General features: G+C 45.0%; 1 long non-coding RNA gene across 1 annotated transcript; it reads right to left on the bottom strand.

Annotated features, from left to right (window-relative positions):
• Nucleotides 1-29,694: 29,694 nt before the first annotated feature.
• On the bottom strand, nt 29,695-30,781 carry LOC125540389. Its single transcript, XR_007297285.1, has 2 exons — nt 30,367-30,781; nt 29,695-30,246 (listed from the first exon to the last, which is right to left on the bottom strand). It is a non-coding gene; the product is annotated as an uncharacterized LOC125540389 (long non-coding RNA).
• Nucleotides 30,782-72,089: the final 41,308 nt, after the last annotated feature.

The raw sequence follows: 72,089 nt of genomic DNA, 5'->3' as shown, positions 1-72,089 counted from the left end.
AACTAGCATCTACCAGTTTTCACGAGATCTATATACCTTGCGATGTTGAGCATGATGAATGTTTTTTTTTATATTTCTGCACACGTAGTTATCCAACATGTGAATTAATTAATTGGAATAACAAATGATGTTCTACGGTTTTGTTTGTGCGTGTGTGTGTGCAGTTGGATGTTTGGAGCCCCACCAGAACTGCTTCCCAGATGACTGCCAGAAGACATGCGTGGACAATATTCTTGGAAAACATGCGACAGGTTCCTGCGAACCGGAGCATGGCCCGCTAAAACCGTATCCGGCGCTTGTGTGTTGTTGCTATAGAGATGGTTTTCAAAAATGATAAACATGGCGCTGATGATAGGGTGCATCCATAAATAAGACCAACAGCTCGATCCACCTGTTGTAAATGAATTTCTTTGAGTAAAGTCAGATTAACAAAGTTGTGACCTACGTCAAAAAGTATATGTTATATTTATTTATTTTTTGCGTGGGGAAAAGCATTTCATTAATTAATTGATAACCATTTTACAATCATTCATGATGATAATGCTAATCTTCTGAGGGATATTTGCAAGCCAACATGCTGTGCGTTGCTGTCTACGTCCTATAGCTGCCATGGCATCTGCAGCTTTGTTCTGAGTCCGACTAATCTTTTGGATTTGTGATTGTCGTTCCTTGAGTAGCTCCAAAATTTCTGCAGCCTGAAACATGTTACTGGAACGATCCACCGTGCCCGCACTAATTAGCGAGATGAGCTCAGCACAGTCGGACTCCACCATGAGCGGCCTGTCGGACCAATGAAGGGCCAGTCTTAGCCCCTCCTCACAGGCAGCAAGCTCAGCCTCCAGTGGCCCTGGACAGTTGAAGATCCACCTGCATGCTGTGAAAATGACGTCGCCATTGTGGTCGCGAAGCACCATTCCCGCCCCCGCAGACCCATCTGCTACAACATACGACCCATCAAAGTTCAGCTTGACGTGGCCATCAGGCGGGGGTTCCCAGGAAGCTTCCACGGCTGGCCGGATCATCTCGCTGGAACTCTGAAGAATGCAGCCATCTAACAGGGCCGGATGTTTTCCTTTGGTGGGGTCTGAACGTGGGTAATGTTTTATCATAAGTAGCGACTCAGCATATCCACATAGGAAGCGTTTGGAGACTTCAATTGGAATCATTGGTTTATCATGTGTAAGCTCATTATGAACGTGCCAAACCCGCCATAGCACCATTAGAACAAGCATGCGCTGTATCTCATTCAGCTCATGCATCAGCATCAACAACCAATCTGGCTCGTTCCTCCGAAGAGATTCAACATCCGGTAGATCCCACACAAGTCTCATTTCCTCCCATAGAATTCGGGCATGAGGACATCTAATCAGTGCATGGTGAACCGTCTCATCTTCCTGTCCACATATGGTGCAAGTTCCCACGGGTTCCATATGACGACGCCTCTTACTATCTTGAGTAGCTAGCGCCTCCCGAGCTGCTTTCCATGCAAAAACGCAGACCTTGGGTGGAGCTCCACACGTCCATAGCAACTTCCATGCCAGTCTTGATCCATCAGGTCTAGTACTCGACTCCCCAATTCCCTGTCCGGCCATGATCGCATCCCGAGCCATATTGTACGCAGACCTCACTGAGAATCGACCATGTCTATCCGGCTGCCATGCAATCGTGTCCGCTGCTGAACGGCGAGATGGTTTGATCTTCAAAATTTCCGTGATATCTGCTGGGAAGAAGTGTTGCCTAAGAAGTGTGGTATTCCAGGACCCGTTGGTTGTCAGAAGATCAGCAACCCACTTCAGTCTACACCGACGCTTCGCTGTAATTGGTTTTGAAGGTTGGGCCCCTTGGAATCCAAGGATCTCGCCAGATGCGAATGTCTGCGCCATTACCGACTCGCCATATGTAGCCCTGCTTTACTAGCTCAAGGCCATACTCAATAGCATTCCACGTCGAGGAGCCGTTACCCGTGAAGACCGTGTCTGTGATGGAACCAGCCGGGTAGTACTTAGCTCGCAAGACCTGTGCACAAAGACTTTCTGGGAACTGAATTAGACGCCACGCCTGTCGTGCTAAGTGCTAACAAGGCCTGATTGAACAATCTTAGATCTTTAAACCCCATCCCCCCTCTTCCCTTGGGTCGCAACATACTATCCCAACTTACCCAATGGGTTTTGCGCTTACCTTTTTCTGCACCCCACCAAAAGCGGCGAATCATCTTCGTAAGCTCGTCACAGAGGCCAGCCGGTACCTTAAACACACTCATGATATAAACCGGGAGAGCTTGAGCAATAGCTTTAGTTTTTATCTCCTTTCCACCTAGGGAAATATGATTATCGCCCCACTCCATCAAGCTTTTTGCTAACTTCTCTTGGAGACTTTTAAGTTTCCCTTTACTCATTCTTCCGTCCGGCGTTGGGAGGCCAAGGTATTTCGCTTCAAAAGTCGTCTGGGTAACTTCGAGTGTACCTTTAATGCTTTCTTGAACTGCGGCTGGACAGCCAGGACTAAACAACATGGAGCATTTATGAGGGTTGATCACTTGGCCGGTCCCTCTAGCATACACCTCCAGAACATGTTTTACCCTTTCTGCCTGTTCACTTTTAGCTTTGAAGAACAACAAGGTGTCATCAGCAAACAACAAGTGAGAAATCCTCGGAGCTCGACGGCAGACTTTGAGCGGAGTGATAGTACCCTGGGTTGCTTCACGGTGCAGGAGAGCAAAAAGTCCATCAGCGACAAACAAGAACAAAAAGGGAGATAGTGGATCACCTTGGCGAAGACCTCTGGATGGGACGAACGAATCAAGAAGGGTTCCGTTGAATTTTACCGAGTAGCTCACCGAGGTTACACAGGACATTATCCATTCCACCCATCGGGGAGCGAAACCCAAACTCTGCATCGTTCTTCTAAGAAAGTCCCAATCAACCCTGTCATATGCCTTAGACAAATCCAGCTTATATGCACAAAAGGATTCATGTTCCTTTTTGCAGTGCTCAATTGCATGGAAGCATTCAAATGCTACCAAAGCATTATCAGTGATCATACGCCCGGGGACAAAGGCACTTTGGTTCAAGGATATAATATCGCCAAGAATCGGCCGAAGTCTGTTCACCAAGCATTTAGCCACTATTTTGTAGAGCACTGAACATAGACTGATCGGTCGAAATTCTCTTAGGGTCTCCGGCTGGTCTGATTTTGGGATTAACACAATTGCCGTGGAGTTAGTCTCTGACGGCATGTGTCCTGTAGCAAAGAACAGTCTAACCGCCGCAACAACTGTGTCCTTCAAGACTGCCCAGTTCCTTTGGTAGAAACGCGCCGGGAACCCGTCCGGCCCCGGAGCCTTTAGGCGGCCTATTTGAAACAGCGCATCGGAGATTTCTTCCTCAGAGAATTCTTTACAAAGTGAGTCATTCATCTCATCCGTTACTTTCTTCTCCAGTAGGCTAATGATTTCGTCTGCATTCAAAGATGGGTCTCTAGTGAACAACTCCTTGAAAAAAGAAGAGGCCATCAACTCCATGACTGAGGGGTTAGACTGCCGTACTCCCTCGTCATTTTTTAGCTTCTTAATCTTGTTCCTTCGAGCCCGCCATACAGAATTACTATGGAAGAACTTTCTATTTCGGTCGCCTTCTTTGAGCCAATTAATCCTTGATCGCTGCAGCCAAAGGAGCTCTTCTTTATATAGCAGTTCGTTCATGCTATCAGAGAGTCTTCTAATCTCCAGCTGATCTCCATTGGTTTGCAACAACTGGTCAAGTTTCCTACGAGTGCTATCAAGCTCTCGCAAAATATTCCCAAATTTTCGTTTGCTCCAGCCCTGCAGATTCTCCATCACCTGGCTCTGCATCCAGTGACCGACGCCAGGTTGCCGCTGGTCTTTGTTGCATCCCACGCCCTCTGTATTAATTCTGGGAGTTCGCCAGCACGCTCCCAAAATATTTCGTACTGGCTGGTACGTCGGCATTTTGGCAAGAGCTCCTCCTTTTGTAGGTGGATTAAGAGTGGCAAATGGTCCGAGTAGGGGGACACCAGGTGTACCACGCTCGCATCCGAGAAGATATCTCTCCATCGATCATCAGCTAGAGCCCGATCCAGTCTGACCTTTACGTTTGCTGTTCCTCTTCTCTTATTGTCGTAAGTGAATGGAACACCAGAGAAACCAAGGTCATGGAGTTCACAGTCCTGTACCACCTCTCGGAAAGCTGCAATCTGGCTAGCCAGACGAGGGGTGGCTGACATATGTTCACACTGCCAAAGAGCTTCGTTGAAGTCCCCCATGAGCATCCACGGGAGATCGCTGGTAGCTCGCAACTCTGACATTATGGACCACATACGGTGTCGATTTTTTGTTCGAGGTTCCCCATATACACAGGTTAGGCGCCACAAGGGGTCGGACGGGGAAGCACGGATATTAGCATCAATAATTCTAGCATTCTGATCTTTAATCTCCACTGACAACTGATCATTCCAAAACAGCGCTAAACCACCACTTTGACCATCACTGCTCACGCCGCAAAAACCACGTAGGCCTAGGCGATGGCGAAGGCGACGAACTTTTTGTGAGCTTTGTCTAGTTTCACATAAGAAAACAAACTGCGGACGGTGACTCTGGACGAGGGCGATGAGATCATGAACTGTCGAGGCGCCCCCGATTCCTCGGCAGTTCCAGCTCAGACCTATCATTGCTCCTGACGGGGCGCCGCACTAGGCCCCGTCAGGTTACCGGCGGCCCCTGGGCCGGTTGCCTCCCAATGTCCTTGTTCCATCCCGGTGATTTTCTTGCCTTTCGTCCTTGCCGGGTTCACAGATTCCCCATCAGTCGGCTCCGGGCGGGCAGCATCCAGCAAGGAAGTTCCGTTCTCGCCCCCACCGACCTCTGAGTTCACTGTACGCATCCCATGTTCAGACTCCCCCGATAGCACGAGCGTCTTCCTTGTTGCTGCCATCTTCATCTTCAAAGAACGCACAACTGATGAGCGGACACCATCTGGTGGATCGCCAGGTTTAAGATATGTTTCTCCGGTCCCCTGATGGTTCGTGGCGCGTGCAGCAGCCCTCCCGTCGGTGTCCCTGGAAGAGGGGTCAAGGGTAGTGGTGTCATCAGATTCCCGCCTCCATGCGAGTGTGCGTCTTTCCTGTGACTTCTTTCCGATCTGATCACATGCAGGGCTGCCATGGATACGAGGATCCAGCAGCAAGCGGGCGGACGAGGCCGCAAGAGGTCCATAGTACGCCTGGGCAGCGCACATGGAAACATCGCCAGCGGCCGCAAGGCCCGGGCCAGGCGGCGGCGGCGGCATCGCCCCTGAGTCGCCAAAAGTATATGTTATAATTATTGAGAGAAATAATAATATTGTTGTCTGCGGTGCATTGCATTCTTTTTTGGGAAAGGCCAAAAGCTATATAGTTAATATCACGGACCCATACAAAAAAATTCTTACATAAATTGAAAATTAAATCTAAGTCCGTGGGAGTTCCGAAGTCTTGTTTCATCAACATCCATAGGCGGCATGCCATGAGCAAAGCTCATTGTAACCTCTCGGCCTTGGTCTCAGCGGCACAAACTTCATAAACTAGGTCTCTCGGCCTTGGTCTCACCTTGCAGAATAAAACGTCATAGAGACGCATGCTTACGTTGGCCTACCAAACAGACATAGGGAACACGAATCTCACAAGCTCCCAGACGAGGTTTAGGTTGGCCTACCTTCGTCGCTCAAAACTGAATCTGACGGATCAAGATGCATGCTTACGTTGTTTGCTGCACAAGATAGCACGACAAAGACAAACCCGTAGAAACATAAACTAGGCTGGAAAATAAAGTCTTGTGACACATCTTCCTCATGTTTCTGAACGACACGAAGGAGCACAGTCGGAAACATGACGAGATGGGAAGACTTTATTCCATGTTGTTGGCAACATCTCGCCTCCATTGGCCAATATCACCCAACCGAAGACCTGGGGCCCTCAACCCCACCTTTGTCGGAGCAACAGGCGGAGGGAGATGTAGACTTTAGTCGTGCAGGGGAGTAGGTATCAGCCGTTGCCTATCACCAAGGTCGTAGATGAAGGGTCTGTTCTTGTATTGATATTAATTCACATATATTTTCACATTGTCTTTCATTTATTTTTTATTTTTATAGAGTGCAATTTTAATTTTACGTGAAAATATGCAATTTTCATCAGTTCCATTGTTGCAAATCGCCCCTCGATGTTCTTCCCTGCACGTTCAGATACCTTACAGGCGGTGCACTTGTACGGCTCGGATGAACCGTTGATCAAGAGATCTGATCGAGTGATGAAGGAAGAGGATGAGGATAAGGCTGATCGACATATCACTCCAACTCTACTTTCACTTCGAGGACTGCCTATCTACTCGTAAACTTGTGATTTATCTACTAAGCATGCTCCTAGGAGAGTGATTCGTGTGTGGAGGAGGCATCAATGGATGAAAGCCGGCTGGATTGCCCGTCGATGAGATGGAGTTGGAGGTGGCACGTGGGTACATACTCCTATATGGAAGTTAGATGATAGAATTAAAGGGGTGTCTGGTTTCGAGGAGGAAGACAAGTGAATTAAGGACTAGAATTAAAACTGGTCGGTATACAAAACACGCTTGTTTTTTTTCCTTTGTTGTGAGGGGGGATGAGATTGTCTTTTTTGGGGGGAAATACTTGTATTACTCATTACCAAAAAACCTTACAATCATGTCTCCACATGAGGCTGTAGTGCATGATGTAGTACACGGGGTGGTGTGACCCATAAGGAACCGGTATGTATTTCGCTAGGATGGATGGTGAAGTTTACTAGGTGATGTATTCCACAAGGTTTCTAGCGAGACTGGGTAGTCCAGGACATATTTGAATTAATCTGTAAATTCGCCAAGTCAAAATTCAAGGAGATTGTTGCGAACAACCAAGCCAACAATTTTACTTGTCATTGTGTGAGTGGATGAGTCAACAAGGGGTGAATCATCAACGATTGAAGATTGGAGAAGAATGAAAGACAGAGCGTCAAGATTAGGGGAGAGATTGTTGAGAATAATATTGGCTAAGTACGTAACTAGCGTCTTGTTTGGTGACTAATACGTGTGGCGCCAGTAGTAGTACTAGGTAGGTCATCAAAGTTCGGTAGTAATTAGGCTTGATTAGTAGTAGTAATCTGGTTCTAGACTACTCGTTCGCATAGGCATAGGAGGCCAAGTTTAGAGCATCTACTACCGGACTTTACAAATCCGCCCCCTCAAATGCCTGTGGATCAGGCACTGACCGAGCACCCATCAAATAATCGCTTTCACATTTGGACATCTTAATTATCATATCTTAAATTCACACAAACTCATTCAACTACGCCGATGCACACACATCGTCCGGTTACTCCATCACTAGTAACAAAACATGCCATCAGACTAAAAAAATTGGCATGTTTGGCTATGGTGGAGATCATCCATGGCTGTCTTTGCCCTTCCTGGTGCTCTTGCCATCCTTCTCACGGAAGTATTGGTCGAAGACACAGTAGGGATCAAACTGGATTTGCTCGATGTTGGAGTTGTCATCGCTGTCGTCCTTATCTTCCTTCGGTCGCAGTCTGGCCATGGCACAGACCGCCTGATTCTGCTCTCAGGCGAGGGCGCGCGAGTTCCTCCGTTTCCGTTTCTTCACAATGCGGGCGCGGATGGCCTCCTCCTCTACGGCCGCCCGTGCCACCGCATCAGCCGCCGCCGCTGCCATATCCGTCACGATTCGGGCCTCAGCAACCCTTATCCTCTCCTTCCCATGGCGGACGCCCGTTACCGGTGGGACCCATAGTCCGGTGGAACCGGTGATGGAGAAGGAGAGGTTATCCGGCTGCTGGGACCGCAGTTATCCAGCCTCGGAGGACCCGAGCGCCTGTTGAGCCGACGCTATGGAGTCACAGCGGACAGATCCGTCCTTCGGTCAGGCGGTGTCCTCCTGGGGTGCGGAGGAGTGCAATGCGAACAACCATTGCCTCCTCCAACCTACACGGGATGACACCCCAGTCGACGGATCCGGACTATTCAGAGTCTGATCCACTGTCCTCTATGCTGGAGACGGCAGGAGACCGTCGGAGATGAGCTTGGCTGGCGGAGGGGAGTGGATCAGAGTGGAGTGAAGTGGCTAGGGTTTGGTCCGACAAGCGGATGGGGAGGAATATATGTGGGGTCGGGTGGGCCAGCGTGGGCCGACCGGGTCCAACGTGACGGGCGCGCCCGGGCGCCCCCATATCCACCGCATATTTGGGCTGGATGTGGGGGTGCCGATTAGCCCGGGCGTTTGAGGGCCGTTTGAGGCACCCATCCAGATCAAAATTTCATGACCTGGTAGCCCGCCCGGACGTATGAGGTGGGTTTGAGAGGTCCAACTATAGATGCTCTTAGTTCGTTTGGTATGTTGGGGAACGCAGTAATTTCACAAAAATTTCCTACGAACATGAAAGATCATGGTGATGCATAGCAACGAAAGGGGAGAGTGTTGTCTACATACCCTTGAAAGTGCAACTATCCCTAGGTGGTTTTGGTAATTCATAACAACATATAGCTCATTGAGCTAATGCTATTCCAAGATGATTATTTCAGAAAAGCTCAATGATTGGCATGGCATGGATATGAAAGTGGAACCCTCAAAATGCTAAGGACAATGGATTGGCTCAAGCTCAAAAGCTCAAGACTCTTCATTTTATATTTTAAGTGATCCAAGACCACATTGAGTCCATAGGAAAAGCCAATACTATTAAGGAGGGATGAGGTGTTGCTTAATGAGCCTCTTGCTTCATGTGCTTAGTGATATGCTCCAAAATCCTCAACTACTTTCCCATATCCACATATGACCTAAACTCCAAGCCAAACTCGGTCCTACCGATTCTTCCTATCCGGCGCTACCGAGTTTCACTTGTCATTAGCCACTGCCAAACCCTAGCAATTCAGTTCTACCGATAAGGATCTCGGTCCCACCGAGATGGGGTTGCAAACTCTCTGTTTCCCTTTCGTAACTTTCGGTCCCACCGAAAGAGCGAATCGGTCCCACCGAGATTGCAATGTAAACTCAGTGTTTCCCCTTTGTAACTTTTCGGTCTCACCGAGTTCCACTCGGTCTCACCGAAAGAGCAAATCGGTCCCACCGAGTTTGCCTGACCAACTCTCTGGTTAGCTAATTACCAAACTCGGTCTCACCGAGTTTGTGTAATCGGTCTCACCGAGGATTACGTTATGCCCAAACCCTAACCGAATCGGTCCTACCGAGTTGCATGTCAGTCCCACCGAAATTCCTAACGGTCACTAGGTTTACTACTTCGGTCAGACCGAGTTTATTTATTCGGTCCCACCGAGATTGGAAAATTGTGTGTAACGGTTGATTTTGTGTGGAGGCTATATATACCCCTCCACCTCCTCTTCATTCGATGGAGAGAGCCATCAGAACACAACACTCATTCCAACTCATATGTTCTGAGAGAGAACCACCTACTCATGTGTTGAGACCAAGATATTCCATTCCTACCATATGAATCTTGATCTCTAGCCTTCCAAGTTGCTTTCCACTCAAATCTTCTTTCCACCAAATCCAAATCCTATGAGAGAGAGTTGAGTGTTGGGGAGACTATCATTTGAAGCACAAGAGCAAGGAGTTCATTACCTACACACCATTTGTTACTTCTTGGAGAGTGGTGTCTCCTAGATTGGCTAGGTGTCACTTGGGAGCCTCCGACAAGATTGTGGAGTTGAACCAAGGAGTTTGTAAGGGCAAGGAGATCGCCTACTTCGTGAAGATCTACCGCTAGTGAGGCAAGTCCTTCGTGGGCGATGGCCATGGTGGGATAGACAAGGTTGCTTCTTCGTGGACCCTTTGTGGGTGGTTGCTTCTTCGTGGACCCTTCGTGGGTGGAGCCCTTCGTGGACTCGCGCAACCGTTGCCCTTGGGTGGAGCCCTGTGTGGACTCGCGCAACCGTTACCCTTCGTGGGTTGAAGTCTCCATCAACGTGGATGTAGGATAGCACCACCTATCCGAACCACGGGAAAAACATCTGTGTCTCCAATAGCGTTTGAATTCTCCAAACCCTTCCCTTTATATTCTTGCAAGTTGCATGCTTTACTTTCCGCTGCCAATATACTCTTTGCATGCTTGCTTGAATTATGTGATGATTACTTGACTTGTCCTAAAATAACTAAAATCTGCCAAGAACTAAAATTGGGAAAAGGTTAAGTTTTTATTTGGTCAAGTAGTCTAATCACCCCCCCCCCTCTAGACATACTTCGATCCTACAAGTGGTATCAGAGCTTTGGTCTCCATTTGCTTGATCTCCATAGCTTTTGGTGGTCATAGCCTTGGTTTCACAACCTAGGAGAGTATGGCGTCTAGCAAGGGAAATTATCACCGTAGAGGTCCTTACTTTGATGGTACTAATTTTGCTAGTTGGAAGCATAAAATGAAAATGCATATTCTTGGACATAACCCCGCTATTTGGGCTATTGTGTGTGTTGGTTTGCAAGGTGACTTCTTTGATGGGATAGAACCAAACCGTGAAGCTACCACGGAAGAGTTGAAGATGCTGCAATACAATGCTCAAGCTTGTGATATTCTCTTCAACGGATTGTGCCCCGAAGAATTCAACAAAATCAGCCGCCTTGAAAATGCAAAGGAAATTTGGGACACTTTGATTGATATGCACGAAGGTACCGACTCCGTCAAGGAATCCAAGTTGGATGTGCTTCAAAGCCAACTTGACAAGTTCAAGATGAAGGATGGTGAAGGTGTCGTTGAAATGTACTCTAGGCTTGCTCTCATCACAAATGAGATTGCCGGCTTAGGAAGTGAAGAGATGACCGATAAATTCATCATCAAGAAGATCCTAAGAGCCTTGGATGGAAAATATGATACCGTGTGCACATTGATCCAAATGATGCCCAATTACAAAGATCTCAAGCCAACGGAAGTGATTGGAAGAACTGTTGCTCATGAGATGTCACTTAAGGATAAAGAGGAACTTCACAACAAGTCAAGTGGTGCCTATAAAGCCTCATGTGAAGCCCCTACATCATCAAGTGAGAAACAAGACTTCAATGAAGAATTGAGCTTAATGGTGAAGAACTTCAACAAGTTCTACAAGAGTAGAAGCAAAGATAGAAGCTCCAAGTCAAGGTCCTACAATGACAAAAGAACTTCTAGTCGAGAGCGAAACTGTTACAATTGTGGAAGACCCGGACACTATTCCAACGAGTGTACGGTTCCCTACAAGAGAAGAGAAGATTCTCCAAAAAGAAGAAGCAAAGGATCACCACCAAGAGAGAGAAGGAGTAGAGATGATCGTTATGAATGAAGATACTCACGGAGAAGCAAGGATTCGGAAAGGAAGGAAAAATCATCAAGGAGTTACACAAGACGAAGACATCAAGCTCATGTTGGTGAATGGGTATCCGGCTCCGACTCCGACAGCCACTCCGAGAGAAGTTATCACTCCGACTCCGAAGATACTCAAGATGAAGGTGTTTCCGGTCTAGCACTTGTGTCAACCAACTCCTACGACATATTTGACTCACCAAATGAAGGAATTGGAAGATGCTTCATGGCCAAAGGTCCTAAGGTAACACACCCCGAGTATGTTGATTTCAATAGTGATGAAGATGACTTGTTAGGTGATGATTTGCTTGGTGACAACTCTAGTGATGAATACTATGATGAAAGACCAATTAATCATGCTAATCAAGATAAAACGAATGACAATGATAAGGAGAAGATTGAGGCTCTAACTAAAGAACTAAAAACTCTTAAGTTAGCTCATGACACTATCTTCGAAGATCATCGAGAACTTTTAAGAGCTCATGAGAAACTACGCTTTGAAAAGCTCAATCTTGAGCAAGAGCATGAGTTCTTAAAGGCAATCAATGATGATCTCCGCAAGAAAAGTTCTTCTTACATTGCCAAGCGTTTACTCTTATCCACTTACATGCCTCAAGTCAAGTCTAACAAGAAAGATTCTTCCTCTAGTAGTAACAATGATCATGCTAAATCCAATATTGTTGCTTCTAGTAGTTCTCTTGATTCCACTAATGATTCTCTTAGCCAAGTTACACTTGAGCAAGAAAATAGCTTATTGAAGGGAATTATAAAGAAAGGAGTGTACAAGAGCCTTGCCGGGAGTAAGCAATTCGAGGAAATTGTGCGCAAGCAAGGAATGCACCGGAAGAATCAAGGTGTTGGTTTTGAATGAAAGTTCAATGCCAATGGAGTTGAATGGGAAGAAGATCAATACCCCAAGACGAAGTTTGTCCCTCAACAAGAGAAGTATACTTCTTTCAAGGGGACACAAGCTCAAGATGATCTTCCACCACAAGACTATGAGCAAAAATGCAAGGACAAGCTTCAAGAGGAAATTGATGCATTTGAAGAAGCTCCTAAGACCTTAGTCAAGTGGATTCCCAAGACTACTTCAAGTTCCACTTCATCAAGTACGACTACAACTCCAAGGATTCCCATCAAGATGGTGTGGATCCAAAAGAAGAAGAACTAGAGAGTTCTTGAGGGTGACTCCACCAACATACTTCACTCTTATCATTTTGGCAAGAACAAGTGCAATCAACTTCCACATCTTGCACTAGTTCAAGGAGTCACAAACCCTCTTGTTGGTAAGACAAGGGACAAGGTAACCTAAAAGTTTTCATGGACATCATCTTTTGTGTGCATCACTCTGTGTCTATGGATATCCTTGTTTGTTCCTTGTGGGACTAACCCATGTAGGTATTGAAAGTGCAATTCACTCAAATGGATAGCTCCAAGAGATCTACATCAACATTGAGCATCCACATCTTCGATATCTACATGAAGTCATCATCGACAAAACCCAAGGTTAGTTCATCCCTCTTAGGGGGGATATCACATCTAGGGGGAGCTTTACTCTAAGACTTGAGCTAAAGCAACTCTAAAGATGTGAACAAAACAATACTTTATGTAAAAGTGGTAACCCCACTTGAGCTTAAACGATGAGTATGACCTACGATCAAGTGTTCTCACTTGACTCCTAAGTCAATATACTCATATATAGATGACCTAGTCATCGCAAATTGCTTGATAGATGCTAGAATTGGTTGTGCATGCCTTGCCACATATTTCATTTGCTATCTTATTGTGTGAGCATGCTGATTGCATATTTTACTCATTCAAGAACATCCACTTGTTGTTTTGATTGTTTGGCTTTATCTTCTTTTGCCAAGTGGATGGACAAGAATGCCTAAGAACCTCCTCTAGCTATCTATGCTTTTCTCGTCTCAAACTCTATTCATGCTGCATCACAAAACTTGATCAAGTCAGATTCGAACCACTCTGTGTGAGGAGCGCTCAGAGTCCCCGATTCGTCATAGACTTAAACTTCCAAAACCTCTTTATAAATCTCGGTCTGACCGATACTCCACCTTCGGTCCTACCGAGTTCATTAAGTTGATCTAGGTTTTCGATCTCGGTGCAACCGATTTGAACTTTTCGGTCACACCGAGTTGCAATAACTGCACACAGTTTTGCATCTCGGTGCCACCGAGTTGTTCCGCTCGGTCACACCGACAGGGTCGGGCTATATATAGTGACGGGCAGAATTTTGGAAATTCTCCGAAACCTCCTCGCCCGCGCGATAGCCTTCTCTGCCCCCGAGGTCTCCGGATCGTCTCCTCGCCGCTAGCAGCCTCCAGTCGCTGGTCTTCGTCACCGTCAACGGGATTCTGCCCCGCCGTTGCCGCCGTAGCAAGTCCACGCCGAACTAGGGTATGGACTTGATCTTTGTGCTATTCCTCAATCTGATTCCTAGCACATTGTGATCATATTGATTCTTGCCATGATTGAAACACTTCTATCCAGTCAAAACGCTCGTAGATTAGGCTTAATTCAAAAAAATTAGGGTTAGGTTTCCGCCGAAACCATCTCGGACCCACCGAGTTGAAAAACTCGGTCCCACCGATCTGGCTTTTGCCATTGCACAAGTTAAACTCGGTCTGACCGAGAATAACTTATCGGTGTGACCGATTTTGGAATTCTGTGAAACCCTAGCAGTCTCGGTGCCACCGAACTGTGACTCGGTCTGACCGAGTTCACCAGTTCTGGTGCCAAAACTGCTTCGGTGTCACCGAGTTTGAAAATCGGTAGATCCGAGATGCTTTCTGTGGAAAACTAAAACTAAGTTTTTGAATTAATCCTTTTGCAAAAACCTCTGCATTTTGTGATGCTCATCCACTCTATCTTATCCATAATCTATTCACAGGGTCAGCAGTCAGTTTGCAACATGTCTGATCAAAGTGACAGCCAGAATGTGTCTGAGCAGCAAGTGGTCATGAGTGAGGGCACTAGCCCCTCCAGTTCATCTGATGAAGGCAGCAGGAGCACCCCCAGCAATCTGCCTAAGGCTGCCACACGTCAAAGGAAGAAGAGAATGTCTGATTCTGAAGATGAGGACTATGTGGCAGAAGAAGAGGCCACCTCCAAGAGAGTTGAGCCATCTCAAGGCTCAAAGCCGGGCCTGAAAGTCAAGAGGCCAGCAGGCAGGCAGCCAATGTCAAAGGCTAGAGCCTCAACTGAGAAGCCTGCACCTGCTCCCATTGATCCCATTGCTGCTGAGAGCAAGAAAAGGAAAGAGAGGGTGAAGAAGACTGTAGCCAAAGTGCTTGGGAGAGCCTCCATCATGGTAGAAGAGGAGGAGGAAGAAGAGGTTGCTGCACCAGCACCCAAGGCAGCCAAACTTATGGGAGATGCCATAAGGTCAGGAACAGCTGCATCCAAGCCCAAGGAAGCTCCTAAGGCTGCATCTAAGCCTAAGACAGCTCCAAAGAGAAACACAAGGAGTATACCTGCTGCAGAAAAGAACAAGGCCCCAGTGCCTGAAGCTATCGAAGAAGAGGAAGAGAGTGTCCTTCGAAAGCTCAAGCCCAAGATCCCAGACCACAATGATGCTCATCCTGTGGCTGAGGATATGAAGCTCAGGAGAGACTCAGGGCTCAGGAAATGGAGAGAAGCAGATCCGTATGCTTCTAGGAGAAGGACTGCCATAGACTACAGATTTCACACCAAGGAGCAACAAGATTTCTATGAGACTGTTTTGCTTGACAAGAAGCCAATCGTTTGTGACATGAGATGGGTCGACTGGACCTACATCAAGGAGAATGAAGATCACTACCCAGGAGTTCAGGACAGCTTCACAGCATGTGGAGTAGAGGACTTTGTTGGGCAGAAGCTCACAAAGTGGAACGAGGAACTCATCATGCAGTTCTACTCCACAGCTCACTTTTATCCGGATGGAAGGATCACATGGATGTCAGAGGGTACAATGTACCAATCTACAGTGGCTGAGTGGGCACAGATCATTAATGCCCCAGAAGAGCAAGAAGAGGACTTGGATATCTATGCCAAGAAAAAGATGGACCACAACTCCATGTCCAACATGTACAAGGAAATTCCCAATGAAGCTCTTGACACATTCAAGTTTGGCTCAGTGCATTATCTGCTCTCAGGATTGCCTACTATCAATTGGATACTAAGGCACACTCTGTTGCCTAAGTCTGGAGATCACAAGATGATCAGAGGTCACGCGATCAACTTGCTTCATGTCTTTGACGTGCCTCAGAAATTCAAGGTCATGAGTCTCATTGTGGAAACCGTTAAGAGGACAGCGGCAGATCAAAAGAGGAGCTGTGGATATGCCCCTCGGATTCAGGAGCTCATCAACTCCAAGATGGGCACGGGCGTATATTTGTTGGATAAGGAACACCTGCCCATCCGTCCAGATTTTGAGGACAATGAAGTTGTGATGACTGAGAACGAGCCATCGTCTGCAAAAGCATATGCAAAGAAGGAGAAGGCGAAGAAAGAAAAAGCTGCCAGGATGCCTACTCAAGAGGAGGCATCTGACTATTTCTTGAAGACCAAACAAGAGCAGCTCAGTTACTTGATTGCATCCACGCTGAGAATTGAGCAAAGTTTGGCCAACCTCACTAAGAATCAGCAGAGCCTAGAGAGAATCATGGAACATAAGTTCTATGACTTGGATGTCAAGGTAACGGAAGTTCAGTCTGCAGTGGAGCAGCTCCAGGAGGACATGAATGAGAGGAGAGGCAGGACCACGACTCATGCTTTTGCGAGGGTGCCACGAGGTCCGAGGTCGTCTGCACTGCCAGTTGCTGACACCAGAGCTACTACTTCAGCACCAGCTACGGCCTCAGCTCCAGCGTCTACTTCAGCTCCAACTCCAGCGACTACTTCAACATCTACAGAAGCCTTCATCCTTGGAGTGGTCCGGACTCCACCACCACCTGAAGATCAAGCCTGAGCGTCGATCTAGTGCTATGCATTTTCTAGGAACTTTTTGGTAACTTGTTGCCAAAGGGGGAGAAGATGTATAGATCATAGGCTTCGAGAGAGAGAGAGTGTTGCTTTTCTCTCTTGTTTTATTTGGTGGTTTCTTCGAACGTTGTTTGCTTTTGAGTGCTTGATACTATGTCATTATTTGTGAGACATCGATGATCATGTGTTTGATCATAAGCTACACTTAATGTTTGCTTATTGCTTGCTTAAATATTATCATTCTATCTATCGTTTGTGATCATTCACTATTCTTGGTGATGAGTGCATGTATTTCAATCTTATCATTTTGAGCGCTCCACCAAGATGTATGTGACATGGAAGAGTAACCCATGACTCTAACTCTTTGTGCATTTGCAGTCCAAAGCAAATTTTAAAATATGCACAAATTTAGGGGGAGCTCTTACTTATCACATACTTCTCAAAGCGACGATATATTTCTTGCTTATTATCATTTGTCGAAGCTTTGATCTATATGTTGTCATCAATTACCAAAAAGGGGGAGATTGAAAGTGCAACTATCCCTAGGTGGTTTTGGTAATTCATAACAACATATAGCTCATTGAGCTAATGCTATTCCAAGATGATTATTTCAGGAAAGCTCAATGATTGGCATGGCATGGATATGAAAGTGGAACCCTCAAAATGCTAAGGACAATGGATTGGCTCAAGCTCAAAAGCTCAAGACTCTTCATTTTATATTTTAAGTGATCCAAGACCACATTGAGTCCATAGGAAAAGCCAATACTATTAAGGAGGGATGAGGTGTTGCTTAATGAGCCTCTTGCTTCATGTGCTTAGTGATATGCTCCAAAATCCTCAACTACTTTCCCATATCCACATATGACCTAAACTCCAAGCCAAACTCGGTCCTACCGATTCTTCCTATCCGGCGCTACCGAGTTTCACTTGTCATTAGCCACTGCCAAACCCTAGCAATTCAGTTCTACCGATAAGGATCTCGGTCCCACCGAGATGGGGTTGCAAACTCTCTGTTTCCCTTTCGTAACTTTCGGTCCCACCGAAAGAGCGAATCGGTCCCACCGAGATTGCAATGTAAACTCAGTGTTTCCCCTTTGTAACTTTTCGGTCTCACCGAGTTCCACTCGGTCTCACCGAAAGAGCAAATCGGTCCCACCGAGTTTGCCTGACCAACTCTCTGGTTAGCTAATTACCAAATTCGGTCTCACCGAGTTTGTGTAATCGGTCTCACCGAGATTACGTTATGCCCAAACCCTAACCGAATCGGTCCTACCGAGTTGCATGTCGGTCCCACCGAAATTCCTAACGGTCACTAGGTTTACTGTTTCGGTCAGACCGAGTTTATTTATTCGGTCCCACCGAGATTGGAAAACTGTTTAACGGTTGGATTTTGTGTGGAGGCTATATATACCCCTCCACCTCTTTCTCATTCAGTGAGAGAGCCATCAGAACACACACATCATTCCTACTCATTTGTTCTGAGAGAGAACCACCTACTCATGTGTTGAGATCAAGACATTCCATTCCTACCATATGAATCTTGATCTCTAGCCTTCCCAAGTTGCTTTCCACTCAAATCTTCTTTCCACCAAATCCAAATCCTATGAGAGAGAGTTGAGTGTTGGGGAGACTATCATTTGAAGCACAAGAGCAAGGAGTTCATTACCTACACACCATTTGTTACTTCTTGGAGAGTGGTGTCTCCTAGATTGGCTAGGTGTCACTTGGGAGCCTCCGACAAGATTGTGGAGTTGAACCAAGGAGTTTGTAAGGGCAAGGGGATCGCCTACTTCGTGAAGATCTACCGCTAATGAGGCAAGTCCTTCGTGGGCGATGGCCATGGTGGGATAGACAAGGTTGCTTCTTCGTGGACCCTTTGTGGGTGGTTGCTTCTTCGTGGACCCTTCGTGGGTGGAGCCCTTCGTGGACTCGCGCAACCGTTGCCCTTGGGTGGAGCCCTGTGTGGACTCGCGCAACCGTTACCCTTCGTGGGTTGAAGTCTCCATCAACGTGGATGTAGGATAGCACCACCTATCTGAACCACGGGAAAAACATCCGTGTCTCCAATAGCGTTTGAATTCTCCAAACCCTTCCCTTTATATTCTTGCAAGTTGCATGCTTTACTTTCCGCTGCCAATATACTCTTTGCATGCTTGCTTGAATTATGTGATGATTACTTGACTTGTCCTAAAATAACTAAAATCTGCCAAGAACTAAAATTGGGAAAAGGTTAAGTTTTTATTTGGTCAAGTAGTCTAATCACCCCCCTCTAGACATACTTCGATCCTACAACCCTCGTAGACCATAAGAGGAAGCGTTATGACAACGCGGTTGATGTAGTCATACGTCTTCACAATCGACCGATCCTAGTACCGAAAGTATGGCACCTCCGCGATCTGCACACGTTCGGCTCGGTGATGTCCCACGAACTCATGATCCAGCAGAGTGTCGAGGGAGAACTTCGTCAGCACGACGGCGTGATGACGGTGATGATGATGCTACCAGAACAGGGCTTCGCCTAAGCACACCGCTACGATATGACTGAGGTGGATTATGGTGTAGGGTGGCACCGCATGTAACACCCTCGATGCGACTATAGCTCCCACGTGTCGAGGCATGACTTAGAGACATAATCGCATTGAAGGCATAAGTCGCAAGTGAGGTAATCTTCACACAACCCATGTAATACATAAGGGAAAGAGATACATAGTTGGCTTACAAACGCCACTTCACACAATTACATGAATAAACATTACATCAATCAAATACACTCATGGTCCGACTACGGAACCAAAATAAAAGAAGAACCCCAAATGCGACACGGTCCCCGATCGACCCCAACTGGGCTCCACTACTGATCGACTAAAACGAAACAACACAAAGGACAAGATCTTCATCGAGCTCCTCCTGAGCTTGGTTGCGTCATCTGCACGGACTCATCGGCACCTGCAAGCTGGTTTTCAGCAATCTCGCACCCTCGCGATCAAGACTATTTAAGCTTATGGGTAAGGTAAAGGTATGAGGTGGAGCTGCAGCAAGCGACTAGCATATATGGTGGCTAACATATGCAAATGAGAGCGAGAAGAAAAGGCAAAGCACGGTCGATAAAAGTATGATCAAGAAGTGATCCTAGAACAACCTACGTCAAGCATAACTCCAACAACCGTGTTCACTTCCCGGACTCCGCCGGAAAGAGACCATCACGATTACACACGCGGTTGATTCATTTTAATTAAGGTCAACTTCAGGTTTTCTACAACCGGACGTAACAAATTCCCATCTGCCCATAACCGCGGGCATGGCTTTCGAAAGTTCAAATCCCTGCAGGGGTGTCCCAACTTAGCCCATGACAAGCTCTCACGGTCAACGAAGGAATAGACCTCCTCCCGAGACGTTCCGATCAGACTCGGTATCCCGGTACAACAAGACATTTCGACAGGGTAAAACTAAACCAGCAACACCGCCTGAATGTGCCGATGAATCCCGATAGGAGCTGCACATATCTCTTTCTCAGGGCACACCGGATTGTCCAAACTTCCGGTAGGCCAGCCCAGAGTTGCCCCTGGTGGCCACCGGCGGCTGACAAGTTGGACCAACACTCAGAGGAGCACTGGCCCGGGGAGGGGGGTAAAATAATGATGACCCTTGGGCGCGCGACCCCCAAGGGAAAAGAAAAGGCTAGGTGGCAAATGGTAAAACCAATGTTGGGCATTGCTAGAAAAGCTTTACTTAAGGCGAACTGTCAAGGGGTTCCCATTATAGGCCAACCGCGTGAGGAACGCAAAATCCGGGAACATAACACCGATATGACGGAAACTAGGGCGGCAAGAGTGGAACAAAACACCAGGCATAAGGCCGAGCCTTCCACCCTTTACCAAGTATATAGATGCATTAATTAAATAAGATATATTGTGATATCCCAACAAGTAACATGTTCCAACAAGGAACAACCATCTCCATGTTCCAACAAGGAACAAACTTCAATCTTCACCTGCAACTAACAACGCTATAAGAAGGGCTGAGCCAAGCGGTAACATAGCCAATCAACGGTTTGCTAGGACATGGTGGGTTAGAGGTTTGACATGGCAATTTGGGAGGCTGGCAAGCAAATGGTAGGCATCGTAGCATTGGCATAGCAAAAGAGCGAGCAAACTAGCATAGCAAAGATAGTAGTGATTTCGAGGGTATGATCATCTTGCCTGAAATCCCGCAAGGAAGAGGAACGAGTCCATGAAGAAGACAAACGGACGTAGACGAACGGGTCCTCACAACACGACGTTACCGGAATCAACCCTAAGAAGCAAACACCGGAAAAGAAGCACACAACATAGTAAACAACCACTACAACAACATGGCACCATGCGCAAACAAGTATGATGTATGTCCGGTTTAATGAAGCATGGCCTGGCAAAGAGCACTAACAAAACTACAAATTAAGTGGAGCTCAATATGCATGCATATTGACGAAACACCACATCAATTATTTAGTTCTCTCTCGGTTAGGTACCCCAACAAGATTAAATGTTGTTAGCATGGCAAGAGATGAAGCATAAAGAAACTACACATCTAGTCGAGGTTAAATGAGGCCGGAAGCAACGAACAACAAATCCGGAAACTCCTCATGTGCATATATTAGGTTTGGTGCTGATCTGCCCTAAACACAATTTTAGAGTTATTAAACATGCAAAGTAAAGCAACCATGTTAAACTAGGCATTTTTCTACCCCATTTACATATAAATATTATAAAAATCGGAGCTACGGTTAATTAGTTATGAAATAAATCATTTTAACATGGCATAGGGGCAAATTTAAACAAACATCATTTTAAACGTTTTGAACATGGATGAAAATGACATATTATGAAACTAGACAAAATTCTAAGCATTTTACAAATATGACATGTTTTATTTGGATGCATGGTTAAATAGTTATTAGCAGTTTAAAATAGGGGCATTTCTGCAATAAGCATGTCCAGGATTTAAAGACAAAATCACAGCATAGGAAAAAAACAAGTCGCGGGCCGAATTAGAGCTATAGGCCGAAACAGGACATGGGCACTAGGGGGGTTTCTCACCAGGCCTCATGGGCCGGCTGAGGAGAGGGGCTGGCTGCAGTGCTGGGCCACGGGTCGCGGTCAACGGGAGGTGTCGAGGCAGAGGCATCGCCCTCCTCTGCCTGAACTGATGTTGCGTTTGTGGTCGTCTCACTCGACCACGGGCGAAGCAGGGACTTGGAGGCGGCGGGGCTGCATCCTCCGGCGACAGGGATGGCACGGAGGCGAGCAGATCCCGGCGGCGGCGGAGCTTGGCAAGGCAATGACCGATGCGATGAACTGCAGGTTCGACGGGAGCACAGGGGCGGTGCCATGGCGGAAGGGGACTTGGCGAAGCAGGGAAGCTCTGGGACGAGCGGGACAACAGGGATGGACGCGGGAGGACGAATCCGTCCGTCTCCCGGCTGGGCCTGGTGCAAAACGGCAGCGAGGGAGCTGCGGCCATCCATGGCTGTACCTGGTACAGAGAGGGAGAGGCATGAGAGACGAGGGAGAGAACCAGAGGTCAGAGGAACGGAGGAGAAGAAGAGGGGAAGGGGCGACGGGGTCTTGGTGGTGCTGCTGCTTGCAGCCGGCGGCGAGCTGCTCGTGATCCCCTCGGGATCGAGCAGAGGAGGCGCTGGTGAGGGGATTGGGTCGAGGACGAACGAGGAGGGAGATGAGCTGTGGTTGGTTGGATGGATCGAGGGGATCCAGAGGAGAGGTGGGTGGCGAGCGATGGTTGGGGATGGATGGATCCCGATGGGGATAAGGGTGGAGTGGCGGCGCGGCTAGGAGGATGGGACAGGTCCCTAGATTTTAGGGTTTGGTCTAGAAATGGACTAGGGGCTATATATATACGAAAGGGGATGATTTGGATTCTCCAATCGCGATCGGGCGGACTGGAATAAATGGGTTAGGGAGTCCAAAAGAGAAAACGGAGATGTTTTAGAGATTATTGGGGATGATCCGGACTCATCGGTAACGACAGACCGGTTCGGGTTCGGGTAAGTTTCGGACACGCACACGAGGGGTCTGAGAGAGGTCAACGAGGACAAGGGCCTGACAAAATGACAACGGAGGCAAAGAGATAAAGGGCAACTGCGAACGGCTACGAGTTTTATGAAAACATGCAGATGCAATGCGCATGATGCTAAGAGATGAGATGCATGACATGACGAGATGCAACACGCAAGCAGAAGACAAGCCAACAACAGCAAATAAGCGGAGGACACCTGGCACATCGGTCTCGGGGCGTTACAACACTCCACCACTACGAGAGGATCTCGTCCCGAGATCTAGAATGACACCGGAGGGACAAACGGAGGAGAAAGAGAAGAGGTAAACTAAGTAGCTTCTTTGACAAACGAGTGAAACCACGAACCTTGAGAGGTTGAACAAATAGAAAGAAAGAAAGCAACGAAGAAGAACAAAATTGAAAGCACTCCGGTAGGGAAGAGTAACAAGGAAGAACAAATTCGGGCGGCACTCCAGTTGAAAAGTGATAAGGAACTTGAGTAGATGAAAAGAACTTGAGCAGAGGGCACAACACTCCGGTTAAAACGAGATAGAGAAGGAATAAGAAGGATATAATTTGGACAGCACTCCGGTTGAGAAGGGGTGCAAAATTTGATAAGATGAGAGAGCTCGAAAGAAAACACGACACTCCGGTTGAATGGATGAGCAAAGAAAAAAAACACTATCATGACAAAACAAGAAGATGGGTAGAAGAGAGCAACATCACAATGCCTCTGTAACAAAAGAATGGAAGAAAGATAATTGAGATAGGAGAAAGGAGAAGAAAATGCCAACTTCTGCCAGAAAAGGGCTTGAAAAGGCATCTTTAGGAGAAAGGTTGAACGGAATTGTTGGAAAACCAACAACGAAAAGAATAAGCTTGTAGTGGGCTTATGGAATACATCTCAAAATTATGAGGTGAAAACCTTCCACTCACGGGAAAAAGAATTGGATTGGTAAGAACCAGGAGACGAGAAGCTATCTCCCCGGGAGGATAAAAGAAGAATTTGGATCCTTGATAAATACCATAAGAGCGACATCCTTAAAGGAAAGCTTTATGTGAAATATATCCCAAGATAACTCCAATGAAGAAATTGATGGATTTAAAATACCTCATTCATAATAATATGTGAATCATGAAACATGATTCCCAAATTATCAAGAATGACATAATACCACCTCCGATAATATGGTAGAAAGAATTGCACTCCGGACTGCGAGATGAAGAGTGCTTGAGCTCATCTGGAAAGAATCTTGATGAACACTTCGAGAAGGGATTAAATACTTGATGAATCCATCATGTAGGACATCCATGAGGAACTCTGGTAAACAAAAGATAATGAAAAGAAAGAGAAGTTGAAAACACAAGGTGAAACCTTGTAATGATTTAGATGTATCTCCGTGTTGATATAATTGAGAAAACTTGGAACTCCGGGAAAGAAAGAAGCGCACTGGAAACCAAGAATGAGTATGATGAACCACTCCGGAAAACAAGAATTGAATAAACTCGATGAAACAAGAATAAGAATAACATTATGCTTATCCTTCACCAATTTAGATTGATGACAAGCAACGGATTACATACAACTTATTCTCGTAGAAAGTATTAAGATAGATATAGCGTCAAACTTGGGAAGGTCTTCAACGAACCACCGGTAGAATTGAAATAACGAACAATTGATGAGGACGAGAAGTCTTGAACGAACCACCGGTAGAATTGAAAAAGAACGAATAAAACATAAAGAAACACCAGGAAGAATTAGCAAATACATGAAGATGCTTGAGAGGATTTAGATACATGAGAACGAGGAGATCACAAGCCGAAAAGAGATCACTTGAACGACGCACCGGTAAGATTAGGAGAACGATAACTGAAAGCTGAGAATGAATAAATTCTGAGATGATGGGCTCCGGATAATCAAACTGAGAAGACTCTTGAATTACTTCGGATGGGTGTAAAGAATTCTCAAAATCAAAACAATTATGAGAGGATGGTATCAAGCTTAAACCACGAATCTTGAGGAGAGTGGCGCAAGATTGAGAGAAAAAAACTCTTCTTCGGTCTTCAAAATCCGAGAATGACGACGAGAAACACCACCAAGAATAATTTAGGCACTCCGGGAGAATCAAAAGCGAATAGGTTGAGCCAACTATGAGAAGAATTTGAAAGATCTTGGAGATGACATTTGACTGATGATACATCATTCTTACGTCAAACTTCGAAAAGAATTTGAGAATACCTCCGGAAAAATAAGAAGAGTCAGGTAAGATCTTGGGAAAAGACCTGTGGGTTAGGGCCCACTCGAAAGAACCACCGTTGAAATGATTAAAAGAGAGAAAGCACCGGTTGAAATAAATGACTTGAATGAGATAACATCCTCGAAATATGTTTGAACGGAACTTGAATGGAAAGACGAACCTTCCGAGATATCTTCAGCACTCCCGAACAAATGAATAGCGAGAAGTGAATCATTATGAGGTGCACCGTCAAAAGAAACAAACAATAGAAGTACGGAAAAGAATATGATCAAAAGCTTGAGTTGAATCCACCGGAGAAGAGAACGAGTGAAGAGTGACAAACTTGAAGCTCCGTTAGAATCTTCTTGAGAATCACCGGATAAGGGTATTGATTGAAAAGAATGGAGAGACTTCACATCAGTAAAATGGATACTTCATTAAGAAATTCGAGTCGTCGAAGAAGAAGGGTGGGTGGGTGGGAAAACAAAGACAACTTGGGATGAATGAACGAACACCGTAAAGAAAGATGAGATTGAAACTTGCGGATGTTGAAATGTTTGGGTCCACTTGAAGAGAAACACACCGTGAAAATGATTGACAAGACAATCTTGATGATCAAGAAGGATTGGTATCCACACCGGAGTATGAGAACACCTTTAGAGAAGGTATGGAATCAACATTTGACTTCGAAGCAACTCGAATACCACAACTCAAAACAAAAACAAAGGGTTGGCTTGCAGAATAAGCCGGAACAAACATATGATAGAGATTTCGTCCGAAGTTTTCGTGGTGGGGCCTACACGGGCTCGATCGTACAGCACCATCATGTACAAGGCAGTGCACATGACATACGAAGCATCCCCGAGTCGGCATAGCCAAGGACTCTTTAAGACACAACGAGACCACTGTAAAACCGACCGTGAATAGGCGGACCACTAGACGTCGAACCCCAATTTCATATCATACATTTGTCGGAAGGATATCCTAAGAGCTACTTGAATTCCCACCTATGAAACTCCCGAACCTTTCCGGTTATGCAATCAGGTGTTGGGGATACAGGGGAAGCATAATATCTCACCCAAAACTAGCAATCCTACATCCAGCTGTATCCATCCTTCAACACATAACCAAGGAACCTTCGGAAATCATCTACCTCAACCTTCGAAAAGCATCCGTTATACAAGTTATGGCAATACTCTCGAACTACCGCCCCAGTACTGGGTGGCGTCGAGGTTATCTCACCAACGAACTGCATAAAAGAGATTTTTGATGTCGGCGTACTAAACTCAGGTATTCCAGAACTGCAACGATAAAATTATGACGACAACACCTCAGAGCTCAACTCCCCGGGACACTTCCACAAAACCCCTGACAGGAGGCACCAAGACAATGTTCTCATCATAAAACCATCGGAATGATTCCAAGATACCCGCGTGATCCTAAATTTTTTTTAGTGAAATTTGAGAAGAGAAGAGTCAAAACTCTACGTCAGGATGCCTTACCAGAGCGATGAGGAGACTGGGAAGTAAAAAGAATTCCTAAACTCTCCGATATATAATTCCTAAATGACTCAAAACATTTTTCTAGACACAACTCGGCCGCTAAAAACGATCAAGCAATGGGGGGCTCCTAAGGTCGGGGAAGGCTCTGATACCAACTTGTAACACCCTCGATGCGACTATAGCTCCCACGTGTCGAGGCACGACTTAGAGACATAATCGCATTGAAGTCATAAGTCGCAAGTGAGGTAATCTTCACACAACCCATGTAATACATAAGGGAAAGAGATACATAGTTGGCTTACAAACGCCACTTCACACAATTACATGAATAAACATTACATCAATCAAATACACTCATGGTCCGACTACGGAACCAAAATAAAAGAAGAACCCCAAATGCGACACGGTCCCCGATCGACCCCAACTGGGCTCCACTACTGATCGACTGAAACGAAACAACACAAAGGACAAGATCTTCATCGAGCTCCTCCTGAGCTTGGTTGCGTCATCTGCACGGACTCATCGGCACCTGCAAGCTGGTTTTGGAAGTATCTGTGAGCCACGGGGACTCAGCAATCTCGCACCCTCGCGATCAAGACTATTTAAGCTTATGGGTAAGGTAAAGGTATGAGGTGGAGCTGCAGCAAGCGACTAGCATATATGGTGGCTAACATACGCAAATGAGAGCGAGAAGAGAAGGCAAAGCACGGTCGATAAAAGTATGATCAAGAAGTGATCCTAGAACAACCTACGTCAAGCATAACTCCAAAAACCGTGTTCACTTCCCGGACTCCGCCGGAAGGAGAACATCACGGTTACACACGCGGTTGATTCATTTTAATTAAGGTCAACTTCAGGTTTTCTACAACCGGACGTTAACAAATTCCCATCTGCCCATAACCGCGGGCACGGCTTTCACGGTCAACTTAGCCCATGACAAGCTCTCACGGTCAACGAAGGAATAGACCTCCTCCCGAGACGTTTCGATCAGACTCGGTATCTCGGTACAACAAGACATTTCGACAGGGTAAAACTAAACCAGCAACACCGCCCGAATGTGCCGACGAATCCCGATAGGAGCTGCACATATCTCTTTCTCAGGGCACACCGGATTGTCCAAACTTCCGGTAGGCCAGCCCAGAGTTTCCCCTGGTGGCCACCGGCGGCTGACAAGTTGGACCAACACTCAGAGGAGCACTAGCCCGGGGGGGTAAAATAATGATGACCCTTGGGCGCGCGACCCCCAAGGGAAAAGAAAAGGCTAGGTGGCAAATGGTAAAACCAATGTTGGGCATTGCTGGAAAAGCTTTACTTAAGGCGAACTGTCAAGGGGTTTCCATTATGGCCCAACCGCGTGAGGAACGCAAAATCCGGGAACATAACACCGATATGACGGAAACTAGGGCGGCAAAGAGTGGAACAAAACACCAGGCATAAGGCCGAGCCTTCCACCCTTTACCAAGTATATAGATGCATTAATTAAATAAGATATATTGTGATATCCCAACAAGTAAACATGTTCCAACAAGGAACAACATCTCCATGTTCCAACAAGGAACAAACTTCAATCTTCACCTGCAACTAACAACGCTATAAGAAGGGCTGAGCCAAGCGGTAACATAGCCAATCAACGGTTTGCTAGGACATGGTGGGTTAGAGGTTTGACATGGCAATTTGGGAGGCTGGCAAGCAAATGGTAGGCATCGTAGCATTGGCATAGCAAAAGAGCGAGCAAACTAGCATAGCAAAGATAGTAGTGATTTCGAGGGTATGATCATCTTGCCTGAAATCCCGCAAGGAAGAGGAACGAGTCCATGAAGAAGACAAACGGACGTAGACGAACGGGTCCTCACAACACGACGTTACCGGAATCAACCCTAAGAAGCAAACACCGGAAAAGAAGCACACAACATAGTAAACAACCACTACAACAACATGGCACCATGCGCAAACAAGTATGATGTATGTCCGGTTTAATGAAGCATGGCCTGGCAAAGAGCACTAACAAAACTACAAATTAAGTGGAGCTCAATATGCATGCATATTGACGAAACACCACATCAATTATTTAGTTCTCTCTCGGTTAGGTACCCCAACAAGATTAAATGTTGTTAGCATGGCAAGAGATGAAGCATAAAGAAACTACACATCTAGCCGAGGTTAAATGAGGCCGGAAGCAACGAACAACAAATCCGGAAACTCCTCATGTGCATATATTAGGTTTGGTGCTGATCTGCCCTAAACACAATTTTAGAGTTATTAAACATGCAAAGTAAAGCCACCATGTTAAACTAGGCATTTTTCTACCCCATTTACATATAAAGATTATAAAAATCAGAGCTACGGTTAATTAGTTATGAAATAAATCATTTTAACATGGCATAGGGGCAAATTTAAACAAACATCATTTTAAACGTTTTGAACATGGATGAAAATGACATATTATGAAACTAGACAAAATTCTAAGCATTTTACAAATATGACATGTTTTATTTGGATGCATGGTTAAATAGTTATTAGCAGTTTAAAACAGGGGCATTTCTGCAATAAGCATGTCCAGGATTTAAAGACAAAATCATAGCATAGGAAAAAAACAAGTCGCGGGCCGAATTAGAGCTACAGGCCGAAACAGGACATGGGCACTAGGGGGGTTTCTCACCAGGCCTCATGGGCTAGCTGGAGGAGAGGGGCTGGCTGCAGCGCTAGGCCACGGGTCGCGGTCAACGGGAGGTGTCGAGGCAGAGGCATCGCCCTCCTCTACCTGAACTGATGCTGCGGTTGTGGTCGTCTCACTCGACCACGGGCGAAGCAGGGACTTGGAGGCGGCGGGGCTGCATCCTCCGGCGACAGGGATGGCACGGGGGCGAGCAGATCCCGGCGGCGACGGAGCTTAGCAAGGCCATGACCGATGCGACGAACTGCAGGTTCGACGGGAGCACAGGGACGGTGCCATGGCGGCAGGGGACTTGGCGAAGCAGGGAAGCTCTGGGACGAGCGGGACAACGAGGATGGACGCGGGAGGACGAATCCGTCCGTCTCCCGGCTGGGCCTGGTGCAAAACGGCGGCGAGGGAGCTACGGCCATCCATGGCTGTACCTGGTACAGAGAGGGAGAGGCATGAGAGACGAGGGAGAGAACCAGAGGGCAGAGGAACGGAGGCACTACAAGTTAATCCATGACGGACAGGAGCCGTCATAGGTGGGTGCAAAACTGTCAAGGATGGACGTCCATGACGGATTTGAAATCCGTCATGTATATCGCGTCATAATTTCACCATCGTGCACTCCATGATAGTTATGCACCGTCATAGATGGTATACTGTTAACGGCGTTAACATGCATGCCACATCATCATCTGACATGGAAGCCAACGTGGGTCTAACGTGGGGCCATAAGGTTATCAGCCCAGTCAGTATTCTAGCCCAATATTTTGGTTTTGGCCTATGTGAAGATTGGCCCAATTAGGGTTATAGGCCACTAATTTTAGTTGCGGCCCGTATTGCAACCGGCCCAATAATCTCAGCTCAAGCTGACATGTCTTGAGCCCACTATTCTATAATTGTGATCCATTAAAAATTTCGACACATAAGTTATTTTATTAATATTTTTATAATACTATCATTCAGCAAAAATACAATTCCCGTCAAAAAAGAAAAATAGATGCAATTGACAAAAAGACAAATGACACCAAAAGAAAAATGCGCCCCAAAATAAAATTTACAAATTACTCATAAAGCACTCGCTGGAGATCGGCCAGCGCTCGCGGGACATCTTGCGCACTCCATCTGGATGGTACCCCCACCGTCCGTGTACACTAAAAAAAGCAACGGTGGATGAGGATGGTGAGCATGCATGTCACTGCCCCTATGCCCTTGACCTCCAGCACGCACGGTGGGTGCGGAAAACGCTGACCGCCGCCATTCGGGAATAGGAGCCCATCGCAGCGAACCCTCTATGGGAGGGGCCACCACCACACAGATCTCCGCGACGGGTCAACACATCTCCTCGGCGCCGGGTCGACGCAGCCCCACACCTCCGGTGGCCCAGCGCGGCACCACCGGTTGTTGGGGACGATCTGCACTTCATGGCGGCCGTCCTTGCCTTGCTACGGCCTCAGAGCTCCTATACCTGCAACACCAGGGGAATTAAATGGAGAATGGGCGGCGGAGGTCAAGAGGAGCAGGGGCTGGGTATTAATGAATCGATTTTGACGCAGACGAGGACGAGGGCGGCCTCGGCGTAGATGACCTCGGGCTCGCCGGAGAAGTCTTCCTCCTGGAGGCCGGCACGATGGACAGAAAAGGAGGAGTGCCCGACAGGTCAACGAGCATAAGGATGCCTCGACGGGTCGGCCCTCGGTCGTGGTCGCGTTCCGGAACGCCGAGATGCGCCCAGCCAGATGGGAGGAAGGAAAGCACTGGGAGAAGAGGCTGGAAGGAATGGCGGCTCGTTTCTCGGCGGAAGAGTAGCCCGTGGCTGCGGGGGTAGGGGAGAAAGAAGATAGGATAGGGGTTGTACGCCATCCGTCCGATCTTGGCAAATCGAACGGTTGAAACTTGCGATCCGTGGGCAGGATGGTTCGACCAATCAGAAGACACGGTTTCACTCAGGTAGGATCGCCCCTCGGCTGAGCGCTATAATGGGCCTTTTCTGCTTTCAGCCCAACAATGTGTAACTTGTACATTAGTTTCGTATTTCCTCAATAACTAAACAAGCCATCCTTGTGAATTAATTTGCAAAAAAAAAACTTATGTACCCCAATAAATTTTCTACGTGAGATATACTAAATATATGTTTTTAGGAGTTCCAAAATTTTCCAAATGATATATCTTTTTCTATTGTTCAAACAAATATTCACATGTTTATTGAGAAATCATTCCAATTTGAACTACATGTATCTCAAACAAGTTATATACACTTAACGTCTTAAATATTACAAACGAACTCCAAAAAATGCCAAATTTTGACAAGGAACATGTGATGGTGTAAGTTGATTGTAGAAAAAGTTTCAAGGTCAAACACTAAAGCTACCGACACATCGCCTTCAAACTCGACACATTACCACTCGAAACCATGATTCTTCCTGAAAGATGTTTCGGTTTACAAGTTGTGTAGATCACAACTTTTGTGAAACCTTCTCAAATTTTTACCACACTCTCTAGGGACCATATGATAACACAATGCCAGGTTTCGTGTTGTTCATACTTTCATTAATTTTCTAGAAATAAAAAACCGATAAGCTACATTTTTCGTGGTCAAGTCTTGGCACGCCGTTGTTTGGGATTCCTCCTCTTTTCTTGGATAAGGCCTAAAAATAGACTTATTAACATAAATAAGTTTTTTCATCCCATTTTAACCATCTTTTTAATGCAATCACAGTTCAAAATTAAATTGTATCAGTTAAATGCCCAAAAATACACTTAATGAATTAAATATTGCAAATGAACTCCAAAAAATACCAATTTTTGACATGGTACAAGTGATATTGTATTTTGAGTGTAGAAAAAGTTTTAACACAAAACACTGAAAACAACCGACACATCACCTTCAAACCTAATTTGTTCCCTCTCGTAGCCACGATTCTTCCGCACATGTTCTGGTTTCCAAGCAAGGTTTCGAAAAAGAAAACAAAGAAACTAGGAAAATGTACACCATATCTTTTGCGAAACCTCTTACAATTGTTAACACAGTCTCTACATATCATATAATGACACACTGCGAAATTTCATATTTTCCAAACTTCGTTTGCATTACCTAAAATTAAAATAAGTTTACAAAAAGTTTATATTATTACGAGTTCAAGGACAAGTTAGGAATATGCTAGATTTAAACTATTTTTATTACGGGTGTTTTAATTAAATGTTTAAGTGTTTCTTACTTAATGGTGGCCTAGCCACAACACATGCGGTGTTGCCACCAATACAGTAAGAATTTAAAAAATTAGTGTGGGCAGTACATATCTAAGGTGTTGTGTAGGAGAGAAAAGTACTAGACTTAGTAAGTCGGAATCGTTTGTATATACAAAACGCGACCCAACAGGGAAGGAATTGTTCACAAAAGGTTCAAGTCCCTGGTTTGAACCTCGGTCGTAAGTTTTAATTTATTTTCGGTTTAAAAAATTGTTCAATTTGTTTTTAGGAAAGGTATGTGTATTAAAAAAATTGTGCATGCTTTCGGTCCTGAGTGAATATATATAAATTTACACAACAATAATTAATACACATTGAACTGTTACAATCCACATAAATAATGAAAAATAAATAAAGTTTTAAAACAGACAATACTTGCAATTTTAATATGAGAACAAATAAATTTAAAAATAAAGAGTATGGACCGTTGGATCGGGTACGGTGGAGAGGCGTGATCCGTGGGAGGCCTGGTTCGACCAATCAGAACGCGGCAGACTAGAAAAATCTCCTGTTACTATAAGAGAGTTCGGTGTTTTCATTAAGTCTATATCGCAGCTTAATACAAGTGGTTTGTTGGCACTAGTAATGTAGAGAGATCCTCGGTTCAAAAACGCACAACCTACTATTTTTTTTGCTTATATTCTTACATTTATTTTTTCATGTCGCGTTTTGGCACAATCCTGTTTGGAATTCCTTTCCTTTTCTTGTATAACGATTAACAAAGACTCGGTGACACAAATATGATTTTTCAACCCAATTTAGCCAACCTTTTCAACCACTTGCATTTCAAATTTTAATCATATCCGTAAGAGATGTTGACGCCGAGTCGCCCGTCCCCCACCATCGCCATGAGTGATACATGTTGACATTTTTATCAGTCCTATTTTTAAAATACATATTGACATTTTTCCAAATATACATTAAACATTTTTGCATATACTCCTAAACATTTTCTGAATACATGTTGAGCACTTGTCAAATGCACGTTGAGTATTTCTAAAATACATGGCAAATAGTTTTTAAACACGCCTTGAACATTTTTCAAATACATTGTCAAATATTTTGCTAAATACACGGTGAATGTTTCTTAAATGTGTTGAATATTTCTTAAGGTACACGCTAAAATTTGTAAAATACCTGGTAAAAATGTTTGAAGACATTTTCCTTCAAAATATGTCAAACATACTATAATGCACGGTGATCATTTTTTAAATACGTTGAACATGTTGTAATAGATACATTGAAGTTTTTTAGATATGCCATGACCATTTTTAAACATGTGATGAACATTTAAAAAAGTCCTTTTCTATTTCTTTCTTGAAAAAAAATTATGTTACATACACGAGCACATTATAAGGCACGCCGGACATTTTTAACACATAACGATTCTTAAAATGGGTAACGCATATTTTAGTACACTATGTTTTTAAAGATATATCATGGACATTTTAATAAATGATGAATATTTTTTAATACATGTTGAACATCTTTAGTACATTTAAAAGACTACGCGATGAACGCTTTTTAAAGAAGTGTTCACACATTTAAAAGAATGTTCATGTAACTACAAAAGGTGTTAACGCATGATGTTCATTTTTATATTACATGATGAACATTTTTAAATTACACTATGAACATTTTTTAGTACACAATAATCAAGATTTTATATACATGATTCACATTTTATAAATATGCGAAGAATTTTTTAAGACGACAAACATTTTTAACATAAATATAATTTATTTCCAAAGACACATGAACCTATTTTCCAATATCCATGAACATTTTTTGGCATATGTGAACATTTCGTATATTTTTAGCGCGTGTTTTTACCAAAAATCTATTACAAAAATCGAAAATAAAATTTGAAGGAAACTGGAAAATAAAATAAAATAATAATGATCGAGCTTCTGCTCCACAAGCTATTTTTACTAAGTGCGTTGTAACTTTTTTTTGTTTTTCACGGAAGTGTGTTGCTAGCCTTTTCTGCTCACAAAATAGCAACGCTGACCTAGCAAGGAACGTAAAGGTTAGTGCTACGTGGTTCGAATCCCCATTCGATCTTTTTCTTGAACTAAAAAACTTTGCATGTTATATTAAGCACTTAGAAACAACTATAACGGAGACGTGGACTTTGGCCAACGGCAGCGACCTAATGATAATAGCGTGCGGTCCCTGGTTCGATCCGCAGCAGCAGTTCTGTTTTTCTAAGAAAAAATCACGGAAGGGTTGTCCATAACGCATCACCTTTTTGGTTTTTTCTAAATCGATACGACGCAGCAGCAGCAGCATGTTTTCCAAAAAAAAAGCACCTGAGGGCTGTCCATAACGATTCGAGCAACTTGAAAAAAAAGCCTCACATGTGTGGGTCAAACACGCATGACATGTCAGCATGAGCCATCCATGACGGTCCGTTGGGTATGCAGCCGGTCGATACGTGACGGTATCCATGACGGTCCATCGTAAGGGCGCCATTGTTGTTGGGTTTATTCTCATCTCACTACCCTGTGACAGATTTTATGATGAACCAGAGATATCCGTCATAGATCATGACGGTTCCTCAGAATGTCACCAGAAATCCGTCATGGAATAACAGTTTTCTTGTAGTGAGGAGAAGAAGAGGGGAAGGGGCGACGGGGTCCTGGTGGTGCTGCTGCTTGCAGCCGGCGGCGAGCTGCTCATGATCCCCTCGGGATCGAGCAGAGGAGGCGCTGGTGAGGGGATTGGGTCGAGGACGAACGAGGAGGGAGATGAGCTGTGGGTGGTTGGATGGATCAAGGGGATCCAGAGGAGAGGTGGGTGGCGAGCGATGGTTGGGGAGGGATGGATCCCGATGGGGATAAGGGTGGAGTGGCGGCGCGGCTGGGAGGATGGGACAGGTCCCTAGATTTTAGGGTTTGGTCTAGAAATGGACTAGGGGCTATATATATATATACGAAAGGGGATGATTTGGATTCTCCAATCGCGATCGGGCGGACCGAAATAAATGGGTTAGGGAGTCCAAAAGAGAAAACGGAGATGTTTTAGAGATTATTGGGGATGATCCGGACTCATCGGTAACGACAGACCGGTTCGGGTTTGGGTAAGTTTCGGACACGCACACGAGGGGTCTGAGAGAGGTCAACGAGGACAAGGGCCTGACAAAATGACAACGGACGCAAAGAGAGAAAGGGCAACTGCGAACGGCTACGAGTTTTATGAAAACATGCAGATGCAATGCGCATGATGCTAAGAGATGAGATGCATGACATGACGAGATGCAACACGCAAGCAGAAGACAAGCCAACAACAGCAAATAAGTGGAGGACACCTGGCACATCGGTCTCGGGGCGTTACACCGCACAAGGCTAAGATATCAATGATCAACTTGTGTGTCTATGGAGTGCCCCCTCCCCTGTATATAAAGGAGTGGAGGAGGGGGAGAGCCGACCCTCTACTATGGCACGCCCTGGGGAGTCCTACTCCCACCGGGAGTAGGATTCCCCCTTCCATGTAGTAGGAGTAGGAGAGAAGGAAAGGGAAGAGAGAAGAGAAGGAAGGAGGGGGCGCCGCCCCTCCCCCTAGTCCAATTCGGACTAGGCCTTGGGGGTGCGCGGCCTGCCCTAAGCATCCCCTCCCTCTCTCCCCTAAAGCCCATTACGGCCCATATACTCCGGGGGGGTCCGGTAACCACTGGTACTCCAGTTAATGCTTGAACTTATCCGGAACCATTCCAATGTTCAAACATAGTCATCCAATATATCCATCTTTACTTCTTGACCATTTCGAGACTCCTTGTCATATCTGTGATCATATCCGGGACTCCGAAGAACCTTCGGTATGTAAAAGCATATAAACTCATAATACCGATCGTCACCGAACGTTAAGCATGTGGACCCTACGGGTTCGAGAACTATGTATACATGACCGAGACACGTCTCTAGTCAATAACCATTAGCGGAACCTGGATGTTCATATTGGCTCCCACATATTCTATGAAGATCTTTATTGGTCAAATCACATAACGATATACGTTGTTCCCTTTATCATCGGTATGTTACTTGCCCGAGATTCGATCGTCGATATCTCAATACCTAGTTCAATCTCGTTACCGGCAAGTCTCTTTACTCGTTCCGTAATGCATCATCCCGCAACTAACTCATTAGTCACATTTGCTTGCAAGGCTTATATTGATGTGCATTACCGAGAGGGTGTTGGAAATATGCCCTATAGGCAATAATAAATTGATTATTATTATATTTCCTTGTTCATGATAATCGTTTGTTATCCATGTTAGAATTGTATTGATAGGAAACTCAGATACATGTGCGGATACATAGACAACACCATGCCCCTAGTAAGCCTCTAGTTGACTAGCTCGTTGATCAATAGATGGTTATGTTTCCTAACCATGGACATTGGATGTCGTTGATAACGGGATCACATCATTAGGAGAATGATGTGATGGACAAGACCCAAACCTAAGCATAGCACAAGATCATGTAGTTCGTATGCTAAAGCTTTTCTAATGTCAAGTATCATTTCCTTAGACCATGAGATTGTGCAACTCCCGGATACCGTAGGAATAATTTGGGTGTGCCAAACGTCACAACGTAACTGGGTGACTATAGAGGTGCACTACGGGTATCTCCGAAAGTGTCTGTTGGGTTGGCACGAATCGAGACTGGGATTTGTCACTCCGTGTGACGGAGAGGTATCTCTGGGCCCACTCGGTAGGACATCATCATAATGTGCACAATGTGATCAAGGAGTTGATCACGGGATGATGTGTTACGGAATGAGTAAAGAGACTTGCCGGTAACGAGATTGAACAAGGTATCGGGATACCGACGATCGAATCTCGGGCAAGTATCGTACCGCTAGACAAAGGGAATTGTATACGGGATTGATTAAAGTCCTTGACATCGTGGTTCATCCGATGAGATCATCGTGGAACATGTGGGAACCAACATGGGTATCCAGATCCCGCTGTTGGTTATTGACCGGAGAACGTCTCGGTCATGTCTGCATGGTTCCCGAACCCCGTAGGGTCTACACACTTAAGGTTCGATGACGCTAGGGTTATAAAGGAAGTTTGTATGTGGTTACCGAATGTTGTTCGGAGTCCCGGATGAGATCCCGGACGTCACGAGGAGTTCCGGAATGGTCCGGAGGTAAAGAATTATATATAGGAAGTGCTATTTCGGCCATCGGGACAAGTTTCGGGGTCACCGGTATTGTACCGGGACCACCGGAAGGGTCCCGGGGGTCCACCGGGTGGGGCCACCTGCCCCGGGGGGCCACATGGGCTGTAGGGGGTGCGCCTTGGCCTATATGGGCCAAGGGCACCAGCCCCAAGAGGCCCATGCGCCTAGGGTTTCAAAAGGGAAGAGTCCCACAAGGGGAAGGCACCCCCTAGGTGCCTTGGGGGGGAATCCTCCCTTGGCCGCCGCCCCCTAGGAGATTGGATCTCCTAGGGCCGGCGCCCCTGGGCTCCCTATATATAGTGGGGGAAGGAGGGCCTCTCAACCACCATGCCTTTGGTGCAGCCCTCCCTCTCCCAAGTCCTTCTCCTCTCCCGTGGTGCTTGGTGAAGCCCTGCAGGATTGCCACGCTCCTCTACCACCACCACGCTGTTGTGCTGCTGCTGGATGGAGTCTTCCTCAACCTCTCCCTCTCTCCTTGCTGGATCAAGGCATGGGAGACGTCACCGGGCTGTACGTGTGTTGAACGCGGAGGTGCCGTCCGTTCAGCACTAGGATCTCCGGTGATTTGGATCACGACGAGTACGACTCCTTCAACCATGTTCTCTTGAACGCTTCCGCTTAGCGATCTACAATGGTATGTAGATGCACTCTCCTTCCCCTCGTTGCTGGTTTCTCAATAGATAGATCTTGGTGATACGTAGGAAAATTTTGAATTTTTGCTACGTTCCCCAACAGTGGCATCATAAGCTAGGTCTATTGCGTAGATTCTATGCACGAGTAGAACACAAAGTAGTTGTGGGCGTTGATTTTGTTCAATATGCTTACCGTTACTAGTCCAATCTTGTTTCGACGGTATTGTGGGATGAAGCGGCCCGGGCCGACCTTACACGTACTCTTACGTGAGACTGGTTCCACCGACTGACATGCACTAGTTGCATAAGGTGGCTAGCGGGTGTCTGTCTCTCCCACTTTAGTCGGAACGGATTCGATGAAAAGGGTCCTTATGAAGGGTAAATAGCAATTGGCATATCACGTTGTGGTTTTGCGTAGGTAAGAAACGTTCTTGCTAGAAACCCATAGCAGCCACGTAAAACATGCAAACAACAATTAGAGGACGTCTAACTTGTTTTTGCAGGGTATGCAATGTGATGTGATATGGCCAAAAGGATGTGATGAATGATATATGTGATGTATGAGATGATCATGTTCTTGTAATAGGAATCACGACTTGCATGTCGATGAGTATGACAACCGGCAGGAGCCATAGGAGTTGTCTTAATTTATTTATGACCTGCGTGTCAACATAAACGTCATGTAATTACTTTATTTTATTGCTAACCGTTAGCTGTAGAAGTAGAAGTAATAGTTGGCGGGACAACTTCATGAAGACACGATGATGGAGATCATGATGATGGAGATCATGGTGTCATGCCGGTGACAATGATGATCATGGAGCCCCGAAGATGGAGATCAAAAGGAGCAAAGTGATATTGGCCATATCATGTCACTATTTGATTGCATGTGATGTTTATCATGTTTATACATCTTATTTGCTTAGAACGACGGTAGTAAATAAGATGACCCCTCACTAAAATTTCAAGAAAGTATTCCCCCTAACTGTGCACTGTTGCGACAGTTCGTTGTTTCGAAGCACCACGTGATGATCGGATGTGATAGATTCTAACGTTCACATACAACGGGTGTAAGACAGATTTACACACGCGAAACACTTAGGTTGACTTGACGAGCCTAGCATGTACAGACATGGCCTCGGAACACAGAAGACCGAAAGGTCGAGCATGAGTCGTATGGTAGATACGATCAACATGAAGATGTTCACCGATGTTGACTAGTCCGTCTCACGTGATGATCGGACACGGCCTAGTTGACTCGGATCATGTAATCACTTAGATGACTAGAGGGATGTCTATCTGAGTGGGAGTTCATAAGATGAACTTAATTATCCTGAACATAGTTAAAAGGTCTTCGCAAATTATGTCGTAGCTCGCGCTTCAGTTCTACTGTTTAGATATGTTCCTAGAGAAAATTTAGTTGAAAGTTGATAGTAGCAATTATGCGGACTAGGTCCGTAAACTGAGGATTGTCCTCATTGCTTCTTAGAAGGCTTATGTCCTTAATGCACGGCTCAGTGTGCTGAACCTCGAACGTTGTCTGTGGATGTTGCGAACATCTGACATACACATTTTGATAACTACGTGATAGTTCAGTTAAACGGTTTAGAGTTGAGGCACCGAAGACGTTTTGAAACGTCGCGAAACATATGAGATGTTTTGAGGGCTGAAATTGGGATTTCAGGCTCGTGCCCACGTCAAGAGGTATAAGACCTCCGACGATTTTCTTAGCCTACAAACTAAGGAGAAAAGCTCAATTGTTGAGCTTGTGCTCAGATTGTCTGAGTACAACAATCATTTGAATCAAGTGGGAGTTGATCTTTCAGATGAGATGTTTCTCCGAAGTCATTACCACCAAGCTGCTTGAGCTTCGTGATGAACTATAACATATCGAGGACATATATGATGATCTTTGAGATATTTGCGATGTTTGACACCACAAAAGTAGAAATCAAGAAGGAGCATCAATTTTTGATGGTTGGTGGAACCACTAGTTTCAAGAAGGGCAAGGGCAAAAAGGGATGCTTCATGAAACGGCAGATCAGCTGCTGCTCTAGTGAAGAAACCCAAGGTTGAACCCAAACCCGAGACTAAGTGCTTCTGTAATAAGAGGAACAGCCACTGGAGCAGAATTACCCTAGATACTTGGTAGATGAGAAGGCTGGCAAGGTCGATAGAAGTATATTAGATATACATTGTGTTAATGTGTACTTTAGTAGTACTCCTAGTAGCACCATGGTATTAGATACCGGTTTGGTTACTAAGTGTTAGTAAACTCGAAATAAAAGGCTGCGGAGTAAACGGAGACTATCTAAAGGTGAGCTGGCGATATGTGTTGGAAGTTTTTCCCAAGCTTGATGTGATCAAGCATCGCACGCTCCCTCTACCATCGAGATTGGTGTTTGCGTTGAGCATAGACATGATTGGATTATGTCTATCGCAATACGATTATTCATTTAAGGAGAATAATGGTTACTCTGTTTATTTGAATAATACCTTCAATGGTCTTGCACCTAAAATGAATGGTTTATTGAATCTCGATCGTAGTGATACACATGTTCATGCCAAAAGATAGTAATGATAGTACCACCTACTTGCGGCACAGCCACGTAAGTCATATCGGTATAAAACGCATGAAGAAGCTCCATGTTGATGGATCTTTGGGCTCACTCATTTTGATAAGTTTGAGACATGCGAACCGTGTCTATTGGTGTATATGCATGAAGAAACTCCATGCAAATGGACCGTTTGAACTCACTTGATTTTGAATCACTTGAGACATGCAAATCATACCACATGGGCAAGATGGCTGAAAGCCTCGTTTTCAGTAAAATGGAACTAGAAAGCAACTTGTTGGAAGTAATACATTTTGATGTGTGCAGTCCAATGAGTGCTGAGGCATGTAGTGGATATCGTTATGTTCTTACTTCACAGATGATTTGAGTAGATGTTGAGTATATTTACTTGATGAATCACGAGTCTGAATTATTGAAAGGTTCAAGTAATTTCAGTGTGAAGTTGAAAGATCGTCGTGACAAGAGGATAAAAGATCTATGATATGATCATAGAGATGAATATCTGAATTATGAGTTTGGCACAGAATTAAGACATTATGGAAATTGTTTCACAACTAATACAGCCTGGAACACCATAGTGTGATGGTGTGTCCGAACATCATAACTGCACCCTATTGGATATGATGCATACCATGATGTCTCTTATCGAATTACCACGATAGTTTATGGGTTAGGCATTAGAGACAACCACATTCACTTTAAATAGGGCACCACATAATTCCGATGAGATGACACCGTATGAACTATGGTTTAGAGAAACCTAAGCTGCCATTTCTTAAAAGTTTGGGGTTGCGACGCTTATGTGAAAAAATTTCAGGATGATAAGCTCGAACCCAAAGCGGATAAATGCATCTTCATAGGACACCCAAAACAGTTGGGTATACCTCCTGTCTCAGATCCGAAAGCAATAAGGGATTGTTTCTAGAATCGGGTCCTTTCTCGAGGAAAAGTTTCTCTCGAAAGAATTGAGTGGGAGGATGGTGGAGGCTTGATGAGGTTATTGAACCGTCTCTTCAACTAGTGTGTGGCAGGGCACAGGGAGTTGTTCCTATGGCACCTACACCAATTGAAGTGGAAGCTTATGATAGTGATCATGAAACTTCAGATCAAGTCACTGCCAAACCTCGTGGGACGACAAGGATGCGTACTACTTCATAGTGGTACGTAATCCTGTCTTGGAAGTCATGTTGCTAGACAACAATGAACCTACGAGCTATGGAGAAGCGATGGTGGGCCCGGATTCCGATAAATGGCTCGAGGCCATAAAATCCGAGAGAGGATCCATGTATGAAAACAAAGTGTAGACTTTGGAAGAACTACTTAATGGTCATAAGGCTGTTAGGTACAGATGGATTTTAAAAGGAAGACGGACAATGATGGTAAGTATCGCCATTAAGAAAGCTCGACTTGTCATTAAGATGTTTTCCGACAAGTTCAAGGAGTTGACTACGATGAGACCTTCTCACTCGTAGCGATGCTAAGAGTCTGTTGGAATTATATTAGCAATTACTGCATCATTTATGAAATCTTGCAGATAGGATGTCAAAACATTGTTTCCTCGACGATTTTTGAGGAAAGGTTGTATGTGATACAACCGGAAGGTTTTGTCAATCCTGAAATATGCTAATAAGTATGCAAAGCTCCAGCAATCCTTCTAAGGACTGGAGTAAGCATCTCGGAGTTGGAATGTATGCTTTGATGAGATGATCAAAGTTTTGGGGTGTATGCGAAGTTTATGAGAAACTTGTATTTCCAAAGAAGTGAGTGGGAGCACTATAGAATTTCTGATGAGTATATGTTGTTAACATATTGTTGATCAGAAATGATGTAGAATTTATGGAAAGCATATAGGGTTATTTGGAAAGTGTTTTTCAATGGAAAGCCTGGATTAAACTACTTGAACATTGAGCATCAAGATCTATAAGGATAGATCAAAATGCTTAATGGTACTTTCAAATGAGCACATACCTTGACATGATCTTGAAGGTGTTCAAGATGGATCAGTCAAAGAAGGAGTTCTTGCCTGAGTTGTAAGGTATGAAGTTAAGACTTAAAGCTCGACCACGGCAAAATAGAGACAAAGGACGAAGGTCGTCCCCTATGCTTAAGACGTAGGCTCTACAGTATGCTATGCTGTGTACCGCACCTGAAGTGTGCCTTGCCATGAGTCAGTCAAGGGGTACAAGAGTGATCCAAGAGTGGATCACAGGAAAGCGGTCAAAGTTATCCTTAGTAACTAGTGGACTAAGGAATTTTCTCGATTATGGAGGTGGTAAAAGAGTTCGTCGTAAAGGGTTATGTCGATGCAAGCTTAACACCTATCCGGATAGCTCTGAGTAGAGGTACCGAATACGTATAATGGAGCAACAATTTAGAATAGCTCCAAGTAGAACAGTTATTTGGAATAGCTCCAAATGTAGCATAGTAGTTGCATCTACAAGATGACATAGAAATTTGCGAAGTACATACGGATCTGAATGTTTGAGACCCGTTGACTATAACCTCTTTCACAAGCATAATATGATCAAACCCAGAACTCTTTCGGGGTTAGTCACATGGGGATGTGACCTTGAGTGTTAATCACATATCGATGTGAACTGGATTATTGACTCTAGTGCAAGTGGGAGACTGTTGGAAATATGCCCTAGAGGCAATAATAAATTGATTATTATTATATTTCCTTGTTCATGATAATCGTTTGTTATCCATTCTAGAATTGTATTGATAGGAAACTCAGATACATGTGTGGATACATAGACAACACCATGTCCCTAGTAAGCCTCTAGTTGACTAGCTCGTTGATCAATAGATGGTTATGTTTCCTAACCATGGACATTGGATGTCATTGATAACGGGATCACATCATTAGGAGAATGATGTGATGGACAAGACCCAAACCTAAGCATAGCACAAGATCATGTAGTTCGTATGCTAAAGCTTTTCTAATGTCAAGTATCATTTCCTTAGACCATGAGATTGTGCAACTCCCGGATACCGTAGGAATAATTTGGGTGTGCCAAACGTCACAACGTAACTGGGTGACTATAGAGGTGCACTACGGGTATCTCCGAAAGTGTCTGTTGGGTTGGCACGAATCGAGACTGGGATTTGTCACTCCGTGTGACGGAGAGGTATCTCTGGGCCCACTCGGTAGGACATCATCATAATGTGCACAATGTGATCAAGGAGTTGATCACGGGATGATGTGTTACGGAATGAGTAAAGAGACTTGCCGGTAACGAGATTGAACAAGGTATCGGGATACCGACGATCGAATCTCGGGCAAGTATCGTACCGCTAGACAAAGGGAATTGTATACGGGATTGATTAAAGTCCTTGACATCGTGGTTCATCCGATGAGATCATCGTGGAACATGTGGGAACCAACATGGGTATCCAGATCCCGCTGTTGGTTATTGACCGGAGAACGTCTCGGTCATGTCTGCATGGTTCCCGAACCCGTAGGGTCTACACACTTAAGGTTCGATGACGCCAGGGTTATAAAGGAAGTTTGTATGTGGTTACCAAATGTTGTTCGGAGTCCCGGATGAGATCCCGGACGTCATGAGGAGTTCCGGAATGGTCCGGAGGTAAAGATTTATATATAGGAAATCCTGTTTCGGCCATCGGGACAAGTTTCGGGGTCATCGGTATTGTACCGGGACCACCGGAAGGGTCCCGGGGGTCCACCGGGTGGGGCCACCTGCCCCGGGGGGCCACATGGGCTGTAGGGGGTGCGCCTTGGCCTATATGGGCCAAGGGCACCAGCCCCAAGAGGCCCATGCGCCTAGGGTTTCAAGAAGGGAAGAGTCCCACAAGGGGAAGGCACCCCCTAGGTGCCTTGGGGGGGAGGGAAACCTCCCTTGGCCGCCGCCCCCTAGGAGATTGGATCTCCTAGGGCCGGCGCCCCCCCCTTGGGCTCCCTATATATAGTGGGGGAAGGAGGGCCTCTCAATCCACGCCTTTGGTGCAGCCCTTCCCCTCTCCCAAGTCCTTCTCCTCTCCCGTGGTGCTTGGCGAAGCCCTGCAGGATTGCCACGCTCCTCCACCACCACCACGCCGTTGTGCTGCTGCTGGATGGAGTCTTCCTCAACCTCTACCTCTCTCCTTGCTGGATCAAGGCATGGGAGACGTCACCGGGCTATACGTGTGTTGAACGTGGAGGTGCCGTCCGTTCAGCACTAGGATCTCCGGTGATTTGGATCACGACGAGTACGACTCCTTCAACCCCGTTCTCTTGAACGCTTCCGCTTAGCGATCTACAAGGGTATGTAGATGCACTCTACTTCCCCTCGTTGCTGGTTTCTCAATAGATAGATCTTGGTGATACGTAGGAAAATTTTGAATTTCTGCTACGTTCCCCAACAGAGGGCCCCTCTCCGACAATCGGAGTGACAAATCCTAATCTCGATCTATGCCAACTCAACAAACACCATCGGAGACACCTGTAGAGCACCTTTATAATCACCCAGTTACGTTGTGACGTTTGGTAGCACACAAAGTGTTCCTCCGGTATTCGGGAGTTGCATGTTCTCATAGTCATAGGAACATGTGTAAGTTATGGAGAAAGCAATAGCAACAAACTAAACGATCATCGTGCCAAGCTAATGGATGGGTCAAGTCAATCACATCATTCTCTAATGATGTGATCCCGTTAATGAAATGACAACTCATGTCTCTGGTTAGGAAACATAACCATAATTGATTCAACGAGCTAGTCAAGTAGAGGCATACTAGTGACATTTTATTTGTCTATGTATTCACACATGTACTAAGTTTCCGGTTAATACAATTATAGCATGAATAATAAACATTTATCATGATATAAGGAAATAAATAATAACTTTATTATTTCCTCTGGGGCATATTTCCTTCAGTCTGCCACTTGCACTAGAGTCAATAATGTAGTTCACATCGTCATGTGATTTAACACCAATAGTTGACATCTTTATGTGATTAGTTCACATATCCATGTGACTAATACCCAAAGGGTTTACTAGAGTCAATAATCTAGTTCACTTCGCTATGTGATTAACACCCAAAGAGTGATCATGCTTTGCTTGTGAGAGAAGTTTAGTCTATGGGTCTACAACATTCAAATCCGTATGTATTTTGCAAATTTCTATGTCTACAATACTCTGCACAGAGCTATTCTAGCTAATTGCTCCCACTTTCAATATATATCTAGATCGAGACTTAGAGTCATCTAGATCGGTGTCAAAAGCTTGCATCAACGTAACTCTTTACGACGAACTCTTTTATCACCTTCATAATCGAGAAATATTTCCTTAGTCCTCTAAGGAAAATTTTGACCGCTGTCCAGTGATCTACTCCTAGATCACTATTGTACTCCCTTGTCAAAATCATGCTAAGGTATACAATAGGTCTGGTTCACAGCATAACATACTTTATAGAACCTATGACTGAGGCATAGAGAATGACTTTTTCATTCTCTTTCTATTTTCTGTCATGGTCGGGTTTTCAGTCTTTACTCAACTCCAAACCTTGCAACACAGGCAAGAATTCCTTCTTTGACTGTTCCATTTTGAACTACTTCAAAATCTTGTCAAGGTATGTACTCATTGAAAATAAATCAAGCGTTTTGATCTATCTCTATAGATCTTGATGCTCAATATGTAAGTAGCTTCAGCGAGGTCTTTCTTTGAAAACTCCTTTCAAACACTCCTTTATGCTTTCTAAAGAATTCTACATCATTTCCGATCAACAATATGACATTCACATATACTTATCAGAAAGGCTGTAGTGCTCCCACTCACTTTTTTGTAAACACAGGCTTCACCACAAGTCTGTATAAAACCATATGCTTTGATCACTTTATCAAAGTATATATTCCAACTCTGAGATGCTTGCACCATTCCATAGATGGATCGCTGGAGCTTGCACACTTTGTTAGCACCTTTAGGATTGACAAAACCTTCTTGTTGTATCATATACAACTCTTCTTTAAGAAATCCATTAAGGAATGCAGTTTTGACATTCATTTGCCAGATTTCATAAAACGTGGCAATTTCTAACATGATTCGGACAGACTTATGCATCGCCACGAGTAAGAAAATCTCATCGTAGTCAACATCCTGAACTTGTCGAAAAACCTTTTAGATAATTCGAGCTTTGTAGATAGTAACACTACTATCAGCGTCCGTCTTCCTCTTCAAAATCCGTTTATTCTTAATGGCTCACCGATCATCGGGCAAGTCAATCAAAGTCCATACTTTGTTCTCATACATCGATCCCATCTCAGATTTCATGGCTTAAGCCATTTTGCGGAATCTGGGCTCATCATTGCTTCCTCATAGTTCGTAGGTTCGTCATGGTCTAGTAACATGACTTCCAGAACAGGATTACCGTACTACTCTGGTGCGTAATGTACTTTGGTTAACCTACGAGGTTCAGTAGTAACTTGATCTGAAGTTTCATGATCATCATCATTAGCTTCCTCACTAATTGGTGTAGGAATCATTGGAACTGATTTCTATGATGAAATACTTTCCAATTCGGGAGACGGTACAAATACCTCATCAAGTTCTACTTTCCTCCCACTCACTTCTTTCGAGAGAAACTCCTTCTCTAGAAAGGATCCACTCTTAGCAACAAAAACCTTGCCTTTGAATCTGTGATAGAAGGTGTACCCAACAGTTTCTTTTGGGTATCCTATGAAGATGCACTTCTCCGATTTGGGTTTGAGCTTATCAGGCTGAAACTTTTTCACATAAGCATCGCAACCCCAAACTTTAAGAAATGACAGCTTAGGTTTCTTGCTAAACCACAGTTCATACGGTGCCATCTCAACGAATTTTTAGATGGTGCCCTATTTAACGTGAATGCAGTTGTCTCTAATGCATAACCCCAAAACGATAGCGGTAAATATGTAAGAGACATCATAGATCGCATCATATCTAATAAAGTGCGGTTACGACGTTCTGACACACCATTACACTATGGTGTTCCAGGTGGCGTGAGTTGCGAAACTATTCCGCATTGTTTCAACTGGAGGCCAAACTCGCAACTCAAATATTTCGTCTCCGCGATCAGATCATAGAAACTTTATTTTCTTGTTACGATGATTCTCCACTTCACTCTGAAATTCTTTGAACTTTTCAAATGTTTCAGACTTATGTTTCATCAAGTAGATATATACCCATATCTGCTCAAATCATTTGTGAAGGTCAGAAAATAACGATACCCGTCGCGAGCTTCAACACTCACTGGACTGCACACATCAGTATGTATTATTTCCAATAAGTTTGTTACTCACTCCATTGTTCCGAAGAATGGAGTTTTAGTCATCTTGCCCATGAGGCATTGTTCACAAGTATCAAGTGATTCCAAAAGTCCATCAGCATGGAGTTTCTTCATGCACTTTACACCAATATGATCTAAACGGCAGTGCCACATATAAGTTGCACTATCGTTATTAACTTTGCATCTTTTGACTTCAATATTATGAATATGTGTATCACTACGATCGAGATTCAATAAACCATTTATATTGAGTGTATGACTATAGAAGGTTTTATTCATGTAAATAGAACAACAATTATTCTTTGACTTAATGAATAACCGTATTGTAATGAACATGATCCAATCATATTTATGCTCAATGCAAACACCAAATAACATTTATTTTAGGTTCAACACTAATCCCGAAGGTAAAGAGAGTGTGTGATGGTGATCTTATCAACCTTGGAATCACTTCCAACTCACATCATCACCTCACCCTTAACTAGTCTCTATTTATTTTGCAACTCTCGTTTCGAGTTACTACTCTTAGAAACTGAACCAGTATCAAATACTGAGGGGTTGCTATAAACAGTAGTAAAGTACACATCAATAACATGTATATCAAATACACCTTTGCTCACTTTGACATCATTCTTATCCCCCAAGTATCTAGAGCAGTTCCACTTCCAGTGACCATTTCCTTTGCAGTAGAAGCACTCAGTTTCAGGCTTGGGTCTAGCTTTGGGCTTCTTCATGGGAGTGGCAACTTGCTTGCCATTCTTCTTGAAGTTTCCTTTCTTTCCTTGCCCTTTCACTTGAAACTAGTGGTCTTGTCAACCATCAACACTTGATGCTTTTCTTGATTTCTACCTTCGCCGATTTCAGCATCGCGAAGAGCTCGGGAATCGTTACCGTTATCCCTTGCATATTATAGTTCATCACGAAGTTCTAGTAATTTGGTGATAGTGACTAGAGAACTCTATCAATCGCTATATTATCTGGAAGATCAACTCTCACTTGATTCAAGCAATTGTAGTGCTCAGACATTCTGAGCACATGCTCACTGTTTGAGCTATTCTCCTCCATCTTGTAGGCAAAGTATTTGTCAGAGGTCTCATACCTCTCGACTCGGGCATGAGTCTGAAATAAAATTTCAGCTCTTGGAACATCTTATATGTTCCGTGGCGTTCAAAATGTTTTTGAAGTCCCGGTTATAAGCCGTAAAGCATGGTGCACTAAACTATCAAGTAGTCATTATACCGAGCTTTGCCAAACGTTCATAACGTCTGCATCTGCTCCTGCAATAGGTCTGTTGTGATGGCCTGGCTTATTAGGGATGATAGACTACTCATATCAATAAGGAATTTCTTCTTTTCCGGGAGCCCATTCGGACAGAACTCCAAAGTTAAGCGTGCTCAGCTTGGAGTAGTGTCAGGATGGGTGACCGACCGAGAAGTTGCTCCCGGGTGCGCACGAGTGAGGGCAAAGTGCGCAGAAAAGACTAGTATTGATCTGTGGGGCCAGTCTAGATCCTGCCAGGAGTAACGACCACCAGCGGGTGTGTTCGGAGCGTTACAAGTTGGTATCAGAGCCGACCCTCGCGGTTACACGGATGTTTGCGAACATGTGAGCGGTCATGTTGTTCATGGCGTTTGTGACCCGTCGTGGCACACGGCATGGTACATGTACCGGACTGGATGCACAGACGTATGCACCAAGAGGGAACGTTTCTGTGGCCCGACGAGGACGTTAGTTCCTCTGAGTGGGGGTGTATGTGATGGCCTGGCTTATTAGGGATGATAGACTACTCATATCAATAAGGAATTCCTTCTTTTTCGGGAGCCCATTCGGACAGAACTCCAAAGTTAAGTGTGCTCACCTTGGAGTAGTGTCAGGATGGGTGACCGACCGGGAAGTTGCTCCCGGGTGCGCACGAGTGAGGACAAAGTGCGTAGAAAAGACTAGTATTGATCTGTGGGGCTAGTCTAGATCTTGCCAGGAGTAACGACCACCGGCGGGTGTGTCCGGGGCGTTACATCTGTCACCTAGCGGTGCATCAAGGACATAATTCTTCTATGCGGCAATGAGGATAATCCTCAGATCACGGATCTAATTCGTATCATTGCTACTATCATCTTTCAACATAGTTTTCTCTAGGAACATATCATAAATAAAACGGGGAAGCTATATGCGAGCAATTGATCTACAACATAGATATGCAAATACTATCAGGACTAAGTTCATGATAAATTTAAGTTCAATTAATCATATTACTTAAGAACTCCCACCTAGATAGACATCCCTCTAGTCATCTAAGTGATCACGTGATCCATATCAACTAAACCATGTCCGATCATCACATGAGATGGAGTAGTTTTCAGTGGTGAACATCACTATGTTGATCATATCTACTATATGATTCACGCTCGACCTTGTGGTCTCAGTGTTTCGAGGCCATATCTGCATATGCTAGGCTCGTCAAGTTTAACCTGAGTATTCTATTTGTGCAAAACTGGCTTGCACCCATTGTATGTGAACGTAGAGCTTATCACACCCGATCATCACGTGGTGTCTCGGCACGACGAACTGTACCAACGGTGCATACTCAGGGAGAACACTTATACCTTGAAATTTAGTGAGAGATCATCTTATAATGCTACTGTCGAACTAAGCAAAAATAAGATGCATAAAGGATACACATCACACGCAATCAATATAAGTTATATGATATGGCCATCATCATCTTGTGCATTTGATCTCCATCTCCAAAGCACCGTCATGATCACCGTCGTCACCGGCTTGACACCTTAATCTCTATCGAAGTATCATTGTCGTCTCGCCAACTATTGCTTCTACGACTATCGCTAACGCTTACTGATAAAGTAAAGCAATTACATGGCGATTGTATTTCATACAATAAAACGATTACCATATGGCTCCTGCCAGTTGCCGATAACTATGTTACAAAACATGATCATCTCATACAATAAAATTTAGCATCATGTCTTGACCATATCACATCACAACATACCCTGCAAAAACAAGTTAGACGTCATCTACTTTGTTGTTGCAAGTTTTACGTGGCTGCTACGGGCTGAGCAAGAACCGTTTTTACCTACGCATCAAAAACCACAATGCGGTATAGTGATTGCTTTTTGATCTTCATAAATAACCCTGTTCATTGAATCCGATTCAACTAAAGTTGGAGAAAATGACACCCACCGGCCACCTGTGTGCGAAGCACGTCGGTAGAACCAGTCTCGCGTAAGCATACGCGTAATGTCGGTCTGGGCCGCTTCATCCAACAATACCGCCGAATCAAGAAACAACTAGTGACGGCAAGCAATATGTATATACCCACGCCCACAACTCCTTTGTGTTTTACTCGTGCATATAACATCTACGCATAGACCTGGCTCGGATGCCACTGTTGGGGAACAAAGTAATTTCAAAAAAAAATCCTACGAACACGCAAGATCATGGTGATGCATAGCAACGAAAGGGGGAGTGTTGTCTACGTATCCTCGTAGACCGTAAGCGGAAGCGTTATGACAACGCGGTTGATGTAGTCGTACGTCTTTACGATCGACCGATCCTAGTACCAAAAGTACGGCACCTCCGTGATCTGCACATGTTCGGCTCGGTGACGTTCCACGAACTCACGATCCAGCAGAGTGTCGAGGGAGAGCTTCATCAACATGATGGCGTGATGACGGTGATGATGATGCTACCAGAACAGGGCTTCGCCTAAGCACTGCTATGATATGACCGAGGTGGATTATGGTGGAGGGGGGCACCGCACACGGCTAAGAGATCAATGATCAACTTGTGTGTCTATGGGGTGCCCCCTCCCCCGTATATAAAGGAGTGGAGGAGGGGGAGAGCCGACTCTCTACTATGGCGCGCCCTGGGGAGTCCTACTCCCACCGGGAGTAGGATCCCCCCCTTCCAGGTAGTAGGAGTAGGAAAGAAGGAAGGAGGGGGAGCCACCCCTCCCCCTAGTCCAATTCAGACTAGGCCTTGGGGGCCGCGCGGCCTGCCCTAGGCAGCCCCTCCCTCTCTCCCCTAAAGCCCATTAGGGCCCATATACTCCGGGGGGTGGGGGGTGTTTCGGTAACCCCCGAAACTCCAGTTAATGCCCGAACTTACCCGGAACCATTCCGATGTCCAAACATAGTCATCCAATATATCGATCTTTACATCTCGACCATTTCGGGACTCCTCGTCATGTTCGTGATCATATCCGGGACTCCGAACAACCTTCGGTATATCAAAACATATAAACTCATAATATCGATCGTCACCGAATGTTAAGCGTGCGGACCCTACGGGTTCGGGAATTATGTAGACATGACCGAGACACGTCTCTAGTCAGTAACCGATAGCGGAACCTGGATGTTCATAATGGTTCTCACATATTCTACGAAGATATTTATCGGTCAAACCGCATAACGATATACATTGTTCCCTCTTTGTCATCGGTATGTTACTTGCCCGAGATTCGATCGTCGGTATCTCAATACCTAGTTCAATCTTGTTACCGGCAAGTCTCTTTACTCGTTCCGTAATGCATCATCCCGCAACTAACTCATTAGTCACATTTACTTGCAAGGCTTATATTGATGTGCATTACCGTGAGGGCCCGGAGATACCTCTCCGACAATCGAAGTGACAAATCCTAATCTCGATCTATGCCAACTCAACAAACACCATCGGAGACACCTGTAGAGCATCTTTATAATCACCCAGTTACATTGTGACGTTTGGTAGCACACAGGGCCGGCCCTGACTTTTGAGAGGCCCCGGGCGAATTGAAAAAGCGGGCCCCCAAAACTACCGTAGAGTAAAAGAAAAACCCTGTATATATACATATGACAAAATTTCACCATGGTTCTCTAAAGAAATCACCATGGAAATGCATGAACAAAATTTCCAATGGTGATATTTAGGAAAATGCCATTTAGGAAATATTTTTGTGGGAAAGGATTGGGAGCACCTGAAGTGGCATAAAATTCAACTATCCGACCATCTACGATCTGGCTATGGTTCTCACTCGGTCCTCAGTTCCTCATCTACTTCAAAACAGCAATCTGTACAGAAGAGAGATGATAAATCCACAAACGGACAAAACGTAGAAACTAGAAAGATTAACATCAAAGCCTCAAAGGTAAATGATTCAAGAAATTGCATGAATTTGATCCCTTAACTAGCAGCCTGTAGCTGTGTTTTGATTTTTGCAAACTGAGTCACTGCCGCTTCATGCCGGGAGATGAAGAAATCGAGAGAAAATGTAAGAAATCATCCTCTCGCAAAGATCCATTGGTTCTTGGGTGATGTAATCGCTGAAGAGGAATCGGCAGCCGCCGCCGTGTGCGCTGTTACCAAGGTAAAAGAGGGAAGCAGTGCGAGGGATGGCTGGCTGGTCGGTCCTTTAATTGCTTCGTAGATTTTTTTTGAGAAGAAGACTCGTAGATTATTTGCCGGTGGAACGTTTTACCTAAAAGCCATACCTGGGTATGGGCCCCTTATCAGTCTGGGCCCTAGGCCGTCGCACTTCTTGCCCTGGCCCAAGGCCGGCCCTGGTAGCACACAAAGTGTTCATCCGATATTCGGGAGTTGCATGATCTCAGTCATAGGAACATGTATAAGTTATGGAGAAAGCAATAGCAACAAACTAAACGATCATCGTGCTAAGCTAATGGATGGGTCAAGTCAATCACATCATTCTCTAATGATGTGATCCCGTTAATCAAATGACAACTCATGTCTATGGTTAGGAAACATAACCATCATTGATTCAACGAGCTAGTCAAGTAGAGGCATACTAGTGACATTATGTTTGTCTATGTATTCACACATGTACTAAGTTTCCGGTTAATACAATTCTAGCATGAATAATAGACATTTATCGTGATATACGGAAATAAATAATAACTTTATTATTGCCTCTAGGGCATATTTCCTTCATGGTAGTGCGTGTATACAAGCACAACCTAAGGTGTTAGTTTATAGTAACTAGGAGAAAAGAGAAAAATAAAGAGAGAAACAAAGGGCACGACAAGGAGCCTTGGCTATCAGTTTTTGTGTGCCCGTGTTCCTCGCAGTTTGATGTGATCGATCCTGAGGGCCAAATTCCAACATAGACGACTATAAACCCTCCATACAAGAACAAAGCTCCGCTTTCAATGCATCCCTGCAAGAGTATAAGGCCCTGCATGCCACCTGGAGGCAGTCCAGTTATACAACACACAGTGCCTACAACTCCTTAGCCACTACCTCTGGCGAACTGGACGGCCTTGTCTGTTGATGGCTCTTACTCGTCTTAGGATGGCAGTGCAGGTGTTGGAATAGTCTTGCGACGCGATGACGGATCAGTAATTTTTGCTACTTTTCGAGTTATTTTTTTATTATAACGAGGTGTCGGAGGCAGAGATACGTGCACTTATGCGGGGATGGCCCTAGTGTTACAATATAAAGAGCGGCAACTAATGGTGCAATATGATTGTTCTGAACCGCTATCAATCCACACAAGTGAAAGCTTGTCTCGTTTGGCTTAAGGACACCTGGTAGCAGAAATCAAATCGATGATGAATGAAAGGTAGTTTGTTCCACGGAACATGAGTAAAGCGCGAAACAGGGGATCAGAAGGCCCCCCCCCAGATGCGGCTCTCGGGCACGGGTGAGGGTCTCTTGTTGGCCGGCGCGTCGATCTGCGAGCGGGGCCTGGTCCCGACGGCTTCCGACTTCAGCGGCGGCGTCATGGGGCTTCGCGTGCGGGCACGGAGCTGCGAGTAGGTGGCTTTGGGCGAAGGCTTGGGGCGCGGGGCCTCGCGCGCGTGGGGCGCGGCGATGCTCGCTGGCTCGGTGGCGGCATCCCGTGGCTGGCGGCGCTAGCGTGGAGGCCTGGGCGCGCGCGGCTGGCCGGGTGACGCGTCGTGCGCGGCCGGTGCCGGTCCTGCTGCCCCGTGTTGCCCCAGATCTGGCGGGCGGCGGCGTTTCACCTGCAGCCCTCCCCTCATTCGCGTCTGGGGATCAGAAGCCCTCCCCCCCCCCCCCCCCCCCCCCCCCCCCCCCCGCGTCGCTCCCCGTGCGGGCGACTCGGGCGGTCACCCCAACCCTAGGCTAGCGCCGCCGCCGGCCACCCACCCCTCTTTGCCGCTGCCGGAGGACGTCGCGGGGCAAAGCCGTGCGGCTGACAGCGGTGGCAGGGATCCTTTCTCGCGTCTTCGGGCGGCTCTCGGGCACGGGCGGGGGTCTCTTGTTGGCCGGCGCGTCGATCTGCGAGCGGGGCCTGGTCCCGGTAGCTTCCGGCTTCAGACATCGTGGGGCTTCGCGTGCGGGCGCGGAGGTGCGAGTAGGTGGCTTTGGGAAGAGGCTTGGGGCGCGGGGCCTCGCGCGCGTGGGGCGCGACGATGCTCGCTGGCTCGACGGCGGCGTCCCGTGGCTGGTGTCATATTCGTCGCTACCTTCTTGGAGGCGTCGTCTTGGAGACCATGGTTGTTGGTGGTAACCGACGGCTTGCGTGGGTGGCGGTTGTCGGTGGAGTGTGGTTGATGTTCATGGTGTTGCGGCCGGCTTGGGGGTCGACGGTGGGTCTGTGCTCTTCTTCGGCGATGTTCGTGCTCGAGTGCTTCTTGGTGTGTCTCTGCTAGGCGGTGCCCTGTGATTTCGCCGGTGCCACACAGGTGCCGTGGCGTTGTCTCGGCCTCGCGTGTCCTTTCGAATGTACCCCCGACACAGGTGGTCTTGTGGCGTTGTGCAGTCTCGGATGCGCAGTGCCTTTCGATTACGTCGACGGTGCAGTGCCGTGGTTTGGTCTGCTTGGCGATGCCCCTCGATGACGCCGGTGACACACAGGTGGTGTGGCGTCGTCTCGGCCTCGCATGACCCTTCGAATGTGCCCCGTGATGCAGGTGGTGTCGCGGCGTTGTGCAGTTTCGGTTGCGTGGAGCTTTTCGATTACGTCGACGGTGCAGTGTCTTGGTTTAGTCTCGGCTGGCCGATGCCGTTCGATTACACCGGCGGTGCTCTTTGTTGTGTTGTGTTGTGTTTTCCTTTCTTGTTCTCCCCCTGCTGTGTGTGACGTCTTGTGTGTCGTCGATGTGTTGTGTTGTTTTATTTTATCTCTCCTCCCATGTATCCCTTGTATCTCTGTTTCACTTGAACCCATCTTGCGAGGCTGCAAAGCCTTATAGGCAAATGAATACAATTCAGGTGGGGGAGTTCTCTCCCTCCTTGGTGAAAATTCAAAAAAAAACATTGTATGACAAAATATAGCGGTACCGAGTCATGTACTGCGGTATGGATGAGCAGATGTCCTCCATGTTGTGAGGACTTATTACCTCTCGATTGTAACCCTGTAATTTTGAACTTAAACCCCTATATGATTTGAAAAAAAAAGGCTCTAGACGCTGAGAAAATAATGTCGCCAGAAGAGTTCATTAGAAGCATAACCGCTCCGGCCACTTCAGACGTGGCGAAGGAGCAGTCAGTATTAAGCTTCACCCTTCCTTGCTCTGGCTTGGTCCACCGTGCCTCCACAACTGATTTTTTTCGCATCTGGTTTCTAGGAGGAAGACAAGTGAATTAACGACTAGAACTAAAGGTGCGTGTGGTATATGAAACCCACATGTTTTTTTTTCTTTTGTTGTGATTTGTGAATGAGGATTTTTTTAGGGATGTTGTGAATGAGGATGAAATTGGCCTGGATTGACTAGCCAGCCCGTTAGAGATTTGTCTGGCCCAACGCCGAGTTCAATCCAAACCAAGTCAGGGGGTGTTTGGTTCAGAAGTCGTAGGACTTTTTCCAGTCCTAGGGACTAATCAAAAAAGACTCTCCAGTAGAGTCTTTTTCTAGTCCCTGTAGAAAAAGTCCCTCCCGTTTGGTTTTTAGGGACTTTTTCTAGTCTCTGGGACTAAAAAGTCCCTGAACCAAACACCCCCTCAATCTGTCTATCCATCTATCGGGACCTCCTATATGGCGCGTGCGGCGCTGGGAGGAGCGGTAGCACCCACCAATCGCTCTGCTAGAGCGCCCGTATGGGCCAGCCCATCTTTCTCAATCTTTTTCCTTTTACCTTTTTATTTCGGTTTTTGTGTTTTCTATAACAATAATTCGTGATTAAAAAGAGTTGTGAAACTTCTAAAAATGTGCATTTTGAACCCAAAAAATCAGGAAAGCATAAAAAAATTCACAAATTTAAAAAATCGTCGTAAATTTAGAAAATGTTCAACATTTCAAAAACATATTCACAAATTCAAAATTGTATAATTGTTTTGTCAAATTTGAGAAATGTTCATTGTTTCAAAAAAATGTTCTTGATTTCAAAAAGAAACTATTGCAAATTAAAAAAATGTTCACAAAATTGAAAAATGTTGACTATTTAGAAAAATTGTTCATAATTTTCAGAAAATGTTCATGATTTCAAAAACATGTTCACAAATTCATTAACCTTCATGAATTTTAACATTCTTCATCAAATATATAAAATGTTCATGGTTTCAAAAAAGTTCATGATTTCATAAATACACTTTTGAAACTTAAAAAAACAGGTTGAAGGAATTCTCACGAATTAAAAAAATCACTTTTTAAAAAATCATGAACTAAAATATTGTTTGTGATTTCAAAACAAATCATGATTTCAAAAAATGTTCATCAATTTTTAATAATATTTTCATGATATCTAAATATTGTTCGTGGATTTAAAAAATGTTAATTATTTCAAAAAATGTTCAAACTTTTAAAACATATAAATTAAAAGATTTTAGCAAATTTAAAAAATAGAAAATAGAAAGTAGAAAAAGAAACATAAAAGAAAAAAGAAAGAAATACTGGGAGACCTTGCATCCCACATGGGCCGGCCCAGAATGCGCGCAGGGAGCTGGGGGTGCCCTCCGCGTCATATAGGATCAGCCCCATCCATCTATTCCATTGGCTCATTTTGAAGCTCATTTTTTTAAACTCGAACAGCTTTATCGCTTACAATAGGTCGGCATTTTTGGCTTGGCGTTCCTCATGATCATGTAATGATATCCATGAACATTCAGGTTTAATAAAGTGGAACGACTTTATCTAAAAAATATATATGCCATTGACTCAAGTTTCATCTTATAGTTGCTTTTGGAGAAGAGAGACCAACTTTTTTGTGATACATCCTTATCAAAGTCTCATAACTTTTTCAAATCAAAAAACGGTTACGTCATCCACCATCCACCTTAGAGCATCTATAGCCGGACTCGGCAAATCTGCCCCCTATACGCCCGCGCGCGTGTCCACAGACAACGACGGACAACCCTTCATCTCGCGGATAGCTGCACAACTCGATTGTGGATCGCCAAATCCATGCAATTCATGCACATAGATAATAGCACAAACATTCATCACAATTCAACAGTTCGACAAGGCACAAAGCAAAAAAAAAATCATGTCAGCAATCCGGACATCCCAAAATAAAATTGAAATCCGAGCGTGACGGAACACTCACTGCCGGATCACTCACCAGACGCCATCCATGCCGCGTGCTCCACGACCATCCTTGGCTCCTGCTCCGCCTACATCCTTATCGCATGCTCTGCCTGCATCCTTGCCTCGGCTTCCATATTGTTGCTATCACCGCTCTTGCCGAGGAGGAGGGTGGTGGGTTTTGTGGACTTGCGAGATTAGCTGTGAATTCCTGGTGGGCTTGGGTTGTCTAGTTTGACGTGGCGTTTAGGGCCGGTATGAGGAGCCATTCTTGGGCGGGTGCTTTTTTTACCGGGCCATCCTCGGGGGCGTTTGAGGGTGGTTGGGGCACCCGCCTGTAGATGCTCTTACAACTGATGTTGGCGGCTCATGAGATCGAAACCGCAGAGCTAGCTAGCTCTTGACAGACACAGTTTGCCTCCCTACGGAAGTGCACGAAAGAAAACAAAGTATATCCAATAGATAGAACAACGGAGGTGTCTGTGGTGATTTGATGAATCTCAAGATGACGTGTCGGCTCGGTATCTCAGAGGTGTTCATAGGGGTTGGGTGTGTGTGCTTGCATTCATATAGGTGATTATATGTGTGTCTATAAGAGCGTATGTGTTTGTACTATGTTAAAAAAAGCAATTAATATTGGATTCGGATGCAAGCTAAGAATAATTTGCTCAGGCTAGTCATAGTGGGAGTAACTTAGGTAGTAACATATCGCACTTTAAGAAAAATTTGCCTATGTGACATGTAGTTAATGAGGAAAGAGGTGTTTAGAGTAACATAATATGTTACTGTAACATAGCGTTTCCCGAGAAAGGATGAGTCTACAAGCTAATAAATGAAGCCATCTATGACACTACTATTATGTTACTTTGCACTATGGAGGTGGTAACTTAAAGTACTACCTCTCTCTCAGTTTACAGGGCGTGCGCGTGCTCTTAGGTCATCAATTTGACCAACCTAATACAAGTCATATATTACAAAAAATATACCAATATAAACTTCAAATGTTCTATTTTCAAACCGTATAATTTTCGTGTTATATAGTTTATATTAAGGTGATAAAATTGACAACTTAGGTATACGCGTAGGACTTGTAAACTGAAACGGAGGTAGTACTGTCATATACATGACACTAGTATAAGTTACTCTCCACTATGACCAGCCTCAGACACGAGATAACAAAATGTACATTCACCATATTTGGCGTGTAAGTCAAATACTCCAGATAAGCCCTATACTAATTTACGCCCAATTAATGCATTTAATACGAGATAATTCCCACTACGTATTCTAATTGTACGATAATTAATGCATTAACTATTTGGTACTCCGTGATCTCCGCCTATTTGGGTCTATATAAACGCAACGAAGGGTGAGCTAATTCCCACTGCATCAAGTTTTTTGGGTCCTCATGATCATGGCAGTCTTTACGAAGAACAGGGTTGTTGCCGTGTGCTTGGGGGCTCTCATGCTCATGGCGACCCTTGATCTCTCCTCGGCAGGTTCAGTCTATGGTACGTAAGTACGTTCTCTTAATAACTAGCGTCTGTCAGTTTTTCACAAGATGTATATATCTTACGATGTTGAGCATGATGGATATATTTTTGTACACGTAATTATCCAACACGGATTAATTAGTTGGAGTAACAAAATGATGCTCTATGTTTCGCAGTTGGATGTTTCGAGCCACACCAGAACTGCTTCCCAGATGAGTGCCAGAAGACATGCGAGGACAATGTTCCTGGAAACAATCTGAAAGGTTCCTGCGAGCCGGACCATGGCCCACTAAAACCGTATCCCGCGATTCAGTGTTGTTGCTATAGAGACCCTCCGGTCATGAGTAACATGGGCGCTTAATTGGTCGACGACGGGGATAAGACTATCAGTTCGATCCACCTGTTGTACACAACTAATAAATCAATATCTTTGAGGAAAGTCAGATTAACAAAGTCGTGAGCTAAGTCAAATAAGTAGTATATGTTATAATTATTGAGAGAAATAATAATATTGTTGTCTGCGGTGCATTATATTGTTTTTTGGTCGCTATTTCTGGTCGCTCGTTTTGTCATGTTTGCTTGCTGGGCTTGTTTGCGGCCTCGGTTGTCCTTTGTCTGTTGTTTTCTATGATGGGCTTGACTGACTTGGGCTGGTTTGTGTTGATTTTTTTATCTTTTATCTTTTTTGTTTTTGCAGAAATATTTAAAGGGAAAAGAAAAAAAAAGGAGCGATAGAACAAAAAGAAAGCCTAGCTATGGAAAAGGGAACATGCCTTCCCACGTGACCAAGAAAGAGAAATGGTAGTGTTACACAAACCAGTAGACACAGGCTAAAATGCCAAAAAAAAAACAATAACCAGAAGTTATAGAACGCTAGAAGGTAGTGGGACGGATATTGCTAGTGAAAATAAGATGAGAAAGGGTGAATGATGGTCTTGTTCTCTGCAAACCTGCAGAAATGGTATAATGCTAGAATATACACGTCAGGCAATGAGTGCTAAAACACAAGCAAAAAGCACAATAAAATAAAATAAAATTAGAAAGGGTGAATGATGGTCTTGTTCTCTGCAAACCAGCAGAAATGGTATAACGCTAGAATATAAACAGTAGGCCACGAGTGCTAAAACAAACAAAAGAAGCACAATAAAAAAATAAAATTAGAAAGGGTTAAATGATAGGTGATGAAATAGTTTTTAGTTATTTTGTGTCTGGAATGACTATGATGATTTAATGAAAATAAAAGTAAGCTAGAAATATTTGCAAAGGAAAAAAAATCAAGTTTTACGTGGCTGCTATGGGCTTCTAGCAAGAACCGTTTTTACCTACGCATCAAAACCACAACATTTTTTCGTCAAGTGTGCTGTTTTAACCTTCAACAAGGACCGGGCGTAGTCAAACTCGATTCAACTAAAGTTGGAGAAACAGACACCCGCTAGCCATCTGTGTATGAAGCACGTCGGTAGAACAAGTCTCATGAACGCGGTCATGTAATGTCGGTCCGGACCATTTCATCGAACAATATCGCCGAATCAAAGTAAGACGTTGCTGGTAAGCAATATGACTATTATCGCCCACAACTCATTGTGTTCTACTCGTGCATATAACATCTACGCATAGACCTGGCTCGGATGCCACTGTTGGGGAATGTAGTATTTCAAAAAAAATCGTACGATCACACAAGATCTATCTAGAAGAAGCATAGCAACGAGCGGGGAAAATGTGTCCACGTACCCTCGTAGACCGAAAGCGGAAGCGTTTAGTAACGCGGTTGATGTAGTCGAACGTCTTCGCGATCCAACCGATCCAAGCACCGAACATACGGCACCTCCGCGTTTAGCACACGTTCAGCTCGATGACGTCTCTCGATATCTTGATCCAGTTGAGGACGAGGGAGAGTTCCGTCAACACGACGGCGTGGCGACGATGATGATGAAGTTACCTGCGCAGGGCTTCGCCTAAGCACTACGACGATATGACTGATGTGTGTAACTGTGGAGGGGGACACCGCACACGGCTAAGAAAAGGCTTGGTGTGCCTTTGGGGTGCCCCCCTCCCACGTATATAAAGGGGGGAGGAGAGGTGGCCGGTGTTGGGGACACACATAACAGGTAGGCCCATGAAGGGTCAAAATATCATAAAGTATGGAGTCCACACATGAGGTGGGTCTAGATAAATCTCATTCATACATATTATCCGCTCAGACAAATCGATGTATCATCCACTCGGATGGCAGGCAAAGGAAAAAACTCAACTTAGGATGACCTATTCAACTTAATAAAAAAATTGATATAAAGAATTACTTTGATTGCATTTATGCGCAAGTGGGCCTTTGGGCGGCGCACAACAAGGACAAACACTTGCCTTCTTCCCTTTTTTTTGACGGAGCCTTCTTTCCTTAGTTGCAGCTGAATTACAACCACTAGTAGAAAAGGGGGTTTTGGTCCAGGCCGGGTAACCCCATTAGTCCCGGTTCAGTCCAGAACCGGGACCAATGGGGGCATTGGTCTCGGTTCGTGAGCCCAGGGGGCCGGCCGGGCCACGTGGGCCATTGGTCCCGGTTCATCTAGACCTTTTGGTCCCGGTTGGTGGGATGAATCGGGACCAATGGGCCTCGCTCCTGGCCCACAACCATTGGTCCCGGTTCGTGCCTCAAACCGGGACTAAAGATTAGACCTTTAGTCCCGGTTTGAGGCACGAACCGGGACTAATGGGGATGAGACCTTTAGTCCCGGTTCGTGCCACGAACCGGGACTAAAGGTCCCATTTTCAAACTATACCCCCCCCCCCGGGATCGCCTTTTCAGTTTAAAAAAAATAAAAGAAAATGATGGAAATGTCAAAAAAATAAAAGAAAATAATTTTCCCATGTGATATGTGGTCTAGTTGTTGGGATAATTTGCAAATGTGAATTTTGACTTTATTTGCAAAATCTCTCTGAAATTTGTAAAAATGGGCATAACTTTTGCATACTAACTCGGATGAAAAAGTTTTTTATATGAAAAATCATCTACTCGAAAAGTTACATCCAAATTTAATGGGGCGAATCCCGTTAAACATTTTCAAAATCCTCAAAAACCTAATAGAAAAAAAGTTACGGGGCTTCTAAGATTTAGAGTGAAAAAAATCGAAAAAATTCAAACATTGGGCAAACTGTGGTCAAACAATGGTCAAACTAATTATTCTAGAATATTAGTGTTACTAAATAATTATTTCAGTTATTTCAATTTTGGTCAAATCTGGTCAAACTGTGGTCAAACTGTGGTCAAACAATGGTCAAACTAATTATTCAAGAAATATTAGTGTTACTAAATAATTATTGTTTTTAAAACAATAGTTTCAAAATAAAACTATGAAATGTGTCACTTCATGCTCAAGCAAAATTCCTGAAGGTTAATAGGATTGACATCTTAGTATTGTCAGGAAAACAACAAGTGCAGACTTGGAACGAGGGAGAATAGAACCCGGAAGTTAAGCGTGCTCAGGCTGGGGGAGTGGGAGGATGGGTGACCGTTCGGAAAGTTAGATGATTTGGAATGATGAGGGGTGATTAGAGGATAAATTGAGAAGTGATGAGGGGTGGTGATTACAGATTAGAGGTTAAAATAATTCAAAAATTTAAAAATAAAAAAAAATTCAAAAAAAAATTTCAAATTTTTTTTTTCAAAAAAAATCATAAAATTTCCTTTAGTCCCGATTGGTGTTACCAGCCGGGACTAAAGGTGAAGCTCCACGTGGCCGCGCCCTTTAGTCCCGGTTCCCGAATCGGGACTAAAGTGTCGGGACTATAGGCCCTTTTTCTACCAGTGAACGTTTACAGATGTGAATTGAGAATGGACAGGCAACTTCCGCACAAGTTTTTTCACACAAAAAAAAATCCAAGGAGAAAAAACGTCTCCCACGGGGGATCTCGTATTAGGATGTTTCTTCATGCAATGGAGAAAGAACATAAAAAATGAAAAATAATATAGAATATGCCTCTGTTGGGCAGCCCACTCTCCCAAGCGGCACATGTGACACAAGCTTTTTGTTGTTGCAAAAAACCCAGTACGATGAAGAAACATCCACGCCGCACAAGCTTTTTGTTGTTACAAAAAGAACCAGTACAATGAAAAATCATCTCCACAGATCTCGGGATCTTGTCTTACAAGTTGCTTTTGTAAAAAAAAGAAAAAGAGGAGGAAAATGTAAATGCCACAGTCGCTCCTCTCTCCCACACCCCTGTCGGTTTCGGACAACAAGAACACACACTCCCCTTGCCCCTCTATCTTTAGAGAAAAGGCAAGATTGCCCGACTTCACATTAATGAAGCCACCAACCGGCTAGGATACAAGGGTGCTGAATACAAAGGCAAAAAGGTTGACAAAAAAACTGAAGATTACATGCACAACTCGCTAGCAATCAAGCAGAGCAAAGTGACAGTGAGCAAGCACAAAGAGAAACCAAGATCAAACCGCCGAAGAGCTCGTCGCAAGCAGAACAGCAACACAGTTGCAACCAGAAGATGGCAAGTCGATGGGAGCGAGATGATCCAAACCACTTGAAGAAAGCATTGACTTAGCTACCCGCCTCCTCGGGCCACTGCCGGAGGGGAGACCACTATCTCCCCTTAGTCCAGAACGTGTAACAGCACGCGGACACCGATTCACCGGCCGGCAACCCACAGGCAGGCAGGGCAGGGAGTCGTTGAAAGGTGTCGGAGGACCAGCTTGCCACCACCAACTCCGAGGAGCAGGAGAGCAGAGCCCCGCCACCACCAAGAACCACCTCGCAACGGGACCACAGCCCCCTTCCTATCCTTGAACGACACCTCCATGGAGGACTGAGACGCCTGAGCGCCGCCACCGTCCGGCCAAAGGCCAAGGCTTTCACCCGAAGCAGGAATGGGGAGGGGGTGCAGCCACGGAAGCTCGACACGCCCTTAGGAGGTAGCGCGACACCGGAGCGCCGCCGTCTTCGAGGTCGATGCGAAGTCGACCAGGGGTTTCCCCCGTTCCAGGGAGCACACACCCCACCCAAAACGCTGGATCTGACGGTCCGACCGAAGCCGCGACCAGATCGGCGAGGGAGGACCACATCGAGGAAGAAGAGGTCGGGGAGCAGACCTGGAGGGGCCATCGAAGCCACCCGCTGCCGCAACGAACCCTCGCCGCCCTCACGCCGCCCACACAGCTGGGAGGGACGACCTGCACCCGCGAGCGCCATCCACCGGAGCGATCGACGCCGCCGTCTTCATCCAGGGCCGCCACCCTGGCTTCCTGAGCCCCCTGCACCGGTGCAAGGTGGCAGATCCTCGCCGCCAACTTCATCAACGGGCCCGCATGAACGCCGGCAACCATCTCGGGTGACGGCGGGGGAGGGGGGAAGGGACGGAGGGTGGCGGCGGCGGCTAGGGTTAGGTCGCTCTCGAGTCGCCCAGGAGGGGCAACGCAAGAGCCGAGGGGGGGGGGAATCAGCCAACCCTTGCCCCTCTATGTAGTTCCATCTGACCAACATGACGCTACACAAAGGAACCGCCCTGACACGACACGACAAAAGCCAAGCAAAAAAGAGCGGGCTAGAAAAGAAAACAAAAAGGTAAAAAAAGAAGACAATTTAAAGTTTGTGTCCCATGTTGAACACATAGAGTTGCAGGTGTTGAGTATATGTGTTATGTGCATATTGTGTATTGGACCCGCCTCCTAGTTCCTTGTATAGTTGAGGTCCATGGCCCACCTTTGTGTATCATATATACGTGTCTATGCACGCGGAGCAATACATCGTGCAATCATAATCTTATACATGGTATCAGTTTCCTAGGTTTCTTTCTCGCTTCCGTCGCCGCCGCCACCCAGCCGCCGCCGCCCGCGCGCCTTCCCGCGCCGGCCGCCGCCGCCACCCCGCTGCTACGTCTTGAGCTTGCGTTGGTTTTCCCCGAAGAGGAAGGGATGATGCAGCAGAGTAGCGTAAGTATTTCCATCAATTTTTGAGAACTAAGGTATCAATCCAGTAGGAGGCCACGCTCAAGTTCCTCGTACCTTGACAAAAGGATAGCTACTCGCAACCAACGCGATTAGGGGTTGTCAAGCCCTTCACGGTCACTTACGAGGGTGAGATCTGATAGATATAATATTTTTGGTATTTTCGATATAAAGATGCAAAGTAAAAAGTAAAGGCAAAGTAGAAAAGCAAAGCAAGATTAAAGTGATGGAGATTGATATGATGAGAATAGACCCTGGGGCCATAGGTTTCGCTAGTGGCTTCTCTCAAGAGCATAAGTATTCTACGGTGGGTGAACAAATTACCGTTGAGCAATTGACAGAATTGAGCATAGTTATGAGAATATCTAGGCATGATCATGTATATAGGCATCACGTCCGTGACAAGTAGACCGAAACGATTCTGCATCTACTACTATTACTCCAGTTATTGACCGCTATCCAGCATGCATCTAGAGTATTAAGTTAAAAACAGAGTAACGCCTTAAGCAAGATGACATGATGTAGAGAGATAAATTCATGCAATATGAAATAAAGCCCATCTTGTTATCCTCGATGGCAATGATACAATACGTGCCTTGCTGCCCCTTCTATCACTGGGTAAGGACGCCGCAAGATCGAACCCAAAGCTAAGCACTTCTCCCATGGCAAGAACTACCAATCTAGTTGGCCAAACCAAACGGATAATTCGCAGAGACTTGCAAAGATAACCAATCATACATAAAAGAATTCAGAGAAGATTCAAATATTATTCATAGATAGACTTGATCATAAACCCACAATTCATCGGTCTCAACAAACACACCGCAAAAAGAAGATTACATCGAATAGATCTCCACAAGAGAGGCGGAAAACTTTGTATTGAGATTCAAAGAGAGAGAAGAAGCCATCTAGCTACTAACTATGGACCAGAAGGTCTGAGGTAAACTACTCACACTTTATCCGAGGGGCTAGGATGATGTAGAAGCCCTCCGTAATGACGGCCCTCTTCCACTACTAGGGAAAACCTTATACACAGAATCTTAGCAGCAGCGCGGCATAAAAACAGGCGCTGCTGCGCGGCATAAAAACAGGCGCTGTTGCTAAGTAGTAGCAGCGCGGCTACGGAAAGCTCGCTACTGGTGCAAACTTAGCAGTAGCACGTGACGCTTAAACCGCGCTGCTACAAAAATCCACCGACAGTACACAACGACATAAGTTTACCAGTAGCGCGGCGCCAGGGAGCGCGCTGCTGCTAATGCCATAGTAGCAGCGCGCTTTTTTTGTCACCTCGCTGCTGCTAATTTTGAAAATGTGCATAGGGTTGGCCCGTTTAGCAGTAGCGCGTGACAGGAAAGCGCGCTGTTGCTACACTCTTAACAGCAGCGCGCTTTCTCTCCCGCGCTACTGCTAAGATGCAGGACCCACCACCTTTTCCACCTCCCCCTCCCCATCTCCTCTCCTCCCTATGTAATATATATATGTTCCTATTTTGTATACACACTTAATTAGCCATTATTATGCATGGGTCTAATGATGTAATATATATATGTTCCTATTTTGTATACACACTTAGCCATTATTATGCAAGGGTCCAATGATGTAATATATATGTTCCTATTATGCTGAGGAAAATAAAAAAGGGAAACTGGTTATAGCAGTAGCGCTTTAGTGAAAAGAGCTACAGCTAGTCAAGGTAGCAGTAGCGGTTTCTGCAGAAAATCGCTATAGCTGCTCGTAATAGTAGTAGCGTGTTTCGTGTAAACGCGCTATTGCTATGTCCACTTAACCCAAAATTCTCCCTCTCCCTACTTCATCCCGCCTCTTTTCCCCCAAATCCCCACTCTCTCTTCCCCGGCCCCGTCGCACCCCCGCGCCCCCCCCCCCCCCCGGCGCGCTCGCCCCCGACCCCGGCGCGCTCGCCCCCGACCCCGCCGCGCTCGCCCCCGACTCCGCTGCCCCCGACCCAGGCGCGCTCGCCCCCGGCGCCGGCGCTCGCCCCCGATCCGTCGGCCCTCGCCTCCCTCCTCTGCTTCCTCCCCTCCCAACCTCGGCCGTCGTCGGGCCTGCCTCCTCGCCCTGTACCCTCTGTAAACCCCCCCTCTCTCTCTGCTAGCTAGGGTTAATTTACGTAGGTTTTAGTTATGTTAATTAGGTTATCTATTTAGTTATGAATTTAGATAGGTTTCAAAATTTGCTAAATTTATATGCAAATTTGAACTGGACATGTGATATGTGGATATGTCATGTTTTGGACATGTCATGTTTTGGTAAATGATCTGAGTTGCCTATGTTACGCCGGAATGTTGTTTCATTTCCGTTCCAGTGAATTTCAGGTGCTCGATATGTCCATTTTTTTAGCAAAGGTCATGCCGAAATTTCCCGTGAATAAAGGCATGATTTGTGCTACATAGTTGGCATATCGAGTGCTGGCACATAGATTTCTTTTTTATCTCATTTCTCATTTATTCATACTTTTAGAAATAAATGAGGACACTTAATCATAGGAAACATGTCGAACAACGAAGAAACTGGGCCTTCTGACCAAGATGCAGACGAGATGGATTATGAGGGTGAACAAGACTACCTCGACTTTTTGACTGCTAAGCAAGGTTTGCAGGTCCGCCTCGATGATGGTACTGACGCCGACACCGACACCGACAGCGCCGGCACCGATGGCGGCGCCGAGACCAGTGGGGAAGGTACCGTCAGGGAAGATACCGGCGCCGATGCCGGTACCGAAAAGAGGCATAAGAAGCAGAGGATATGAAAACCTAACAAACTAGGGATTGGACGACTTGTGATCACAAAGATGGCACCTGGCAAGTTTGAGACTTGCATGTATCGCTATTTTCGAGATGATGACAAGATACCACTTTGTGTTGGATGATGATTATGACGAGACTATTTGTATGTATATGCTATGATTACATTTGTGGTCAGGCATTTGTATGTGTATCATGATGACATTTGTATGTGCTAAAGATTCTTCTATAAAGCCTGTTCAAATACAAAACAAATATGCCGAAAAAAAACAAAAAACTACTAAAATTAGCAGTAGCGAGTGGAGAAAAGTTAGCAGCAGCGCGGTTGTAGCAGTAGCGCGCACAGGGGAAGCGCGCTATAGCTATTAGCAGCAGCGAGGTTCCTTTAAGCGCGCTGCTGCAACACTTGTGTAGCAGTAGCGCGGGTGGACCAGCGCTACTGCTATACGTTAGCTGTAGCGCCTTATTAGTAGCACCGGCCCCCGCGCTACTAAAAGGCCGAAAACCCGCGCTGCTGCTAGGCTTTTCCCTAGTAGTGTTCCGGCGGAGCTCCGGAATAGGCCCCAAGATGGGATCTCGTGGATACAGAAAGTTGCGGCGGTGGAATTAGGTTTTTGGCTCCTGTTCTGATCGTTTGGGGGTACGTAGGTATATATAGGAGGAAGGAGTACGTCGGTGGAGCACCGAGGGGCCCACGAGGCAGGGGGGCGTGCCCTAGGGGGGGAGCACGCCCCCCACCCTCGTGACCTCCTCTTTGACTCCCTGGCGTAGAGTCCAAGTCTCCTGGATCACGTTTGGTGAGAAAATCACGTTCCCGAAGATTTTATTCCGTTTGGACACCGTTTGATATTCTGTTTCTCCGAAACACTGAAATAGGCAAAAAAACAACAATTCTGGGCTGGGCCTCCGGTTAATAGGTTAGTCCCAAAAATAATATAAAAGTGGAAAATAAAGCCCAATATAGTCCAAAACAATAGATAATATAGCATGGAGCAATCAAAAATTATAGATACGTTGGAGACGTATCAGGCATCCCCAAGCTTAATTCCTGCTCGTCCTCGAGTAGGTAAATGATAAAAAGAGAATTTTTGATGCGGAGTGCTACTTGGCATAATTTCAATGCAAATCTTCTTAATTGTGGTATGAATATTCAGATTCGAAAGATTCAAGACAAAAGTTTATATTGGCATAAAAATAATAATACTTCAAGCATACTGACAAAGCAATTATGTCTTCTCAAAATAACATGGCCAAAGGAAGTTATCCCTACAAAATCATATAGTCTGGCTATGCTCTATCTTCACCACACAAAGTATTTAAATCATGCACAACCCCGATGACAAGCCAAGCAATTGTTTCATACTCTAACTTTTTCAAAACTTTTTCAATCTTCCGGCAATACATGAGCGTGAGCCATGGATATAGCACTATAGGTGGAATAGAATGGTGGTTGTGGAGAAGAAAAAAAGGAGAAGATAGTCTCACATCAACTAGGCGTATCAACGGGCTATGGAGATGCCCATCAATAGATATCAATGTGAGTGAGTAGGGATTGCCATGCAACGGATGCACTAGAGCTATAAATGTATGAAAGCTCAACAAAAGAAACTAGTGGGTGTGCATCCAACTTGCTTGCTCACGAAGACCTAGGGCAATTTTGAGGAAGCCCATCATTGGAATATACAAGCCAAGTTCTATAATGTAAAATTCCCACTAGTATATGAAAGTGACAACATATGAGACTCTCTATATGAAGAACATGGTGCTAATTTGAAGCACAATATATGAGACTCGCTATATCATGGTGCTACTTTGAAGCACAAGTGTGGAAAAAAAGATAGTAGCATTGCCCCTTTTTATTTATTTTCCTTTTTTGGGGCCTTCTTTTTTTTCTTTGGCCTTTCTCTTTTTTATTGGCCTTCCTTTTTGGGACAATGCTCTATTAATGATGATCATCACACTTTTATTTATTTACAACTCAATGATTACAACTCGATTACTAGAACAAAGTATGACTCTATATGAATGCCTCCGACGGTGTACCGGGATATGCAATGAATCAAGAGTGACAAGTATGAAAAAATTATGAACGGTGGCTTTGCCAAAAATACTATATCAACTACATGATCGTGCTAAGCAATATGACAATGATGAATGTGTCATGATGAACTAGATGGTGGAAAGTTGCATGACAATATATCTCGGAATGGCTATGGAAATGCCATAATAGGTAGGTATGGTGGCTGTTTTGAGGAAGGTATATGGTAGGTGTATGATACCAGCGAAAGGTGCGCGGTATTAGAGAGGCTAGCAAAGGTGGAAGGGTGAGGGTGCGTATAATCCATGGACTCAACATTAGTCATAAAGAACTCATATACTTATTGCAAAAATCTAGAAGTTATCGAAGCAAAGTATTACGCGCATACTCCTAGGGGGATAAATTGGTAGGAAAAGACCATCGCTCGTCCCCGACCGCCACTCATAAGGAATACAATCAATAAATAAATCATGCTTCGACTTCACACATAATGGTTCACCATACGTGCATGCTACGGGAATCACAAACTTTAACACAAGTATTCTTTAAATCCACAACTACTCAACTAGCATGACTTTAATATTATCACCTCCATATCTCAAAACAATTATCATGCTTCAATCCTTTCTTACTATTCAACACACTCAAAAGAAAGTTTCACAAATCTTCAATACCAAGCATATTATTATTAAGCAAATTACCATGCTATTAAGAGACTCTCAAAATAATTGAAGTGAAGCATGAGAGATCAATAGTTTCTTTAAAACAAATCCACCACCATGCTCTAAAAGATCTAAGTGAAGCACATAGAGCAAAATTATAATGCTCAAAAGATATAAGTGAAGCACATAGAGCAAAACCACTTAGCTCAAAAGATATAAGTGAAGCACATAGAGTAAAACTACTTAGCTCAAAAGATATAAGTGAAGCACATAGAGTATTCTATCAAATTTTAATTCATGTATGGCTCTCTCAAAAGGTGTGTACAGCAAGGATGATTGTAGCATACTAAGACACAAGGACACAAATAATACAAGACACTCCAAGCAAAACACATATCATGTTGGTGAATAAAAATATAGCTCCAAGTAAATTACCGATGGAAGTGGATGAAAGAGGGGATGCCTTCCGGGGCATCCCCAAGATTTGACTTTTTGGTGTCCTTGGATTATCTTGGGGGTGCCATGGGCATCCCCAAGCTTAGGCTCTTGCCACTCCTTGTTCCATAATCCATCACAAGAATTCACCCAAAACTTGAAAACTTCACAACACAAAACTTAAAGAAGAAAACTCGTGAGCTTCGTTAGCGAAAGAAAACAAAAGACCACTTCAAGGTACTGTAATGAACTCATTCTTTATTTATATTTGTGTTAAACATACTGTATTCCAACTTCTCTATGGATTATAAACTATTTTACTAACCATAGATTCATCAAAATAAGCAAACAACACACGAAAAACAGAATCTGTCAAAAACAGAACAGTCTGTAGTAATCTGTAGCTAGCGCAAGATCTGGAACCCCAAAAATTCTAAAACAAATTTATAGACGTGAGGAATTTATATATTAATCATCTGCAAAAATAATTAACTAAATATCACTCTTCAAATAAAAATGACAGCAGTTCTCGTGAGCGCTAAAGTTTCTGTTTTTTACAGCAAGTTCAACAAGACTTTCCCCAAGTCTTCCCAACGGCTCTACTTGGCACAAACACTA

The sequence above is a fragment of the Triticum urartu genome, chromosome 1 (assembly GCF_003073215.2).
Source record: "Triticum urartu cultivar G1812 chromosome 1, Tu2.1, whole genome shotgun sequence".
Classification (NCBI taxonomy): domain Eukaryota; kingdom Viridiplantae; phylum Streptophyta; class Magnoliopsida; order Poales; family Poaceae; genus Triticum; species Triticum urartu.
Note: the sequence above shows the minus strand (reverse complement) of the source record. Positions and strands in the feature narration are given on the sequence as shown.